The sequence below is a fragment of the Pinus tabuliformis genome, chromosome 1_2, assembly GCF_031772625.1.
Source record: "Pinus tabuliformis cultivar Carrire ecotype Pingquan chromosome 1_2, CPIR1, whole genome shotgun sequence".
Classification (NCBI taxonomy): domain Eukaryota; kingdom Viridiplantae; phylum Streptophyta; class Pinopsida; order Pinales; family Pinaceae; genus Pinus; species Pinus tabuliformis.
Window position 1 is genome coordinate 1052119328 of NC_142298.1, and position 72089 is coordinate 1052191416.

Sequence of the window (72089 nt, forward strand, 5' to 3'; positions counted from 1 at the left end):
CAATTTTTTTTGAATGTCCTCCTTCCTTTGATAGTTCCTCCTGCACATGAAACATAAGATTTAAGCATGATAAAGGTGCATTTGAGCTAGCAACCTTGTGCATTCCAAAACCTCTTCTACCTACCCTTTATTTACCCTAGCATTTTCTCTTCATTTATTGGGTGCTTTTGAGTGTGCTGACCCTTGATTTCTTTTTCTTTGATAAGAAAACTATCTAATTCTAACCTTATAACTTCCAAGGGCTCAGATTAAACTGATGAGCTCCTTATTAATCTCTACCTAACTACTAATCTGCCAAGATTAAACAGTTTGGCTAGATCTTCATTCTTTATCTACCAACATGAAATTTAAAGCATGAATGGATCAAGATTAAACTATTTGATCATCATGGATTGTGGCATTTTGACAAGCTGCACACAATCTTATTTGCAAAAAGTAAACTAAGAGTAGTGGCATTTGAATGTGCACACTTCATGATCTATTTTTATCTCATTTTGGTGGGGTTCATATTTTATTTTCTTTTCTGATCTTTGTTTCCTTTTGTCCTTTGATTATTCTTGTAGGACATACCCTCTTTACATTTTTTAATATGGGAAAACATTTACAGAAAAGAAAAGGTATGTACAATATTACAAGACCTAACATAGTCAATTCAAAATTAAGATCCCTATTATTATAGGAACCTAACATCACGAGCAAGGATGGGTGGAGAGAAATGATTCATACCCTATTACCCTCACCATCGAGCCGACCTGAGTGATCTCCCGCAACTGTTGCCTCCCTGCCAAGCTTTCTACCGAACGAGAACCACAGTTCTTTCTCACATCTCTTGGAACCTCTCTGTACCACAACACAAATGCATGTAATGCGATACCCACTACCACCACTTGGGATGTTATAACACATCAACATTTAACACTTGTCACACTACCTCCCACGCCTCCCATCCCTCCACTCGATCACACCTGCTGTAGTCACCCCTCCTCCATGCCTTCCATCTAATCACCATTATGTGAGTCCCGAGTAGGACAATGACCTGGCCCGCACCCCGATCGGGGGATGTTTTTATCATATATTAATAATAATGATGTAAATAATTATTATTTATTTATATCAATTTTGAATTTTAAGAAAAAAAATAATGATTGATTTGCTTTAACATTTTGTGCTTATGATTAACAAATTTGGAGAAGCTTTTGTAGCTATCTATTTAGTTTACAAAAATCAATAATTTATGAAAATCAATATTAGAAGAAATATTGAAAGATTGAGACTTAGTGTGAGTGTAAGCAAAGCATTCTAAGATAAAGCATTTTTCATTAGCATAGATGATTTTCATGAATATCATTACCTTGTTTAGGATGCCAAGGATCTCAGCACAAGTGGTTAAATCATATTTTTACATTAGGAAATTTGAAATTGACAACAAAAGTTTTTTATTGACAATGTTGGGTATTCATATAAAGTGTTAAAATGAGTCATTTTCATTGAAGTGTGATAGGTAGTGTTGTGTCACCATTATGTAAGGTGTAACCATTTCTGTCACTGCAATTCATAATCATTGACAAAGTTCTTCAAGTACCCTTCAAGGCATTTGTTTACCACTTTATCCATTTGTCATTGGATGGTATGAGATACTTATGGTTAATCGGGTTCCTACTTAGTAAAACCATTCCTTTCAAAAGTTTCTACTGAATTTTGAGTCCATAATTTAACTAGATTTATCTTTTGAATCAGTGATCGGAGAATCCACAGTATGAACATCTTTATACCTTACTGAGTATGGGTATAAAGATGTTAATATTGTGGATTCTCCGATCACTGATTCAATAGATTTATCTTTTTCATGATACTCAAATGGAGTGAGTATATTTGGTCAATCAATTTATGACTATAAATATGATATGTGTTGTCCCTTTGTGGACCACCACTCTTTCTTGGAAAGATGTGTCAAGGAACTTATCGAGCAAAACCTCTAACTCAACTCAAGAGAGTAAACACCTTCTAACCTTATCCATCAAAGAAGGAAACGTCTATAATCAATGAATTCTTGGTTGTAGTAGATTCTTGATTCAAGCTTAAATTTTCCAAAAAGTTAAACCAAATTAAGCTAAAAAAAGAAAAGACATTGTAACAAATAGCTTTACTATTGATCATGTTGGAAATATGTTGTCATTCACGACAAAGGAAAAAATTGTTGGAAAAGGAAAAGCATGGAAACTGTAAATGCATTTGATGATGGTGTTATCATTAATTACATCAGATGGAAACATATGTTGAAGGTGTCAAAGGATGCCTCAGAAGATTAGGTTTCAGGCACAAGAAGGGTGAAGATCAACATGGATGAAGAAGGTGCACAAACTTTGGGTTTATTTATTATGTAGTAGATCATGTCAGATGTAGATGGATCCCACCTAGATGTAAGAGCTCCGAAAGAGAATTACATTGGTATGCAGAAGTCTGGAAATGGCCTCCTGGTTTGAAATATAGAGCCAATCAAAGTCAGGTAATTCCAAGGTCAAACTATGCAGATGTAAAGTTAGTTGGAGGTGCTTTGGAGCACATGGTTAGTTTGAAACAAAAGCAAATGTAGCGGATTCCTTAGCAGCACCACAAAATAAAAAGGATTGACCAAATGTGGTAATTCAAGTGTAGCAGCGAGATCGTTTTTTATTGGACGATGGTAGATCCCACCCAACAGATTTAGCTTGGAGATAACACCCTAGAGAAAGAAAAGGGCACACAAAGTTAAAGTGGAATTATACAGCAGGCGGGAAAACATTGGAGCAACAACACAATGGAGAGAATTTCTATTCGTGTAGGTGGAGCCCATGTGATAGGTAAGCCCGCAACAGTTACCCCAATGGGTGCATCCCAGAAATTAGAAAAGAGAACCTTAAGAAGTTAAGCGAGATGATGTAGAAGTGTGGAGGTAGCCTGAAAAAAATAGCGGCGAGCTTAACCATTGGCAGAAGACTTAATTGGGAGGCCCCCACATTTACATCAGAGCCCACTGAAGCTAGCCTGAAAAGAATACAAGGCAGCGACTAGAGGAGCGCTGACTGAGAGAGGGTTTGTACAGGAATAAGCCAGGAGTCATTAAATTTTTATAAAGGAAATATGGTGCAAAACAAGGTTGTAGGACCCTTCTCTCTCCTCTCTGAAAATGGGACACATGGTAGTGTATTATTGACCTAGATGACAAAGGATTATGATGTTAGAACTAGCGAATGGGAGCATGACATGTGGCAGTCATATTAGGTGTTTTTGGGTACCTGAATGGACCATTTCTGGGTGACACATGTCACGAATCATAGGCTGACACATAGCACAAGTGATGTCATCATGACATCATCCCACTGATAAGACCCTGAAAGGTCTTGGAGTGGCACAAAGGAAGATATTGGGCATCGGGGATGACCTGGGCATGTCAGAGTTAACCTATCCCAGAGATATTTTCTATTGGCTCTTGCTATTGCAAGAGGACCCCATCGGGATAACTCATCCCGTAAGGAAGACCCTGGTGGATTATAAAGGGGCATAGGCTTATTGTGCTTGGTAAAGAGCACCACGAAGGTGGTTCCATGTTCGGAAAAAGAATACCAAGGGCGTAGAGGTTTTGCAAAGGAAAATAAGCCCTCACATGCTTAAAAAGACTCTAACACCTTAAGGTTTGAGTAGTGTCACAACACTGAGTCCTATGGTGGACAAGAGGCTAAGCACAACCACGAGAGGAGATATAATTAAAAATGGTCGCAGATTTATTTTGGCAAGCGTAAGCACTTGGGTCCAAGACTTATATGGCACCAATGTTTAGTAGTGACGGTGTATTAAAAGGCTTCGGTCCTATGTTTAAAGTATTATGGAATGAATACTCGACAACTATATGTGTGGCAATTCTTTGGAATAAAGCCTTTGGGCCATAACCAAAGGCCTTGGATGAATGATTCAACATCTTGGTTTGGCAGTGTGGCAATATCTTGCATGGTCGGTTGAGTTGACAACTATTTTGATAGCATGTTATGATTAATAGATCCTTTGGGCTAACAGATGAATGAGTCAGAAACATGTGACAGTTTAGTGGCACTATTTTGTAGTTAAGCCAAACATAAGAACAAAATGCTAAATGCATGAATGAGTTGGAAGTAGTTAATAGGAAGAGTTAGCATTTTTGGTAAAACTCGAGGTTTTCCATAAATAGAAAATCCCAACTAAATTATGTAAAATGCCCGAATGAGAAAAATTAGAAGAAAATCTCACAAATTGAGCCCAGAACTGTAGATCAAGTATTGAGAAGTTAATAGAACATACAGAAGACTGGAATGAACATGAAAAAGGAAAAAATAAGGATTCATGCAAGTATACAAGAAAATAATTGAAGCAAAAAATATAAGTCCATAATTATTTAAAAGTATAATTAGAAATTCCAAATCAGAAAGTGGATAAATCCCACATGTGACAGAGAAACCGTACCTAGCATGGAGACCATATTTCATACAGATAATTGTGCAAGCAATGAAATTTATGTTATAGCATTATAAATAGGATGAGGAGAGGAGGTACCAGATATCGGCGACGAAGAGCTGGAAGTCCTATCGATTAATTGTGGATCGCGCCCGACCAGATCCTCCTAAGAACGAGGTTCGCCATCCATCTTCTGCATGTCCATCATCCCTTGAGTCGTACCTTGTTGCCCTTATGCCATATTTATGCTAGTCCCCATATTCTCCATGCTCTTCTCCATGAGCTTGTGCATAAGTTATAGAAGGGTACATGTGATCATGATGTTGAATAACACCTCATAGCAAATGGTTTGGTTAGATTTAGGGACAGGATGTATGTGCCAAACAATAATGAGCTCAAGAATCTTATCTTGAGGGAATTCCACGCTAAGTCATATTCAAGTCACTCGGGATATCAGAAGACATTGAGAGCGGTGAAGAAGTTCTACTATTGACCGAATTTGAAGAAGGAAGTGGTAGAGTTTGTGGCTAATGCTTGGATTGTCAACAGGTAAAAGCAGTCTAGTGTATGCATACAGGTGGATTACTACAGTTGATTCCGATTCCAGAGTGGAAATGGGATGTCATTTCCATGGATTTCATTACAGGTTTGCCGAGGACATCCAAACAACATGTTTCTATTGTGGATGTGGTTGAAAAAGGTAGCACACTTAATTCTAATAAAGTCTACCTACTCTGCTAATGATGTAGCACATGTATTCATCAGAGATGTGGTGATATTGCATGGTGTTTGTTATAGACATATTTGGGCACTGCAACCCCAATCATATATGTCCATAAACCAAGGGCTTCTGAGTCCCTAAAAGTGTTGTTTCATACCCTAAAGGAACAAGGTCAGCTGATTACATCATCTCCCAGAAGTTCTCCATGGAAAGTTGCTCAGAACTGGTCAAAACTGGACCATATAGACTTCTCAGTGCTAAGGGTGCGATGCATCTCACCTGCCACATGCAAAAAGTGCGATGCATACTGAAAATCCCTCCTATAGGGTGTGATGGGCGAGAGTAGACAAATGGTAGAGACAGTTTGCAAGGTGGATGATCATGGAATCTTCCAGAAACTTCTCTTGTGACACTTACCTCTCTGAATTTGCCCAGGGATGAGTAAGAGATCATGAATCTCCAAGTGGAACCAAGAACTATCATAGAGAGGACACTAATCAAAATCCCAGAAGCTGACTCACCCCCCTGCAAACATCTATATATGGATCCCTCATCCCAGAGATCTGGAGGCTGGAATTTTGTATCTTGTAAGGAAGTGTTGTTGGTTTCTTGGTGGAACATCATAGTGTTGGGTGATCTAAGCTTTTCATGAGGTGGCGAAGGGCTTTCATGCTGGGAGGATGACGCTGGGTTAGATCAATGGGTTGTAATCCTATCTTCTAATCTTTATATCAATAAAGCTATTCAAGTTTTCCTCCACATTCTTGTATGTTTGATGATATATACATTTGTGTGGTCAATATATATCTCGTCCTATATTGTTTATGATTGTAGATCTCTGTACTTTGAAGGTATTATGCTACTTTGACTTTACAGGTACTCTTTGAAGCGAGGTAATCAAGGAAGGAGCGGCAAAGATCTATCAGAGGGGGAGAAGGAATAAGAAAGGAACTAAGCAAAAGATTGAGGTTGGTATTCTTCGCTCTTCTCCTATCCACTTCTCATAAAGGAAAACAAAAGTGGCTTTAGTTTGTTTGTTCTAAGATAGCTACTCGTCTTAGTGGGACTAGCAGCTCTGCATAGACACTAGATTTCCCGATAACAAAATGGCGACTCCACTAGGGAGCGAATAGCTTGTTTTCTTGTCTATATTTTTTTGCTTTATAAACTATAGACGAAGCCTAAAGTCAAGCCAACTAGCCTTTGAACTGCATTTTATATGTAAGTGCAAAGTAGATCAATGTTGCTTTAGTCTATCTCCAGGTTTTGTTTATAAACTAAACAATTGATTTGAAAACATCCTAATTGCCTTGGTGGTGGCTCAAGTAACCTCATTAGATCAGCCCCTGTGATTTGTATTTACTGACTATCATTAGCAAGGCCTAAATCCTTGAACTAAGCTACAAACTGTGACCAAGAACCAAGTTGAAGTCTCGTCCCTGGACCATCACACCTTCTCCTCTTGGGAATCTGGATGCATCACACCTCTCGTGTGCAGTAGGTCAGATGCATCGTTGTTTCCCTGTGTTACAGTTGCGATGATCAGATAAGACTGTTTCTGCTTCCAGATTTTGGTTTTTGTTCACTCTCTTGTCGCGACAGTTACTGGGGGGAAAATATTCCAAATGGATAGCAATTTTGCAAGAGTTTGATCTGGAATTCGTAAAATCCAAATCAAAGAAAGCCCTGGTTTTCGCAGAGTTACTATGCGATCTCCCATTGTCGTCCAACGATTCAACATCCAAAGCAACAATCGTGGATGAATCTTTGTCTCTGATATCTTAAAGCGATCCATGGTATGGAGATATAATCATCTATCTCCAGACCCAAACATATAGGTCTAATACCTCCCACTCAGAGCAACGATGTACTTGATACCAAGCAAAAGACTACATGATAATTGGTGATACGCTTTGCCATCGTGGTATCGATACAGTTCTGTGGAGGTGCCTCACCCAGGAGGAGGCCGAAAAAGTCCTGAATGATTGTCATTTAGGCGCATGTGGGGGGCATCAATCTGGTTACACTACGGCGCAAAAGATTTTATGAGCAGGATACTTCTGGCCAGCAATGTTCAAGGATTGTATAACCGCAGTCAGAAGTTGCCATGCTTGTCAAATCTTCGATCGCAAAACCAGAATACCACCCGCACCTCTATAGCCAGTAGTTACTGTTGGGCCAGTCGCCAAATGGGGCATAGATTTCATGACATGTAACCCCACCTTGACCAGGGGGCATGGGTATATCATAGTCGCAGTTGACTATTTTACGAAATGGGCTGAGGCGATGCCTACATTAAACAAGAACGACGAAACGACTGCTCTTTTCTTTTTCAATATGTAGTCTCCAGATTCGGTGTTCCACAAGCTATAGTCACAGATCATGGATCGCATTTTCACAATCACATGATGGTTAATTTGGCTGCCAAATTAGGACTGTCCCACAACAGCTCTACTCCGTATTATCTGCAAGCTAACGGGCAAGTTGAGGCAATCAAAAAAGTCCTGAAGCGCATGCAGCAAAGGATGATTGGAGTCCATAAATGGAGTTGGCACCTAATCCTGTACTCAACCTTGTGGGCATACCGAACATCGGTGAGAAATGCCATCGGGTTTACACCCTTTCACTGGTGTATGGCCTGGAAGCAATCTTACCAGTTCATTGCGAAATCTTGTCCCTCAAACTCGCAGTCGATCTTCTCCACGGAACTTCAGAAGAGGAGGCTCGTTTCTTGGAATTAATCCAACTGGATGAAACCCATCGTGATGCTGCCTTGGCTAACGAAGCACATAAGAAATGAGTCAAGGCGCAGTTTGACAAGAATGTCAAACCCCGTCTTCTCAGAAGGTGACCTGGTCTTACTTTATGACCAGGAGTCCGATAAGTTGGGAGCATGTAAGTTCCAGTCTCTATGGATGGGCCCCTATATTGTTAAGCATGTATTAGCAAAAGTATCCTACGAGTTAGTGGATTATGATGGGATCCCATTTGCGCAACCCCAAAACGGGTTGTACCTTAAGTGTTACTATGCTTGACTCAATGTAGTAACCTCTGTGATTTTGTTACATTTTTGTTTTCGCTAAGAGTAATCGTTTTGGTTAGGTAATCCACTTTTGCATTTGTTGCAGATGTCGAACCTTTTGGAATCATTTGTTGGATATGCCAATGGAGCGAGTCGTAGTTTGCGGAACCTATCTTCTGCGGCCTGGGCCATCTTTGATCCAAGCGACGAGTTAGTGAGTTTCAGAGGGGTATGTATTGGCCGCTCAACGAACAACATCATTGAATACAACGCATTGATAGAGCTCCTCTCTGATGCCATCGTGCATGGCATAAGCCGACTTTTCATTAGGCTAGACTCACAACTCGCAATTCTACAGCTCACCGACATCTATTCCATACAGAATCCAGCTATCTATCGCATGTTCCTAAGAGTCAAGATTTTGGAAAGACAGTTCGATTCTATCCAATATAAACATATTTCCATAAACTTAAACACATTAACAGATTCATTGGCAAATTATGTGTTAGATAGACATTTGTGACATTTATAAAAGAAAAGCATTTCATCAATATTTGCATCAGGATCATATAACTTAACCAAATAAAGCTCCGAAAATCAAAAATATATATAACTTTTTATGGTTTACACATATTGTTCTGTGTCCAAGACAAAATCGGTCAAATGACCCAAAGACCCAAAATGCTAGGGGGCACCCTAGTCTAATGGTGCTGGTGATAACAAGTCACTGCCTATGCAATCATGCGTAAAAGCCTAGTCCATCGACTTGGCACGCCAGTAGTATGTCGCTGTAATCTTAGAGGCAGCTCGTCGGTCCTCACATCCGGGATACCAAGAGTGAGACCTTCAATCTGATCCTGCAAAGCTACAAGAGTCTCGGCCACATCCAGGTCGCGAAGGATAGCCCTCCCTACAACCTCTCCTGCTGGAATGGTAGCTGGTGCTCTCAGGCGCACTGCTGGTCGCACCGGTCCAATATCTGCATGAGCACATGAGTTTTGATTAGTCTTGATAAAAGGAAGCACATGAACATTATAAAAGCAATAAACAGGGATATGGTCAGAAATTTTACCTATAACACTCCACTGCCCACAAGTCAGCAGCGCCAAATCTGGGTCACCCCGGAAATTCATACCAGCATACAGACACTCTGCATAAACCATCTCCTGACGGTTGAACCACTTGAAGAAGGCATCAAAGAAAGAAATCTGAGGCTGACCAGCATGTCGGGCCATAAGGTCAACCCATCTCTGCATCCGTGGCTCAGTCAGTGGCGGAAAACCAAGTGAAATGTACTGTGGCTACATCAGTGGGATCTTCTCCAAGGCGAAAGCGGTCAAAATAGAACCATAGCCAAAGTTCTTGGATCGTCTGTTTTTCACCTTGGTAAGCTGTTCTTTTATCACCAGAAGTATTGCATCACACCAGTTGAACACCTATGGTTCAAGGCATTCCAAGGCATACTGCATATAGGACTTGTTGGCCAAGTGAAGAGCTGCACTACTAGCTAGTCTAGCAAAGGTGAACAAGATAGTCCTCAAGGACCAGTCAGTGATATCTCGGATGTTGATCTTGCCATCCCTACTCGGTTGAGATCCTTCTCTACAGTATCAGCGAATATAATCCCTTACAGATTCACCCCCATAGGGAGAAACTAATAGTGAGAGAGGGGCACCACGCCTCGATAAACTGGTCAAAAAGTAGATGTCCACAATAGTCAAGGGGATGGATTTGCCTCTGATCTGGAACACTTGGTAGGTAGGATCCCATGCATCAAGGAAATATTGTAGCAAGTTGATTCGTTCCCTCATGCTAGATATGTGGAAGAACTTGAGCAAACCACAGTTCCGCAATGCAGTTACCGTACCCAGATCGTGTAAAGAAACCATGTCCTCTTCTTCATGCTCACATTCTCGCCATGTAACAACCATTTTGCTCCGATGAATCTTTGAAAAACAAACAAGAGAAGATTCAGGATCCTGATTTGGAAAAAAACAAGCAAAATTTCCATGAAAAAATAGTACACAAGTTTCCCTCTTTGCACCCATCGCACCTTTTGATATACACAGGTTGTGATGGGGGCATAATGAATTGTTCAAACCCTAGAGCCTCAGAAAAGTAGGGAAACATGCTCAGAATTCAAAAAGGAAAGAATGCGACTGAAGAGCTCAGGTTTAGCTCCTACCTGGTCTAGATGGCGCCAAGAATCGTCCACAGAATCTCCCGGAATCAGCTAGTGAAAATCAAGGGGGAAAACACCTCCAAAGCTCCAACAATCTCAAGCTCAAATGAAATGGTAAAATGAGGGGTAAAAAATACTTTTAAATTACTTTTCACGTAATTCAAGTAAGTTATTAGTGTTTTAACTCATTTTTCAAACATGTATTCTCATTTCTAATCAGTTTGATGGAGCAATTGAACAGGTAGTACGACCGTCGAAAGAACATAGTGTTAACAGTGAGTCGAATATCAATGACCATTATCACGAGTAGTTTTACGCAAAGTTCAAGCTCGTTAAAAATTAAACCTAAGCAATGAGCATATGTTCCACCAGAGTTTAAGCTCATTAAAAAATGAACCAATCTCCGGTAAATAACCATTGTGAATGCATCATCATCAGCTTTTGAGCCTTGGTCGTGTTCTTACCATCACCTCCACTTTGTTTTAGCTGATCATATGCCTCCATTTGATTGTTTACCCTTTTGAGGAACAGTTGTGACGAGTGATTCTGTTAGCCATCCTCGTAACACTACCGTGACTGGAAAATTCCAAACCTTACCTGGAAATAGCTGCTACCCGAAAATATCACTCGTTCCTCAAAAACGAGTCTCCTTTAAGCTCTTTTCATCTGACTCGTAAAATATGAAAAGATTGCCAAGCAATTGGCCTCTCCAGCTTGTTAAAGCTATCAGAAGTGTTATCCCTCCTCTAGATTCTAATATTTTTGGACCTGAGGGATTATTACACAAAAAGATCGAGCGCTTGTCTTGTTCAGCTCGTTAAAACTATCGAAAATTCATCCCTTTCGTATTATTTTATACTTTTTCGGACTTAAGGGATTATATGACGAAAAAGGATTACTAGAGTTTCCTTTTCGTCCCTTTTCAGACTCTCTAAAATTGAAAAAGGATCGATTTGTCTTTGTCGTTAAACTCGTTAAAACCAATAGCGACAAACTTGTCCATATAGACAAGAACGAGTTTCATTGTTGCTAGGCTCGTTAAAACATAGCGACGGGTTTGCCTGAAGGGAAAATTATAGAACAGGCATATGTTATCCTCCTCAAGCTTGATAAAAATAAAGGGGTACTAGTCAGCAATGACTGGGGAAAAATTGGGAAGAAAACTTGAAGAAACTTTATTGGTAGCAAGTCGCTCTTAAACATGACACTTTCACTCCATCACCATGATTGAGTCGGGTTGGGTTATTCCGTTCACTGGTCATATTACCATTGGTCCACCGTACCATCCATTTTTTGGGTTAACGCTACCAATCCATTTCTGTGTCGCTGATATGTTCAAGAGAAGTCACTCAGAGAATTCACCAACCCAGCTTGTGTCTCATCCGCTGCAATACCTTCACCCTTCATTCTTTCATGACCGCCACCCTGAACCCTGTATCATCAGATCGTTTTCACCTCCACAAAATCATTTTCTCTATTCCGTGTCGTAGATGTGGGATTCATTAAGGCCCTCCTACGATGGGTCACTTCTTGTCGACGATAACGCATTATCCAAGAAGTCGACCTAGGAACAACCCTTTCAGTACTTTGAGGCTTGCATGCCTCAATGGCAAGTTTCTCACTTCTGGTGACAGGTTTACATCAATGGCCTTCGACTGAAAGATTTTGCGTGGTGTTTGACGCCAAGTCCCATTTTCACACCACGTGAATTGTACTGTCATACCTTGAGGGTCATCATCATTATCGGTGATTCCTCTCGCGCCTGTTAACAACTTGCATCATTGGCTGGTAATCAGGCGATGTCTTTCCATGTTGGACTCCAAAACATCTTTTCACATGGATCGACTTGTACTTCGGGCGAAGATTGAACGAGTTTGAAGACCCCAGATCTAGTTTCATCCATCCGTGTTGCGATATAGTCAGGAAAATAAAGACATCAAATGTACATCATTGCTGCACAGATGATCATCCGAATCAAAGGATGATGGCTCTATCAGAATCATCAGTCTGCCACAAAGACAGTTGTCTGTCCTATGTACATGAAAATGAATCCATAAAGCTGAGCATGGGAATGCCCGCCTTAGCTAGATCATGAAAAATATTATGAAGATAATGTATTGTGTTGTATCTTATTATAGGTCGCCTTCCAGTTCGAAAAACCTCGGATCCTCATGATAAAGAATTTCACCCAACATCAAAAGATTTTTGACCTCATTCTTTATGGGGCAACTGTTATAGACATATTTGGGCAGTGCAACCCCAATCATATATGTCCATAAACCAAGGGTTTCTGAGTCCCTAAAAGTGTTGTTTCACACCCTAAAGGAACAAGGTCAGCTAATTACATCATCTCCCAGAAGTTCCCCATGGAAAGTTGCTTAGAACTGGTCAAAACTGGACCATACAGACTGCTCAGTGCTAAGGGTGCGATGCATCTCACCTGCCACATGCAAAAAGTGCGATGCATACTGAAAAGCCCTTCTGTAGGGTGCGATGGGTGAGAGTAGACAAATGGTAGAGACAGTTTGCAAGGTGGATGATCATGGAATCTTCCAGAAACATCTCCTGTGACACTTACCTCTCTGAATTCGCCCAGGGATGAGTAAGAGATTATGAATCTCCAAGTGGAACCAAGAACTATCATAGAGAGGACACTAATCAAAATCCCAGAAGCTGACTCACCCCCCTGCAAACATCTATATATGGATCCCTCATCCCAGAGATTCGGAGGCTGGAATTTTGTATCTTGTAAGGAAGTGTTGTTGGTTTCTTGGTGGAACATCATAGTGTTGGGTGATCTAAGCTTTTCATGAGGTGAATAAGGGCTTTCATGCTGGGAGGATGATGCTGGGTCAAATGAATGGGTTGTAATCCTCTCTTCTAATCTTTATATCAATAAAGCTATTCAAGTTTTCCTCCACATTCTTGTATGTTTGATGATATATACATTTGTGTGGTCAATATATATCTGGTCCTATATTGTTTATGATTGTAGATCTCTGTACTTTGAAGGTATTATGTTGCTTTGACTTTACAGGTACTCTTTGAAGCGGGGTAATCAAGGAAGGAGTGGCAAAGATCTGTCAGAGGGGGAGAAGGAACAAGCAAGGAACTAAGCGAAAGATTGAGGTCGGTATTCTTCGCTCTTCTCCTATCCACTTCTCATAAAGGAAAACAAAAGTGGCTTTAGTTTTTTTGTTTCTAAGATAGCTACCCATCATAGTGGGACTAGCAGCTCTGCATAGACACTAGATTTCCCGATAACAGTGTTCAAAAGAAGATTGTGTCAAACAGGGTTGCTAAGTTTACCTCTAGATTCTGGAAAGAGTTATTTTTAGGTTTGGGTACAAAGTTGGCCTTCAACACAGCTTATCATCCGCAAACAAATGGACAAATAGAGAGGGTCAAAAGGATAATGAAGGACATGTTAAGGATGTATGTGATTCATCAGCAGAGAAAGTGGGAAGAATACCTTCCACTGGTTGATTTCACTTACAACAATGGGTATCAGGAGTCTCTGAGGATGAGTATGTTTTCAGCATTTTATGGGTGGAGTTGTAACACTCCCATCAATTGGAGTGATCCAGTGCATAGGGTATTGATAGGACCAGACATATTGGCAAAGATGGAACAGGAAATGCAGGTTATCAAGAAATATTTAGAGGTAGCACAGGATAGACAAAAGAGTTATGCAGATTAGAACACGATGTTTAAGGAGTTTCAGGTTGGGGAATAGGTGTACGGGAGCATTAAGCCCAAGAAGAGATCCTTAAGGATTGGATCATGTGCCAAGTTGGCACCTCAATTTTGTGGGCCTTTTGAGATTCTTGAGAGGATTGGACCAGTAGCCTATTGACTTACACTGCCTCTGACATGAAATCCCATGATTTTTTCCATGTGTCATTGCTTAAGAAGTATGTTAAATATGTTGATCATGTGATTGACTCATTTGTATTGCAGGTGGAGCCAGAAGGAAAATTTCAGCTGGAACCTTAGTGTATTTTGCAAAGAAAGATTCTCATGCTCCAGAATTGGGCAATCGAGTAGGTTAAAGTGCAGTGGAAGCACTTTGGGCTCGATGAAGCTACATGGGAGATGGTTGATTAGATGTGGGCTATGTATCCTTCTCTATTCGCTAGTTGAGTGGATGTCTTTTGGTATATTTTTTGGTGTGGTGTTTCACTATGTGTATATATGTATATGGATGTAAATACTGTCATGAGATGTGTTATAAATCTCCAATAAGTGGTATGGGTTTCATGTGGTTATGGTTGTTACGTTGTTATGATTTTCGTGTTGGTTTGCTTTTCAATAGGTTTATCATTGTAAATACTACGTCGAGCTAAGTTATAAATCTACATGGGTAGTATGTTTTTCTTCTCAATGGTTTCACTGGTTATAGGTGTCATTGAACACCGAGGAAAGTGTTCCCCCAAGGGGGAGGGTTCTTTAACAACCCTGGTCAAAAATCCATGTAATAAAGTTAATAAAGGAAAAATAATAACCAAGGTCATGGGACACGTATTCCAAGATGAATGTTGGGAAAAACATCCTAGTGTGGGCGTTCATTTTGGTTTATTATGGCTAAGGAAATTGGAAAAGTCTTTGGAAAGGAAAGAGGCATTAGTTGACATTTTATTTATGAAAATAATGGAAAATAAGAGAAAAGGAAGGTGAAAGGTCACAGATTGCATGTGAGGAGGAAAATGAAGGAAAAATAATGGAAATTGAAGAAAATAAAGGCCGCATTAATAAAAAGGATTTTGAGGATCAATTCACAACCTTTTTGTCAGTTTAGTTTTAGAGCTCTATCCCTATTCTCTCTATTCTCTCTACTCTCTCATTCTCTCATAAACTTAGAGTATTCTTGGAGAACTCTAGCATTGGAGGAAGGAAGGAAAATTAAGAACAAGAAAGCATAGGGAAGCAAAGATCAAGCAAGGAAGAGCAAGATCAAGAAGCTACAGTGGGATTACTTGTAGGTATCGAGTTGCATGTATGATTTTCTTGCTAGTTCTGGCATGCATGGTACATGCATGTGTGTTCTTGGTTCTCTTGTTGTCATGGGAATGGGTTTTTCTAGGTGTGACAGTGGTTTTTAGTGTTGCCTTTCCATTTCCATATAATCATGGTATGATGGGGTTTTTCTTACTTGGTTGAGCTAGATTTCCAAATGGTTTCGAAATTGAGTGGGGTGGTCTTAGGAAATCACAAGGCCTAGGAATCCCTTGAACAATAATGGCGGGATATAAGATAAAGCCTAATTGTGAATGCTTTCTTTTGGCCTAGGAATCCCTTGACCAGTAATGGCGGGATACATGGTAAAGCCTAGAGGGTAGAGATGGAAAAATCCTCATGGTTTAGGTGGAGAGATCCGGAGGCATCCATGCTTGTTTAGGCCTAGTGATCCCTTGACTGGTATATGGTGGGATTGCGGTAAATCCTGTAATGTATGTTTATTGTTTGGACCTAGGAATCCCTTGGTAGGATACACGATAAATCCTGAGGAAGCCTTGGTGGGTTTTGCTGTGAGTCCCACATTCATGCTTAGAATATGGCACGAGGGTGATTGGCTGAAAAAAATATTTGGTTCATCCCAATCTATGGTCGGGTGTTATGTGGCAGTCCCTGACTTGGTTGGATTTGATATGATAATAAGAGATATTTTCCTCTTGTGTTTTATGTGTAAAAGTACTTGTTATTATGTGGCTTAAATGGTTGTTCTACTGTTATTATTTTGTTGGTTATACACATGGTTTATGACATTTCTTAGTCATGTCTCTCATAATGTTTTGATTAGTAAATGAATGAATGATGAATGTATGACCTAATAGATGATATTGCAACTATTATGAGGGGGCATCAGTCCTTCTTGACGATTCTAAGATAATTATGAGACCCCTATGTTCATATATGTTGTTATGACCTGTAGATTACATATTCATGATGTGTTTGAAGGAAGGTCTGACAAGGTTTTTAGGGGTCAGGTCAAGTCCTTATTCACGTTTTTACAATTGTAGCCTTGTTTCATTGTTATTTATCATTTTCTGGAAGTTTCGTGGACTTCTAGGCAGAGGCCTGATCCCTAGCCCTAAAAAAGTGACTCAGAATCCTGGGTCACTGGCACAGAAATGTATGAAAAATACTGTCGTCGCATGGGTGGCTTGTCATGGGAGTAGATTGATGCTTTCAGTTGCTTAGAGGGCTTGTCATGGGAGCGACTAGGGGTCTAGTTCAGTAAAAAACTAAGTTGGCTCAGGGGTTGAGCACCTATAGTGGTTGGTTGGCTCTTGCGGATCCTATAGCACCTAAGGAAGGTCTGTAAAGTGGTTTTCCATCGGTTCCACTTCCTTAAGGTGATCTAGGAGGTCGAATCATATCATATTAACTCTTTGTGACATGTTTACCTTGGTAGGCAGGTAACTTGGGTAAATGTGGGAGGAGGGTGTTACATCTTCCTTCCTCAATATATAACCCCCAATATATTATGTCATTTTTACTCAATATATATCCCCCAATATTAACCCACGTGATATGGTATTTCTCCCCCGATGAATCCCCGTGTTTTGTAGGGCATTTATTCCTTTTGGAAGCTTCACTAACTCCCAAGTCTTATTTTTCAACAAAGAATCCATTTCTTCCTCCATTGCTTTCTTCCACTTTTCACTACTTTCCACTTCACAAGATTCCTAAAAACAATTAGGTTCTCCTTCATTAGTTAGCAAAATATAATTTGAGGGTGGATACCTTTGTGAGGGCTTTGAGGTCTAGTAGACTTGTGAACCAACTGTGGTGGTGATTTTTCCACTTGAATCTCTTGTAATGGTTGTGGCAAGTTTTCTTCTTCTCGTGGTCCATCATGTTCTTGAGTTTTTTTGTCAGATTCTTCCAATGGTGGAATATTTTCTTATTGTTCTATACACATGTCAACAATTTTCTTGACCTTTGTTTCACCCGCAAGCCTTTTATGCATCTCAAATTCATTAAATATTACATCCCTTCTTCTAAAAATTTTGTGATTAACTGGATCCCATAAATGGTAACCAAACTCACCATCCACATATCCTATAAAAACACACTTCCTTGATTTCTCTGATTTGCTTCTATTCTCTTTGGGAATATGCATAACTGCTTCACATCCAAAAAAAATAGGTGAGAATAATCTACCTTTTTACTTGTCCAAAATTCTTCACAAATACCATCGTTTAGGACTGTAGAAGATGAGTGATTGATGAGGTAACAAGTTGTCCTTACTTCTTCTGCCCAAAAATGCTTTTCCAATTTGGAATTTGACAACATACTCCTCACCTTCTCCATAATAGTGTGATTCATCCTTTCTGCAGTACCATTTTGTTGTGGAGTACCAGGCACAATCTTCTCATGTTTAATGCCAAACTTATTACAATTATTCTTGAATGCATTATAGCAATACTCCCCACCATTATCGGTTCACAAACATTTGAGAAATTTATTAGTCTCCCTTTTAACAACAACATGAAATTTCTAAAATATCTCAAATACATCACCTTTAATTTTCATAGGGTAGGCCCAAACCTTCTTGGATTCATCATCTATGAATGTAACAAAATATGAGGCTCCTCCTAAAGACTTAAGATTCAATGGCCCAAACACATCATAATGTACTAATTCTAACAAATTTATTTTCCTTTCATGATCACCTCTCATAAAAGAAGCCCTTCTTTTCCTACCACAAATACAATGTTCACAAAGATCAAGTTCATAGGATTTCAAACCTATAACTATATTTTTACCAACAAGAACTTTTAGGCCCTTTTCACTCATGTGGCCCAAGCACTTATGCCATAACTCCACCGAGTTTTCCTCTTTTGCAATAAAAAACTGCATCTGATATCTCTATTGTTTCCCTCATTGCATACAAGGTTCCTGTCTTGGATCCTTTAGCCAACACCAATTACCCTTTAGTAATTTTCTAGCCACCTTTCCCAAAGGTTGTGAAGTAGCCTTCATCATCCAATCATCCCATAGAGATCAAACTCATATGCATCTCTGAGGACATGCCTAACCTATTTCAGCAAGATACCTTGTCCATCATTTGTCTTGATTCAGAGATCTCCCACTCCAACAATATTACAAAAATTATTATTTCCTAAATGTACTCTACCATGATCAACTTCTTCGTATGTAACAAAATTATTTTTACAAGGGGTCACATGTTTAGATGCTCTAGAGTCAAGTACCCAATCAATGCTACTGCTAGAAATATATAAACAAACTTCTTCTACTGAAACAATAAACTTCTTCTTCTTCTTCTTCTCACCTTCCTTTGTATTTCTTGATTTTTTATTTGTGTTGATTGATTTATGTTCCTTATGCTCCTTCTGTTCCTTCTTCCAAAACCAACAATCCTTTTTCTTATGTCCCACTCTTCCACAGTGAAAACAAGTGAGTCTTCTTGTTCTTGATTTCGATCTACCTCTTGATTTTGAATGCTCAATTTTCCTTCCACGATCAGCTAATACGAGAGCTTCTTCTCCCTGGTTTTCCGCAATTGATTTGTGACACAACTCCTCGTTCATTATACTGCTACTGACGTCATCAAACTTCAGCACACTTCAGGGTCCCTGCAGGGTGTTGAAGTGTTGATAGCTACTATTAAATTCTCCCTATTCGACATAGAGAACAATAATAAGATGGCTCTAATCTCGTCATCCAAAATAATTTTGAGAAAGGCAAGCTAACTTGTGATTATATTAAACTTGTTCAAATGCTGCCCCACTGAAGGGCCTTCGTTCATCTTGAGATTGTACAACTTCTTCATTAAGAAGAATTTGTTCGATGTCGTGTTCTTCTCATATAGATCATGCAACGTTTTCCATAATCTTTTTGTTGTCTTCTCTCCGCGATGTTAAAATATACGTTCTTTGGCAAATACTAAGAGATTGTGGTGATGGCTTTTCTGTCCAACTTATTTTTATTTCATTATTCGTCCATCATGGATGAGGACTTCTTCGCTACTCCCTCAACAGACAAATATTGATCCTTTAAAATCAATATGTCCTCCATAACTGAACAATAAAATATTCACCATAGAGAAAACAAGATTTAATATAAAAAAATTACTCAGGCACAATGTGGTTTACTTGGAAAACCCCATTTTGGAAAAAAACCATCAGGAAAGGGTTTAGTAAATTTTTATTATCACCATGAAAATCTTTATACATTTCACTCACACCCCTATATATACAAATATTTGGGAAAAAACCATAAAAGGTTTAATAAATTTTTATTATCACCATGAAAATCTTCATACATTTTACTCACACCCCTATATATACAAATATTTCCATAAGTATTAACATATAACAATATTTGTAATAGCATTGATTTGCATAAATTATTAATTTTTGAAAACTAAAGAAAAAGTCACCAAAATCTCTCCAAACTTATTAATCATAAACACAAAATGTTAAAATAACTTACTTATTAAATATTTTTTTGAATTTTCTTAAAATTCAATTATTCAAAATTAATATAAATAGATAATAATTTTTTTTTCTAAGTAAAGACTATTCTATTATATAAAAAAGGAAAAAATATTTACAGAGAGGTATGGACCTCTGAGGGGGCTACAGCCTGCCCTCTATCAAAAAGTCTGCTGCATACAGCTCTGATATGTCTGATTACAATCATGAAGACCCAGGGTTCAAAAGACATTAACACCAAAACAGATCTATCCTGCGTTTCCCGCCATCCTAATATTCTGAGTCTATTACAAAAAACTAGAAAAGCAGACTTATAAGCTGGAAGACTATAGTGTACCATAGTGAAAATTCTGGAGGAAAACCACTGTGAACAAGTTCAAAACAAAACCTTCATTCTGAGAATTCGTGCTGTGACGGAAAGCTTATGCCTGAGGTGGCATATCATCATCTGCATCAATGTCACGGCCAGGAGAGCTGACCCATTCGACCCCCATGTTATCCTCGTAATCCCTTTCTGTTCGATCCGGAGGAGACACCATGTGCAACAGATTGCCTGAGGAAGACGCTGGAGCGCAGGGAACGATATCTTCATGAGAAGAGATTTGATGATGGGGCGAATCCTCGCGTTGTTCTTCAGTCTGATGCGGGTCTGGGGCATTGAGAATGTCACCTGCTTCACTTCCTTGAGAGTTACTGGGATTGTGAGAGATAGGACTGTCCCTGATGTGTTCATCTGAGCTTGAGGAGTCCTCTTCTTCCTCAGAAAAAATAACAGTGATAAGGGCAGAAATGGAGGGCTTGTGTAATTTGCTTTTGAATTTGAAGCGACAGGAGTGAAGAGAACTGTGCAGAGAAGGGCCAGAGTGTTCAGAAGAAGGGGATGACGGAGAGACGGAGGCGAGCGGGGCAATACAACGTGGGATTGGTTCTCCTCTGCCTCTAATACCCCCACGACCTCCAGAATTGCTGCCCCTTCGGGGAATTCCGCGTCTTCGGGGAGCCATTGCAAAGGGGCTGACCAGACTTTGAGTGCAAAAGGGAAACAGACACCGAATATACCAGTACCCGGAGTAATGGACGCCCAGGAAAGACTTCACCCAACTATGACTCTGAACTTCTGAAGCTATCCTAATACCTTCAAACCTTGGCCCAAATTGAGAATATTCGACTTCCCCGAGAGCAGAGACTTGAGCTATTCCAAAAAGAAACCAAAATACCAGATAGTAACCATACCAGATGCAAAGCAGATGAGTCGTGATCCGATGAATTAAACTGGCAAGGAGTTTGCGCCTCTGGAACCAGGGTGGTTTCCAGGTGCGCAACTCTGCCTCTGGAGAACGCGAACCAGTTCGCTCAGGAGAGTATCTACCCGAGTGCTGCCGAAGGAATGTCGCCTTCCTGACAAATGCGTTACTGAACCTGCTACCCATCTTGATAAACGAATCCCGCCTGCCGTGAGCCGAGTGATGCATTAATAGTATTAAATGTCCTGCCATGCATTCAACCATCGATGACGCCGTGAAGCCAGCTGCCCTCCTCGCTCGCTTGAGCATTAAAACTTAGTCCTACCACCCGCATCCGGGTAATATAAATAGATAATAATTATTTACATCATCATCATTATATATAATAATAACATGGATAAAAATTAAATTAACATTAATATATTATTATAACAAGTTGTCTTTAGTGAGACTTTTTGGAAGTTTTTCGGGTGGATTTTTCTAGTCTAATTTCTCTAAAATCCCGTAGGAATTTATTGAAATCGCAAGTTTGATGGGTAACCAAGGTGCTGAATCCATATATATAGTCAAAAAACCAGTTTAAATAACATAAATCAAGATTTCACCTCAATTTTTTTCACCAAATTCCAGCACCAGAAAATCCAAAAAATCACACTAAAAACAACTCCTTATTATAATCTCTTAATATTTAATATATTTAAAAAAAATTATTTATATTTTAATAAAAATCTTTACAAAATAAATTGAATAAAATATAAATTACATAACATGACTTTCAATCCATCAAATTGTAAAACAACTCAACTCCACAATACCTAAATTAACGCGAGAAAGTTTACAGAAGTACCAAAAGTCGCGAAATCTTTGTTAAGTTCACCTTTCTTCTTAAATAATAAATCTTTTATCATGCAACGATATGGAATGAAAATGTTTTCAAAATAAAAAATGTTTTATCAAATCATTATTATATTAATTTATTAATCGAATTTGATTAAATTAAAGCAACTTCTATTATTAAATAGAGTACAGTAATGAGTGATGGGAGATTACATTATAGTTTTTGGTTTGCATATTGGTGACACGTCGATTTCATGCTTATTTTTAATATCAAAAATTATCATTTGTGTTGAATGGTAAACCATTCCTACAAAATTTTATAATTATAAATATTTCAACGAAAACATCGGAAACAAATTTTCTCGAGACTTTTTGACTAACGAAAGTTGTGAGATTAAAATGCCTATATTTATTATTAAATAATATTTTCAATATTTGAACGAAAACATCGGACACAAATTTGAAAACATTGGACACAAATTTTCTCAGCGAGGTTGGAAAACTTTTTGACTAATTAAACAATATTTTCAATATTTTAACAAAAACATGGGAAACAAATTTTCTCAGCAAGGCTGGAAGACTTTTTGACTAATGAAAGTTGTGAGATAAAAAATGCCTATCTTTATTATTAAATAATATTTTCAATATTTCAACGAAAACATCAGAAACAAATTTTCTCAGCAAGGCTAGAAGACTTTTTGACTAATGAAAGTTGTGAAATTAAAAATGCCCATCTCTATTGTTAAATAATGTTTTCAATATTGTTTTTGGGAGGACGGACTATCTTTATTATTAAATAATATTTTCAATATTTCTTTTTGGGGGACAACGGATTGATTATTGATGCCGTGTCATTTTGTCCCCTCTCTCCGTTTACACCCATCGAAAGTTTGAGTTGCTCCACAGTACCACGTCTTCTTCACGATGCCTAAACACGTGGTTTTTCTCATTTTTCCCTTTATAAATACTTCTCCACCCATAGACACTCCAATTCTCCTCTCCTCTACCAATTTGTCTGTTATCATTATCACAAAATAAAATACAAGGAAACATCCCTCCATATATAGGTAATTTTAGTGGCTTAACTTTATTATATTTAAATGAAAATCTTCTAAAACGATTAGGAAAATTTGAAAAATAGAAAGATTGTATTTAAATAACAATAAATTAAAAGGAAATATGTTTGATGATTTTGAAAGCTTATACTATTTTGGTCTCTTTGACATTAGTGGTAATAGTCTCTCTGGAAATATTCCAAATTCCCTTTCACACCTTAAACAACTAAGAAGACTCCATCTCCATCACAACAAGTTATCAGGGAGCATACCTTCCAACTTGGTAGATTGTATAAATTTGGAATTGCTTGACCTATTTCACAATAGGCTCTCTGGAAGTATACCACATGAAATTGGGAAACTTTCTAATCTACAGTTCTATATGAATTTGTCCAAGAATTTATTAGAAGGTTCCTTGCCCATGGAGATTGGTAAAATTGCAATGGCTCAAGCTATAGACATTTTTGTTAATCAATTGACTTGGGCAATCCCTCCTACACTTGGAAGTTGCAGTGAACTACAATTATTGAACTTATCTTATAATACCTTCCAAGGGTCTATTCCAGATTCACTTGTAAATTTACAGTCTTGCAAACCTGGATCTCTCTTCCAACTCCTTATCACGTGCAATGCCATTGGTCACTCTCAAGAATTTAAAAATGCTTCAAAGTTTGAATTTGTCTTTCAACAATTTCACTGGGGAAATTCCAAAAGGATGGTTATTTGCAAATAGAACAATTGTCATTTCCTTAATTGGAAATCCTAGCCTTTGTGGACCACATGTATATCAATTACTTGCATGTCAAACCCCAAGAGATCATTTTGCATTTGTGAAAAGGGTGATACTGCCAGTGAGTGGAGCTACTGCTTTTATACTATGTTGCTTACTTTTGGGATTCCTTTTGAAAAGGAATATGCCTATGCAAAACTTTGATTTCTCACAAGCCATTTTGCGAAAGTTAGAGCACAAAAGGATCTCATATCAAGAGCTTCACATAGAAACTAATGGATTTTCTTAGGCCAACTTGTTGGGAACAGGGAATTTTGGCTCAATTTATAAAGGAATTTTGAGTGATGGCACACCTGTTGCTGTGAAAGTTTTCCAATTGCTAAAAGAAAGTGTTGAAAAGAGTTTTAGAGTTGAATGTAGTGTCTTGCAAAAGGTTCGACATCGAAATCTGGTCAGAATCATAACCTCATGTTGCAACATTGATTTCAAAGGATTAGTGTTCGAATTTATGTCTAATGGAAGCCTGGAGAAGCATTTGTATCCTAATACAAATGACAACAATGGTGAAGATGCATGTGAAATGGTACTAAAAATAAGCTTGGACATTGCAATAGATGTGGCCCATGCCATTGAATATATTCATCATGATTCTTTCGTGCAGGTAGTGCATTGTGATTTAAAACCCAATAATGTTCTTATTAATGAAGACATGTCAGGGCATGTAACAGATTTTGGTATTGCAAGATTAATTGACGAAACCTCTACAAAGTCACTTACTTCAACACTTGCTTTGAAATGATCTATGGGCTATATTGCACCAGGTATGACATTTAGAATGTTAAATGTTTACTTGTCATTTCTAAATGTCTCATCAACATTTTTGTTTGGAACAATAGAGTAAATTTTGATGAATGTTATCTTGAATGCAGAGTATGGAATCGGTGAACCAGTGTCTACCAAAGGAGATATTAACAACTATGGCATTTTGTTATTGGAAATGCTTACCAGGAAATGACCAACTAATGATATGTTTTCTGGAGACATAAACTTGCACAAGTGGGTAAATCTAGCCTTTCCAAGCAGAGTTAAGGAGGTAATTGACCACAACCTTCTTAGGGAGGTGGATGGAGATGAATTTGAGGAAAATAATGTATTCAATTGCATATCTTCTCTTATAGAGGTTGGTTTGGTTTGTTCGAAAGATTCACCCAATGAACGACCAACTATGAGAGATGTATTTGGGGGGAAATGTAGTTTCTTCTAGGAGATTACGATAAAGCATATCTAATTTGCTTAGCAATAAAAATGCAACAAGGAGTGATACACATGCATCGAATGCCCATAGTTCTTCTTCATTTTAGTTTGTCAAAATTGTGATACCATAAGATTTAGGTATTGCCATTATTGATATAGTTACACTTATTTTATTTTTTTAACTTATATTTGTTGAAGAAAACTTTTATTAGTATTTATATCGTCATTATTCATATAATGACAATTTTTTTTTTTAACTTATAATTGTTGAAGTAAACTTATATTAGTATTTATATCTATATGGCAGTGCTGTCAAAATAAAATGTACATGTTTTTGTGACACAATATTATGTGAATTGCTACATTGGTTTATTTTATCAGCCATTCATAATGTTAATGTTTTAATTCTCTAAAAATTAATTCCATTATTTATTTGTTTATATATGAAAAGATATAATTATATATAAAAAAATCATTTATAACTTATAAACACATTTTTTTAGCTTAATGAATTGATTTTATGAATTATCTTGGAGTTTAATTATACTTTTGATATTATTTTTAATTGTTTGACCAAAATTTTGTTAATGTTTACTATCTATTTGTGATTATTAATTAAAAAATTAAATGCTTTAAAAACAATTTATTAACTAGATGAAAAATTTATATCTTAATGTGATTTATTATTATCATTATCCGTCATGTCAATATTCATATCTACAAAATAAAATCCTCTCTCACAAAAAGCCATATGCAATTAATTGCATTATCTTTAGAGCACAAATGAATAGATTAATATTTTAAATTCAACCATAAGTAACTTGTTTATGTCATTAACAATAGTTTAAATGTTAAATTCTCATTTAAATGTGATTTTTTAAATTTTCATGTAAATCAAAATGATGAAACATCAATAACAATTCTATTCTTTTAAATATATAATTTGATCCATTTAAATTTTAGTGGTATATAATTTGTTTAAATTGTCAATCAAATTTTAAAAGTTGAATTCTAATTTTAAATATGATTTTTAATTCTTTATAAATGAGATTAGTGAGCCACTAATGGAACTTGATGTTGTTTTATATATAATGTATTCTTTAAGTATACAATTTTGATCTAAAATCATGTTGAAAGACGTAAAAAATTATATTACGAAACTATGAATTATTATAATTTTAATAATTTCAACTTTTTTTAGTTATATTATAACTATATCATATATAAATTTTCTATCCCCATACATTGTTGGAGACATGCTTAAGAGATGTCCCTACCCTTTCAACCCTTTTTGTCTTCAAATGACTCTTGTTGACCATGTAGATATTTGGCTTCTTCTAGTAGGGCTTCTTATATTCTAGTGAACACTTCATTTTGATAGTTAATCTTATTGATAAAACAATGAGATATGGAAATTGGCATTTTATGCTATGCTCCTATTGATAAAGTAGTGATTGATGAAAGTTAAGTTTTTATGCTAAGATTATCCTCTCTAGTTTCAAATGGATAGAGGTTTGTTGAATATGGTATAAATATGCTATTATTTCAAAATCGTAGATCACATAGATTTCATTTCTCAAATTTCTAAGTGGTGTGTTCATTGAATTTATCTCAAAATATCTTATTTTTTTTTCTAAATAAGATTAATCTATTAACAAAGGGAGTAGAATTACATCATGACCATAGTCAAAACCACTGCCCTGGTGAAAGGCAGAATTGTCAAGATAAACATATATGGAGACTGCCCAATGACAGGGAAATCAGTCTTGAACAGATTACCAAAACCCACGCAGGGGAGCAAATTATGATCTTCTTGATGTTGCAGAGTTTACAGAGTTCCAAAAATAAACAAAAATTCAACATAGCAGTTTGAACATAAACTTGCCCAATTGTATGGGCCGCAGGGCAAGATAACAAGACAACAGTGAGCAAACTAATCATCTGGAGGCTCTTCAACTATACGGCACCAACCGGTTGCAAGCAGATCCCTGGCAAGAGCAACTTCAGATTCGGAAGGACCAGGATCAACCGATGCCATCTCAATATCATGAGCGCTGCGAGCTTGAGCAACTGAAGCCTGCATAGACGTGCTGCCAATCCCCATCTGGAGGTTCGAAGTCTGAGCATTGTCAGAGTCGAGGCCCGCCGGATGAGAGCTTGGCTCCCCCAACTGGGCTTCCTCATGGAAGACCACCGTAATGTGAGCAGTTATCCTTGGGTGGTTCAGAGAACAGTTGAAGGAGAAAAGCGCGGAGCCAGTCGTGGGAGAAGGCATGGTGGCAGGAGGACGGGGAGCAGGGGAGCCCAAACAGTGGCTGGAATCATGAAAACGCCCTCTCCCACTGCGGGTGCGAGGGTAGTGGCCGGCGAAGAAATCGCTGGAGAGGGAGGGCGAATCGGAAGATGGGATGGAAGGCACGCGCAGAGGACGGCCCCTGTGGCACTGCATTCTATGGCGTAGATGAGGCATAGGGGAGACAACAGCAGTGGGAGCAAAGCGAGGCCGAGCAGCAGTGATGACAGGGCCAGAGCAATTCAGACATAAGCCAAAACAAAGGCCAGAGGCCCGAGTGAAATGCCAGAGGTTCAACGGAGGCGGCTCTGCTAAAAGACCAGAGCGAAGCTCCAAATTAGCCTCCCCATTCAAGCAACGAGAGGCAGCAGGGATGACGGAGCCAACACCATACAGACAGAATCCAGAACTGAGGCCAGAGGCTAGATAGAAATGCGAGTGGTTCGACGGAAGCGGCTCCACAGATAGCCCATGGCCTAGCTTCAATTTATCTTCCCCTTTCACGCATCGAGAAGCACCCGCCATTACTGTTGCATTGAAGAGAGCCGAAGTCTGAAGCATGCTGGAGCATGCGGAGGCATGAACCGGAGCGGAGGACAGGATATGAGATCCGGAACCACTTAATACAATGCCATTGAACCCTGCGCTTCTTAAATGCAGAGATCCATCGATCAGAAGCCAATTATCCGCCATGTCCTGGGTAGGCAGGTGTCGCCCCACCTCGCCCCACCCCTGTCCCATCATATTTAATGCCCGTCTATACACCCGCATTCGGGATCAAAATACCTTATTAGGATATAGTCCAAATTCAATTGGAAAATTACAGTCTTATGAACTTAGATCTTTCTTCCAACTCCCTATTAAGGATAATTCCATTTACTCAATAATTTGAAAATGCTTCAATATTTGAAATTATTTTTCAACAATCTCATTGGGGAATTCCAAAAGGAGGTTTTTTTTCCCAAAAAAGAACAATTTTGATGTCCATTGGAAATTTTATCTTTTCAAACCACAAGCATTCCAATTACCTATCTCTCAAACAACAAGAGGTTATTTTGCATATGTGAAAGAGTATTATTGCTAATGAGTAGAGTTATTATTGTTATAATGCATTGTCTACTTTTTAGATTCATTTGGAAAGGAAATAAATGTATATTCCCCTTTTTCTTATATAAATGTGCACTCTGAAGATATGCATAATAGATATTATACAATGCGCACTTGCTCTGTAATTTTGGTGCCTTTAATATAAAAGCTTCCTTCCCGTGGATGTTACAGATTACTTGCTAAAGCTTATGTTGGTGAATTTATAAGTTATCAGGGATAGGTCGAACCCCAAGTTGGGCCCACTCAAGGTAAAGCCTTATGTTGCATATATTTTATGTTCTTTTTAGCATATCATAATTTATATTATGTTTTACTTACAAAGTTAGATAGTAATGGTTGTATTTAATCTATTAAGTTGTGTGTTAATTCCCTTTTTTATGGTGTGTTGGATTTCTGAATGGCTTATTGAGTTTCTTTTTCGGGCCATGTTTTGATTTTGCATTTATAAGGTGATGATTTCGTAGTTGTGCTACAAAATCTAGTTTTTTAGAAATCAATGGTAGTTGCTACAAAATTGTAGGTCCGCAAAACCACTTAACCATAGTAGGGACGATGACACTAAGCTAAGTATTGAGTTGTGATCTCAATTCGCGATGCACCATATAGCTGAACATAAGTAATGGAAAGGGAAAACCACAAAATTCACTACTGGTAGAAGGACTCAAACAAAATCTTCTAAGAATTAGCCAAATTTGTGACCAAGGACATAATGTTATCTTTAGTACTAAAGGTTGTGAGATAATAAAATAATCTTTAGGAGAACTTGTGGGAAAAGGAGTGAGAACACCAGATAACATATACATTTTATGTAAAATTCAAGAATAAAAATGTTATATGGGTCAAGCAAATGAAAGTTGGTTATGGCACAATCGATTGGGACATCTAAACTTTCAAAACTTGGTTAATATCAGAAAAACAAGTGCAGTGAGGGTCATTCCAAAAATTATAAAGTCATAACAGGTTGTGTGTGGCCCATGTTAATGTGGAAAGAAAACTAGAACTTGCTTCGAGACCAAGGAATTCTCAACATCAAAACCTTTGGAGATCATACATGCAAATTTATGTGGACCAACCAAAACTCCAACATTACAAGGTGAAAGGTACTTTTCTCTATTTGTAGATGACTATAGTAGACTGATGTGGGTGCTCTTTATAAAATTTAAATCTGAAGCTTTTGAATGTTTTAAGAATTTCAAAGCTCTTGTGGAAAATAAAAAAGAATAAAAAATCAAGTGTCTTAGAACAAATAAAGGAGGAGAATTTACTTGAAAGGAATTCAATGATTTCTGTGAAATACATGGAATAAAAAGATAACTTTCCATAGCTAGAACTCTTAAACAAAATGAAGTAGTGGAAAAAATAAATAGAACTATGCAAGAAATGGTGAGAACAACGTTACTAGAAGTTGATTTGCAAGCCAAGTTTTTGAGAGGAGCAGTTGGGGTGGCAATGTATACCTTGAATAGAGCCCAACTAAGACCAAATAATGACAAAACTTCGTATGAATTATGGAAAGGAAGACCTGCTTCAGTAAAATATTTTAGAATTTTTGGAAGTAAATTCTTTATGAAGATCAATGATGACTCACCAGGCAAGTTTGATTCTCATGTTGATGAAGGAATATTTCTAGGATATTCTACAAGGTGCAAGCATACAAATGTGACAATAATCAACTACGAAATATAGTAGAAAGCATTGATGTAAATATCAACGAGACGCTTCCAGAAAAGGAAATTGAAGTCTATGAAGAAGATTCTATTCTTGAATAATCTGAAGAAGATACAACAAAGGAAGAAGAGGATCAAGAAAATCAAAAGGAACCATCTCAAACTCCATCAAAAGTGAAATTTGTTCAAAAAAACCATCCAGAAGAACATATTATTGGGAATGTAGATGATGTAATACAAACCCGAAGAAATATGACAAATACACCAAGAAAATATAATGTTTCCTTACTATCCATGGTAGAACCAATATACTTTGCTTAAGCCAGTAAGGACCCTCATTGGGTGAATGCTGTGAAAGAAGAAATTTTTCAAATCGAAAAGAATGAAACATGGGAACTTGTACCTCGTCCAAAAGGTAAAAATATTGTTGGAACCAAGTGAGTGTTCAAAAAAAAAATGAACCAAGATGGACAAATCATCAAAAATAAGGCAAGGCTTGTTTATAAAGGATACTCACAACTTGAAGCAATTAACTTTGAAGGCACCTTTTCCGCCATAGCTTGATTGGAATCTACAATAATGTTTTTGGAATTTTCTTGTTCAAAAGGGTTCAAAGTCTATCAAATGGACGTGAAATCATAATTTCTTAATGGTGACCTAATGGAAGAAGTATACATGGAGCAACTGGAAAGGTCTGATCTAGGAGAAGGAAAAGACTTCGTATGTAAGTTAAAAATGCGTTATATGTATTGAAACAAGCTCCTAGGGGGAGTACTTGGACACCCCATTTAACATTGATGTGAAAAGAGGAGAAAATTTTGGAAGAGAGAATATTTCCATTAATGACAAAGGGGGAGATTGTTTGTCAATAATTGTCATTAATGTCAATATTAGCACTATTGAAGGTCATAACATGGATTATTGTTTAATATCACACTTGAAACCCTAATGAAGATTCCATAACCCTTATCCTAGTTCAAATGTCCTTATGCATAAAGAATCCTAACAACCCCTGGGTCTGTACTATAAATTTATGAACAATTATAAAGAAAATTATTTTTTAACATCTTGAAAGCATCATGTTACAATGACTACTCCACTACCTTGTAGAGGACTCTTTCCTCTTTCCAATGAGCCCTCACTCAACCTCTAACTCATAGTAGTCTAAGAGAAATCGATTTTTTAAGATAATATATCCTATTCTCTACCCTAGTCAACCTAAGCTTAGTTATCCTAGTCAACCTCCCTCCGAAAGACATGTCCCTTCATTCATGAAAATATGTATAAATATAAGTGTAATACTTTATTTTTCATCCATCATTTGGTGACTATTAATTCAGAGGATAAGACAAGAAGATGAGTTCACAGCTTGTGAACTATAGGAGGCCAAGAAGACAATTTTTAAGGTCAAAACTAAAGAGTGGGTAACCTGTGAGGACCTCCTCCTGTTATTGGGAAATCTAGTGTCCATCCAGATCTGCTAGTCCCACTAATATGGGTAGCTATCTTAGAAACAAACAAACTAAAGCCACTTTCGTTTTCCTTTATGAGAAGTAGATAGGAGAAGAGCGAAGAATACCAACCTCAATCTTTCGCTTGGTTCCTTTCTTGTTCCTTCTCCCCTCTAACAAATCTTTGCTGCTCCTTCCCTGATTACCCCACTTCAAAGAGTACCTGTAAAGTCAAAGCAGCATAATACCTTCAAAGTACATAGATCTACAATCATAAACAATATAGGACCATATATATATTGACCACACAAATGCATATATCATCAAACATATAAGAATGTGGAGGAAAACTTGAATAGATTTATTGATATAAAGATTAGAAGAGAGGATTACAACCCATTGATCTGACCCAGCGTCATCCTCCCAGCATGAAAGCCCTTCTTCACCTCATGAAAAGCTTAGATTACCCAACACTATGATGTTCCACCAAGAAACCAACAACACTTCCTTACGAGATACAAAATTCTAGCCTCTGGATCTCTGGGATGAGGGATCCATATATAGATGTTTGCAGGGGGCGAGTCAGCTTCTGGGATTTTGATTAGTGTCCTCTCTATGATAGTTCTTGGTTCCACTTGGAGATTCATGATCTCTTACTCATCCCTGGGCGAATTCAGAGAGGCAAGTGTCACAGGAGAAGTTTCTGGAAGATTCCATGATTATCCACCTTGCAAACTGTCTCTGCCATTTGTCTACTCTTTCCCATCGCACCCTACATAAGGGCTCTTCAGTATGCATTGCACTTTTTACATGTGGCTGGTGAGATGCAATACACTCTTAGCACTGGGTGGTCTGTATGGTCCAGCTTTGACCAGTTATGAGCAGTTTTCTGTGGAGAACTTCTGGGAGATGATGTAATAAGCTGACCTTGTTCCTTTAGGGTGTGAAACAACACCTTTAGGGACTCAGAAGCCCTTGGTTTATGGACACATATGATTGGGGTTGCAGTGCCCAAATATGTCTATAACAGTTGCCCCCTAAAGCATGAGGTTGAAAATATTTTGATGTCGGGTGAAACGATTTATCATGAGGATCCGAGGTTTTTCGAACTCGAAGGTGACCTGTAATAAGATACAATACAATACATTATCTTCATAAAATTTTCATGGTCTAGCTAGGGCGGGCATTCCCATGCTTAGCTTTATAAATTCATTTTAATGTACATAGGACTGATGATTTTGATAGAGTCATCATCCTTTGATTTGGATGATCATCTGTGCAGCAATGATGTACATTTGATGTCTTTATTTTCCTAAATATATCACAGCCCGGATGGATGAAACTAGATCCAGGGTCTTGAAACTCGTCCAATCTTCGCCCGAAGTACAAGTCGATCCATGTGAAAAGATGTTCTGGAGTCGAACATGGAAATACATCGCCTGATTACCAGCCAATGATGTAAGCTGTTAACAGGCGTGAGAGGAATCACCGATAATGATGATGACCCTCAAGGTACGACAGTACAGTTCACGTGGTGTGAAAATGGGGCTTGGCATCGAACACCACGCAAAATCTTTCGGTCGAAGGCCATTGATGTAAACCTGTCGCCGGAAGTGAGAAACTTGCCATTGAGGCATGCAAGCTTCAAAGTACTGAAAGGGGTGTTCCTAGGTCGACTTCTTGGATAATGAGCTATCGTCGACAAGAAGTGACCCATCGTAGGAGGGCCTTAATGAATCCCACATCTACGACACAGAATGGAGAAAATGATTTTGTGGAGGTGAAAACGATATGATGATACAGGGTTCAGGGTGGCGGTCATGAAAGAATGAAGCGTGAAGGTATTGCAGCGGATGAGACACAAGCTGGGTTGGTGAATTCTGTAAGCGACTTCTCTTGAACATATCGGCGACAATGAAATGGATTGGTAGTGTTAACCCCAAAGATGGATGGTACGATGGACCAATGGTGATATGACCGGTGAATGGAATAACCCAACCCGACTCAATCATGGTGATGGAGTGAAAGTGTCATGTTCAAGAGCGACTTGCTACCAATAAAGTTTCTTCAAGTTTTCTTCCCAATTTTTCCCCAATCATTGCTGACTAGTACCTCTTTATTTTTATCAAGCTTGAGGAGGATAACATATGCTTGTTCTATAATTTGCCCTTCGGGGAAACCCGTTGCTATGTTTTAACGAACCTAGAGATACTGAAACTTGTTCTTGTCTATATGGACAAGTTTGTCACTATTGGTTTTAACGAGTTTAACGACAAAGACAACTCGGTCCTTTTTCAATTTTAGAAAGTCTAAAAAGGGATGGAAAGGAAACTCCAATAATCCTTTTTCGTCATATAATCCCTTAACTACGAAAAAGTATAAAATAATACGAGAGGGATGAGTTTTTGATAATTTTAACAAGCCAAACAAGACAAGCGCTCGATCTTTTTGTGCAATAATCCCTCAGGTCCAAAAAGATTAAAATCTAGAGGAGGGATAGCAGTTCCGATAGCTTTAACGGCTGGAGAGGCCAATTGCTTGGCAATCTTTTCATATTTTACGAGTCAGATGAAAAGAGCTTAAAGGAGACTTGTTTTTGAGGAACGAGTGATATTTTTGGGTAGCAGCTGGTTCCATGTAAGGTTTGGAATTTTCCAATCACAACAGTGTTACAAGGATGGCTAACAGAATCACTCGTTGCAGCGGTTCCTCAAAAGGGTAAACAATCAAATGGAGGCGTATGATCGGCTAAAACAGAGTGGAGGTGATGGTATGAACATGACCAAGGCACAAAAGGTGATGATAATGCATTCGCAATGGTTATTTACCGGAGGTTGGTTCATTTTTTAATGAGCTCAAACTTTGGTGGAACATGTGCTCATTGCTTAGGTCTAATTTTTAACGAGCTTGAACTTTGCATAAAACTGCTCGTGCCAGTCGTATAATAAGGATGTCTCATCGATAGGTTCAATTTTTAAGGAGCTTGCACCATTCGAAACTTTGCTCCGTATCCTTTCTTTATGTAAGCTAAGAACGACCAATCCTACGAGTTTAAAGGGTTGAGAATCTACAAACTAAGAAAATAAATGGTCGCTTTTCACTTCCATGCGAAAAGGTTTGCATACCCCCAGGTATAATGAAGTAGTGTCTCCAGGTTACCCTTCAATTAGCAAACAAAGCATTTTCTCTATCAAGAAAGGCATACCCTTTAACGTACAAAGTAGAGTTTCCAGGTTACCATATGAAAGTTCTTGCATTTGCAAGATTGCTCCATCCGCATTTGCAGACAGAACACTTCCTTGGCAATGTTTATCGAAATAGACAAAGGTGAATGGCGCAGTCGCCTCCATTCACATAACTTTGATGAGGGAATCTTATTCCGGTCTAATCCCATTTTCCTAAATGGACGAGTGTGTCAGACCAGTCATATATCCTTCACAGAAACCTACCCTATACCCAAAGTTTTCCTGCCAAAGCAGACCAGGGTGCATGCCCCCTGGGTTTCAGTCATGACCACCAAATTACTCGCGCTCTTCAGGTGGACAGACTGGATATTGATGAGACATTCCTTGCGTGAAAAGACTAGTTAGGGATGGCATTTGACTATTAGCTATGTGTGAGTTGGGGAATGAAAGCCGGTCTACGAGCTAGACCACTCTGCCTTCATGTGGAAAACACATTACTCGAAAGAGTGAGGAGACAATGGCTCCCATGCCATAAATATAGTCACGCCCGAGGAGTATATTGTAATCTAGAGGTCCTTGGACTATTATTACGTTCAGATAAATGGTTTTCCCTCTCAAAGTTATAGGCAAATTTGGAAAGATCCCTAACGGTCGACCAGTTCCTTTGTCGAAGCCTGTTAGATTTCGCATCTTAGGTAGAAGCGATGGCGAACCGATCGCTTTCCAAGCAGTTGAGGAAAGGATACTCACAAAAGCCCCTTCATCTATGATAGTACCGACCATGACCATTCTGTAAGCTTGTACAATGATTCAGAATGGTACATTAGACAGTAAATGGGGTTTGCCTAGTAGATTCCAATCGAAGGAAACGACTAGGTTGCTCGGAGGTGGGACCAAATAAACGACCGGATATGACCCTGACAAACTTCCTTCCTGTGGTAAAGGAACGGGTAAATTTCCCCCATGTTCATCGGAGTCTGTGTTTACAAAAAGAATTTGAACGGTGTCATTCTCACTCTCTTCGGTGACTGTATCATCTGAAGGTGGGCCTTCCAAAGACAAGACTAGGTCGACTGCCATCACGACCTGATGACTTTGGTCCGGTGTGGACTCAGAGGATTTATCTTCAATGATAGATGCTTCGACCAACAACAAAGGTGTGTCATTCAGGTTTTCAACTAGCGATGGACTCGGCAAGAGTTTCTTGTATCTAGGGGGAAGCCATAGCAGTGAAGCAGGATGGTTATCCAAGACTCTTTTAGCTTCATCCAGGAAGGGACAATGGTGGATGGCATGATCGCCTTCACACAGCCTACAGGGAAATTTATATTTTCCTTTTTGCCCAAAGACTTCGTTTTCACTAGTTGACGGTGTACTCTCAACATGATTGTCAGAGATTGACAACACTGGATTGTACAAATGAGGAGACTAGTCCCTTAAGATCCGACGGATGCAAGGATAATCTCGATGATAGTGGTCTCCTTTGCAAATGACACATGGAGATTTAGGTTTGGACAGTGCAGTGTGTGGATTTTTGCTAGATGATGCATGGTTGCCCCTTTTTGCCTTTGGCTCCTTCTCCTTCTTCTCTTTCCCTTTCTTCTTCTTCTCAGTTACTTGGTTTTTAGCTTTACTAGCTTCACCAAGCGAAGAGGAAGGAGGGGAGGGAGAAACAAATGAAGTAGAAGGTTGGGGGGTAACTCTAGTATCATCTAGTTGCTGACTTGATTGCTCAGGAATCGTGGTGGCTTGAATGACAGAGGTTGAGAAGAGCCATATTGGCAAGCCAATTGTCGGTCTTGGGAGGGACAATGTGGCCATATGAGGTGCACCAACATCTCCCAAAGAGAAGAAAGGACTAGGATTTCCCCCAAGGGGAAATCCTTGGTTGGTGGACTCCATTTTTCTCAACCTAAGACCAACGAGGGAACAGTGATGTTATTCCAATTGAAATAAATTTTATGACGCTTTAACACAACTTGCTTTTTCAATTTTTAAGAGTCGAGAAAAAGCTAAAGATGACCCTAGTCACCTTCAATTTTCAATGAGCTTGAAGTGACAAGTGCTCAAAAGGACCTTTTCCTTTAAGGAGTTTGAAAAGGAACGAAAGAGACTACTATGGAAATCTAGACAGACGGATTAACAAACCAATCGTAAAACTACATAAAACTTTTTACGGTACAGTAGTCAATCTTCCCGAATGCTGTGTTTAGTGCATTGCAATCGATAGGGCGGCAGACATGACTTCCTAAGGATAAACGATATAGCCTATTGTGGTCTCCCAATATATACTCGACGGTACGTGGGAGCAAAAGTCCGTACTGGCACTTGTCGTCTCAAAGAGGAGGAATCACCCAACCTACGATGAAAGCGATAGTTACCAGGCTTTACGATGCCGGAATACATCTCTAGCCTAGACTTCTAAATGTTGTGCGTTAGGTTCCAAAGCGTTTTTATGTTCATTGAATTTATTTTACAGTTGATATTTTTTAAGAAGTTTTCCTTTCAGGTTCACCGCGTGATGAAGATATACAATTCCTAAAATGCAATCTAAGATGATAAACAATCATTTATTCTTCTTTTTGCAATGAAAATCCTAGCTACTAAGGAAAGAGAAGCGGGATTCTTTCAACATAGAGAAGAGAGCACACACTAGATGCACTATCCTAAATCAAAATCAACAAGCAGTCTAAATGCAAATGCACATGCTTGTATTTGTTTTTCACTTTCTTAATGTGTGAATGACAAAAAGAATGCTAAGTACAAATCTAAATTATCTTTTCAAAGTGACAGTACTAACAATTTTCTCTTCAAAAGACGAAAGGAAGATAATGACGACACTTTGCAATTTTGAATAGAAAACTGCTTTCGACACTTGAAAACTATTAATTCAAATCCAATACAAGAGTAAAAATGTAATCGACCATCAGGAATAGTAGGATTCTTTTCTTTGACTGAAAACGACACTTGCAACACTTCCAAATCAAAAGACGACAGTTCGATTACGCTACTTCTTTGTAAAGGAGAATTGTAAATGGCGAACAATACATAAAAAAACATTTACCGTTCTTTGTACAATGGAGGCTGAATCATGCAAAGGAAGGGAGTTTCCACAGTGGTATACTGATCACAGACAGCAAAACTCTTGAATAAAGCTGAAGAGAGTGAACAAAAAACCAAAATATGGAAGCAGAAACAGTCTTATTTGATCATCGCACCTATAACACAGGGAAACAGCGATGCATCTCACCTACTGCATAGGGGAGGTGCGATGCATCCAGATTCCCAAGAGGATAATGTGCGATGGTCCAGGGATGAGACTTAAACTTGGTTCTTGGTCATAGCTTGTAGCTTAGTTCAGGGATTTAGGCCAAGCTAATGATAGTCAGTAAATACAAATCACAGGGGTTGATCTAATGAGGTTACTTGAGCCACCACCAGGGAAATTAGGATGTTTGCCAACCAATTGTTCAGTTCATAAACAAAACCCGGAGATAGACTGAAGCAACATTGATCTACTTTGCACTTGCATAGCAAATGCAGTTCGAAGGCTAGCTAGCTTGACTTCAGGCTCCATCTGTAGTTTATAAAGCAAACTAATATAGACAAGCAAACGAGCTATTCGATCCCCAGTGGAATTTCCATTTTGTTATCGGGAAATCTAGTGTCCATGCAAAGCTGCTAGTCCCACTGAGATGGGTAGCTATCTTAGAAACAAACAAACTAAAGCCACTTTAGTTTTCCTTTATGAGAAGTAGATAGCAGAAGAGCGAAGAATACCAACCTCAATCTTTTGCTTGGTTCCTTGGTTGTTCCTTCTCCCCTCTGACAGATCTTTGCTGCTCCTTCCTTGATTACCCCACTTCAAAGAGTACTTGTAAATTCAAAGCAGCATAATACCTTCAAAGTACAGAGATCTACAATCATAAACAATATAGGACCAGATATATATTGACCACACAAATGCATATATCATCAAACATACACGAATGTGGAGGAAAACTTGAATACCTTTATTTATATAAAGATTAGAAGAGAGGATTACAACCCATTGATCTGACGCAGCGTCATCCTCCCAGCATGAAAGCCCTTCTTCACCTCATGAAAAGCTTAGATCACCCAACACTATGATGTTCCACCAAGAAACCAACAACACTTCCTTACAAGATACAAAATTCCAGCCTCTGGATCTCTCGGATGAGGGATCCATATATATATGTTTGCAGGGGGGTGAGTCAGCTTCTGGGATTTTGATTAGTGTCGTCTCTCTGATAGTTCTTGGCTCCACTTGGAGATTCATGATCTCTTACTCATCCCTGGGTGAATTCAGAGAGGCAAGTGTCACAGGAGAAGTTTCTGGAAGATTCCATGATTATCCACCTTGCAAATTGTCTCTGCCATTTGTCTACTCTCGCCCATCGCACCCTAAAGAAGGGCTCTTAAGTATGCATCGCACTTTTTGCATGTGGCAGATGAGATGCATCATACCCTTAGCACTGGGCAGTCTGTATGGTCCAGTTTTGATCAGTTCTGAGAAGTTTTCTATGGAGAACTTCTAGGAGATGATGTAATCAGTTGACCTTGTTCCTTTAGGGTGTGAAACAACACCTTTAGGGACTCAGAAGCCCTTGGTTTATGGACATATATGATTGGGGTTGCAATGCCCAAATATGTCTATAACACCTCCTAGAAAGATTGAAGACCTCCTTGGACTTATTGGGTCAAGCCTCCATATTTCATACATATTGATTACATTGCCTTGTATCTGGGTTAGATAAATATAACCTTCAATGTATTCTCCTCTGGTGATACCTTTGAATTGAAGCCTGGACAGACCTGTGACAGCTCCTTTTTAGACAACTCAGATCAGCTGATAGTTCAAACTGCAGACAGTAGAGGATACGTAAAGCTTGAACCTGTGGAGGACATTTAAACTCGAACATAAAACTTCTTATCTCAATCATAAACTTCATACTTGAGTATACCTACAAAAAATATCATATTTTTGTTTTGGATTGGAGCCAAAACATCGGACCAGAATTGTAGGCTCGGACCTTATTAGAGTTAATGAACATATTTGTTCTAAGGGTTTAGAAACTTTGTAAAGAAGGAGCATACCTCCTATATCTTGGTGTTTTTGGTGAATTCTCTATAACTTCGGACCTGTGACAAGGAGTTGACCTATGACAATTTTTTATAAAGCTCACATTAACAGTCACCTATCATTCAAACTTAAAACCTCTGGACAACGATGAACCCATGAAGAATTGAAGGTTGGAATAGTGATAAGTTTGGAGGCATGAACTAATAAATAATTTATGACTCTGAACAATGAAGTGAAAAGTCTTCGACAGTGAAGCACTAGGAGTCTTGGACAGACTTGGAAGCATATTTGGACAGTGAAGCATTATCAGTATTGAAAGCATACTTGGAAAATGAAGCATTAACAGTTTTGGAATCTTTGACAAGTGAAGTATTGGATAGTCAGGAGTCTTCAGTGAACAAATTGGAAGTCTGGAACAGACTTGTGGAGCAATTAATGTAATTCACTTATTCATTTTAATAAAAAAGTTAAAGGGGTGGTGCCCTAGGGGTTAGAGCCTCTAAAAGAAAGGTTGGAGCCTTTAGAAGGATAGGGTTGGAGCCCTAGAGGTTGGAGACTCATAAAATCCCAAGTTGGATATTGGAAATAGGTTGGAGCCTGGTAGATTGAAGGGTTGGAGCCCTCAAACATCATTGTACTCAAACTTTTGTAAAAAGAGGATTGGTGTCCTCACTTGTTCCTAATATAATTCTTATTATTTATTTCTTTGATTATAATTGTGAAGAATCTTAATTGGCAAACATAACAATTGAAAAGAAACATTGATTCTCCCCCCTCTTAGTATTTCCAACAACTTTTCACAATGGAATATAAACAAGAGCAAATCAACACGTGCGCAAATGTTTATACAATTTTCAACAACCCAACTTTGTTATATTAAAAGACTATAATATAATTGTCTAGGGCTCCTATACTAGGGATAGTGGCCCTTGTTAACCACTATGTGTCAACGACCCATAGTAGGGCACCCCCTTTTTTTGCAAAAGGAATAGCACCTGATCGATGTGTTTTTTCTATCCAAGTTATCATCAACAACCTAACTTCCATGATGTTATGTAAACCCATGTTGCATGTGTATAATGTAAATAATTTCAGCAGACCTGTGTCATGTATGTAACAACCTAGGTAAACTTATCTTTCTAGTGACGATCTCCATTTTGGGATGTTTTTTGTCTCACTGATCCATTCTCAGATGGTCGGCAGAGTTTTCCCCTTCATTCTTACCCCAAATATGGAATGGATTTTGTTGCTAGAATCTTAGGCGAGTCCTAGTGTTCTTGATCGAGTCTATGTAAAAGTGATTTGGGAATAATCCTAACTATTTGGTTAGGTTATTTTATTACAAATTGCTGGGTCTGCTGGATTATATTTGTGTCACAGAAATAGGTAGTCTGTGAGGGTCTATTACAAATGGGTTTTCCCCCTTATGATGTAAAAAATATAAAAATCATGATGTAAAGTGTCTTGAGGGTTGTGTTGGCTTGTTTGGGCCTGACCCAGGTTCGTAAGAGTTATTTAGCCAAACAAATCCCACAGCTACCGGCCCTTTCGGCAACAGCCCGCAGAGCATGGACTGAGGTCTCACCTGAGGTAGCAGGGGAGGGTGTGCTGGAACCAGGTTTCTGCACCCTGGGGATGTCTAGATGTGTACTGGAGGGTTCACACACTGTTCTATAACTCCACGCTGGTTGACCTTTGCGCTGATCCAGGGTGATTATAATTTTCTTATTCATGCGCTATTCTATTTGAAGGAAGCAGTGTGATTCAGAACTATTCAATAGTGTCTTTAAGCAAACATTTAACCAACATAATTTATTTGCGCACCAAATGAACCCAAATTCGCATGCATTCATCACATTTGTATAACTAGATATAGAAAGGTAAACCATAAATACATATACGTGATAATACAGAATTACAGAAGAAAACTTATCTTTATTATTATTCTTCACCAATACATCCAGATCTACCCTGCGCACTCAGCTACAGGGGTCCGCGAACATAGTTGCGGACTTTCTAGGCCTCTACACATATAGTTGTAGAGCCTCTGCCTACTACCTAACCCTTGACTCAGACTTACAGACGCTTTAAGACTATCTTCTTTAAGAACCCATTACATCTTCGTTTCCAAAGGAGCTCCCTTTCCCTCATAGAGCCACGCTCTATTTATACCCTTTCTTGGCCTGCGATCCCTGCGCAGGATGACTCTATTTACATTACTTTTTATTATTTTCGGGCGAACTACCCTTTGACTCAATCTATTATACTTCTTGTTATCAGGAAATCTAGTGTCTATGCAGAGCTGCTAGTCCCACTAAGATAGGTAGCTATCTTAGAAATAAACAGATTAAAGTTACTTTCGTTTTCCTTTACGAGAAGTAGATAGAGGAGGAGCAAAGAATACCGACCTCGATCTTTCTCTTGCTTCCTTGCTTGTTCTTTCTCCTCTCTGATAGATCTTTACCGCTCTTTCCTTGACCACTCCGCTTCAAAGAGTACCTGTAAATTTAAAGCAGCATAATACCTTCAAACTGCAGAGATCTACAATCATAAACAATATAGGACCAGATATATATTGACCACACAATGGTACATATTATCAGACATACAAGAATGTGGAGGAAAAATTGAATAGCTTTATTTATGTAAAGATTAGAAGAGAGGATTACAACCCATTGATCTGACCCAGCGTCATCCTCCCAGCATGAGAGCCCTTCTTCACCTAATGAATAGCTTAGATCACCCAACACTATGATGTTCCACCAAGAAACCAATAGCACTTCCTTACAAGATACAAGATTCCAACCTCCAACCTCTGGATCTCTGGGATGAGGGATCCATATATAGATATTTTCAGAGGTGTGAGTCAGCTCCTGGGATTTTGATTAGTGTCTTCTCTCTGATAGTTCTTGATTCCACTTGGAGATTGATGATCTCTTTCTCATCCCTGGGTGAATTCAGAGAGGCAAGTGTCACAGGAGAAGTTTCTGGAAGATTCCATGATCATCCACCTTGCAAATTGTCTCTGCCATTTGTCTACTCTCACCCATCGCAACCTACAGAAGGGCTTTCCAGTATGCATCGCACTTTTTGCACTGAGCAGGTGAGATGCATTACACCTTTAGCACTGAGCAACCTGTATGGTCCAGTTTTGACCAGTTCTGAGCAGTTTTCTGTGGAGAACTTCTGGGAGATGATGTAATCAACTGACTTAGTTGCATGAAACAACACTTTTAGGGACTCAAAATCCCTTGGTTTATGGACATATGTGATTGGGGTTGCAGTGCCCAAATACGTCTATAACAGTTGCCCCCTAAAGCATGAGGTCAAAAATCTTTTGATGTCGGGTGAAATGCTTTATCACGAGGATCCAAGGTTTTTCGAACTGGAAGGCGACCTGTAATAAGATACAATACAATACATTATCTTCATAACATTTTCACGATCTAGCTGAGGTGGGCATTCCCATGCTCAGCTTTATAAATTCACTTTCATGTACATAGGACAGACAACCGTCTGTGTGGCAGACTGATGATTCTGATAGAGCCATCATCCTTTGATTCGGATGATCATCTGTGCAGCAATGATGTACCTTTGATGTATTTATTTTCCTGAATATATCGTAGCCCGGATGGATGAAACTAGATCTGGGATCTTCGAACTCGTCCAATTTTCACCCGAAGTACAAGTCGATCCATGTGAAAAATGTTCCGGAGTCGAACATGGAAAGACATCGCCTGATTACCAGCCAATGATGTAAGCTGTTAACAGGCACGAGAGGAATCACCGATAATGATGACGACCCTCAAAGTACTACAATACAATTCGCATGGTGTGAAAATGAGACTTGGCATCAAACACCATGCAAAATCTTTTGGTCGAAGGCCATTGATGTAAACCTGTCGCCGGAAGTGAGAAACTTGCCATTGAGGCATGCAAGCTTCAAAGTACTGAAAGGGTTGTTCCTAGGTCGACTTCTTGGATAATGAGCTGTTGTCGACAAGAAGTGACCCATCATAGGAGGGCCTTAATGAATCCCACATCTACAACATGGAATGGAACAAATGATTTTGTGGAGGTGAAAAAGATCTGATGATACAGGTTTCAGGGTGGCGGTCATGAAAGAATGAAGCGTGAAGGTATTGCAACAGGCGAGACACAACTTGGGTTGGTGAATTCTCTGATCGACTTCTCTTGAACATATTGGCGACACTGAAATGGATTGGTAGCGTTAACCCCAAATATGGATGGTACGATGGACCAATGGTAGTATGACCAGTGAATGGAATAACCCAACCCGACTCAATCGTGGTGATGGAGTGAAAGTGTCATGTTCAAGAGCGACTTGCTACCAATAAAGTTTCTTCAAGTTTTCTTCCCAATTTTCCCCAGTCATTGCTAACCAGTACCTCTTTATTTTTATCAAGCTTGAGGAGAATAACATATGCTTGTTCTATAATTTTCCCTTTGGGCAAATCCGTTGCTATGTTTTACAAGCCTAGCGACAGTGAAACTTGTTCTTGTCTCTATGGACAAGTTTGTCGCTATTGGTTTTAACGAGTTTAACGACAAAGACAACTCGGTCCTTTTTCAATTTTAGAGAGTCTGAAAAGGGATGGAAAGGAAACTCCAGTAATCCTTTTTCGTCATATAATCCCTTAAGTCCGAAAAAGTATAAAATAATACGAAAGGGATGAATTTTCGATAGTTTTAACGAGCTGAACAAGACAAGCGCTCGATCTTTTTGTGTAATGATCCCTCAGGTCCAAAAAGATTAAAATCTAGAGGAGGGATAGCACTTCCGATTGTTTTAACGAGCTGGAGAGGCCAATTTCTCGGCAATCTTTTCATATTTTACGAGTTAGATGAAAAGAGCTTAAAGGAGACTCGTTTTTTGAGGAACGAGTGAAATTTTTGGGTAGTAGCTAGTTCCAGGTAAGGTTTGGAACTTTTCAATCACAGAAGTGTAAAGAAGATGGCTAACACAATCACTCGTCGCAGCTATTCCTCAAAAGGGGTAAACAATCAAATGGAGGCATATGATCGGCTAAAAACAGAGTGGAGGTGATGGTAAGAACATGACCAAGGCTCAAAAGCTGATGATAATGCATTCGCAATGGTTATTTACCGAAGGTGGGTTCATTTTTTAATGAGCTTAAATTCTTGTGGAACATATGCTCATTGCTTAGGTTTAATTTTTAACAAGCTTGAACTTTGCGTAAAACTGCTCGTCGCGGGTTTATTTTTTAACAAGCTTGAACCCTGTGGTAACACTGCTCGTGTCCAGGTTCATCTTTTAATGAGCTTGAACCATGCGACAACATATTCTCAGATTCAATTTCATGTTTACACAAGCTTGAAACGAAAAACTATGCTTGTTATAATTTCGCATGCCCCCAGCATAATAATGCAAATCGAGGTGCATGCCACCCAAGCTTCATTGCATTCAACATGGTGGTTGGAATGAAGGTTTACCTTCGAGATCTTTGAAAGACTTGACTTGGATTTGGAAAGGGAGTTGTTTCATTTTTTAATGAGGTTGACACAGTAAAATAACTATCCTCATAATCCGCCGTATTTACAATATTTGATAGAAAATAAAAAACTGAAGGATGATTAAGGTTGCTGGAATAATCTTCATGGTAATCCGGAAGATGGGAACGATGGTGGTAATCTTCCCATGGTGCCTCTCCTATCATCATTGACTGAATGATTCCTTCATCTGTAGAATGTATATGCGACCAAGGATCTGAAGAGATACCATATTCCTTAGACCTATCTATCCAAACACTCGATGAGCGTTGATTTGGGTTTGCCCCCCAGGCCAAGAAAATTGATTGCTACAATATTTCTAAAATGGCAATGATCCATGCTATCAAAATGTTCATGAATCTTCTGAATCCAGAAGATATCATATTGCAGGTTCCCACTATGGCCACTTCCACCAGAATTTTTGGAGGCGATAAGGCAAAAGTACCCATCAATGTAGGGTCTTTTAGTAGGCCTACTCCGATATTTTGAAGTGACTAAGAGCTTCCGTGGATCATCGGAATGCTTCTCGTAACTTGTGAACTGTTGGGGAGAAAGGTTTGTTGGTCGACGATTGTAATCCCTCCTTGAAAAGGAAATGCAATATTTCTGAAGTATGTCAACACAACAGCAGCCATAGCATAAATCCAGGGCCTTCCTAGTAGGATGTTGTAATCGAGGTTTCCATCGATAACTTCAACATCAATTTCTACTGTCTTGCCCCCAGTTCGACTTGCAAGTTACTTAAAATCCCGTATGGAGTGTATGTTCATCCATCAAATGCTTTTAACGTCATTGACGATCATGACAAGGGTGGTGAGCCTAACGTTTTCCAGCAACTCATCGACATAATACATGTAGATGCTCCCTCATCAATAATTGTTCGATGAACAATTTTGTTGAGGGCTTTCACTTGAATAAGGAAAGCAAGTTGAGCTGGTAACTGAGGTTCATATCCTTTATGATTAAAGGCCACAAGATTGGAATCCATTGGGTTAATCCCACCTATTGCTGATAATAGAGCCTGCTTTTGGGAGGGGCAATTTTGCAGTACCTCAAGTGTCGACATAGCGGACGACGATTGGGCCAGGTCCTCTACTATATTATAATTTTGTGTTGCTCTGGCATGAGGATTAAATGTCAATTTGTGTACTACTCCCTTTAGTGGCTTTATCGTTAGCTCAGGAATGATGGGTGGCACAACTTCGGTTGAAATTGTTGTCGAACTACTAGGTTGATCATTAGCCTTGTTATTCGACAGCTGTGGATTCTCGTAATCTTTATTCCTAGTCGATATCAAAGCATCTTTTTGTTGTTTTGAAATGGACAACATAAGCACTTGGGATGGGGAAGCATTGTCACTAGCAACCAGATTGGTTCCCGGGTTTGGAAACGGATCAGTTAATACCGCTGAGGTTTTTGAGCTCTTAAAGAGTTCCTTAACTTCAGTTTTATGTGGACAATCTCTCGTCCGATGATCCTCATCGCATATCTGACACCTTGCAGGGGGTTTCCTTTGCCCATAAGGGTTTGCAAAAGGTTTTCAGGAGATGGCTTATCTTGCTTCTTCTTTTTCCCTTTCTTTTTCTTCTTGCCTCCTGGTTGCTTCGGTTCTTTGCCTTTGTCGGTTGACACGGCATTAACCTCCAAGGCTAGATGTTCTTCATTTTAATTTTGATCAGAAATCTTACGGGATTTCATAGATGTAGCCTTTGTCGATTTCGTGCTTGTCGTACCTATCACGCCATCACCGACATGAGAGTCCTTGTTTTATTTAGGAGGAGGAGGAACGGAAAATTCTAGTCTTGGAGCATCAGGGATTTTGTCGTAGAGCGTGCCAGACTGAGTATGGATCAATTTTAGATATTGTGCACAAGCAATGAATTTCTCTTTAGTGATGACTCCTCCCTTTGCCACATCTTCTGTGATAGAAGGTAACAATGTCTTAATAAACCATTCAGCTAGTAGTTGATCAGGAACATATGTTTTTACCATTCTACGATGACATCGCCACTCATGAATATGATCAGATATGTGGGTGGTCGTCGTTTGCTTGAAATTGGTAAGAAGCTCTGTTCCTGTTTCGTACCTTATTGGTAACTGAAAATGGGTTAAAAAGGTTGTGGCAAGGGTGCTGAAGTTATCGAATGAAGCTCTAGGCAATTCGATGTACCATTTTGCTATCAGACCAGTTAACATTCACTGAAAATAGCGAAGCCTAATCGAATCATCGTTGAGAGTGTTGGATGAACACTACAGATGAAAGGTCATCACATGATTCGAAGGGTCTTCACCTGGATTTCCATTAAATTTAGGAATATCTGACGGAAGTTTGTGAGGAATCGCCGGCCACCAAGGGGCATAAGCAATTGGATCGTTTGTTAGCCGATTTAGATCTAGTAACTCTAAAGTCGCCATAAAGGGCAACTATTGATTCAAGTTCGATGACGCATACCCAGGATAAGATGGGATTGCCTAAGCAGTTGATCTTTGAATACCAGCATAATGCATTTGATGCTGATAACTTTGGTAAGGTTGATGGGCATAACCATTATGAATATACAGCTGCCCATTACTTGCAAAGATTTGTTGCTCATATCCTTGGTAAGCTTGTTGGAATTGCGGTTGTTGATATTGCACCAGCCATGGTTGTGAAGCCATTTTTTGTTGTCCAATATTGGCTGTTTGACTAAGATGAGGGGTAATAGTACCCGTTTGAGCATGGGTCACTCCAGTTAAGGAGCCACTAATCGGTGATTATGGTTGCGTCATGGATACAAGAGGCTATTGTATTACGACCTGAGAAACTTGAGGTCGACATACCACAAGCAACGCTTGTACTTGTGACACTGTCACAATGGCCGGTGTAGTGGGGATATTTGACATAGGTAGACTTTGTTGCATTGAGTATACAGCTCTTGGTTGTTGAGGTAGTATTGGTACCCAATCGCCGGATGTAATTCCAGCATGACCTGAATTCTGTTGCGAACTCTCATATGGTTGTTCCCCTGGAGGGAACAATGAAAGGGCATATTTCCCCCCATACAGCGGCAATCCAGTGCTCAAAGGAAGGATTTGCCTTTGGGGACCGGGTTGCCCAAATTGATACTGTTGCGAAGGATCAATTTGTTGAGACTCAACATAAGAGATTCCAGATATTATTTCGGACAAACAAATGGGAACAGACCATACCGTCGAAATAGTCCCTGGATGGAGTCCATCTAGTGGTTGAGAGCTAGTTGGGACAGATGGTACACCGGTGAACATTGTTGGAGTAGCAGCAGGAGGTTCTGCTGCTACTGTGTCAGGTGACACAGTCCTAGATGATGACGGTTGTTCAAACATATCTAGTCTATCCAAAATATTTCCTAGCGATTCTACAGGAACTTGCGATGAAGGGAGACTAACTTCTGATGAAGAAGGATATAGGGTGATCCCATCTCCAAAATGCAATGGAGTACTGGATGGAGGATCCTCCACAATCTCTTCTATAGCATCCAATCCAGGTGGGAGAGGTAGACCGTCAAGTTTGTAATATATTTCTGGTGCCGAAGAAGGGGTAAACTTTGCAGCGACAGATGTTGGAGGGGTAACACCTTCTGAATCAGCTGTAGATGGAGTCGGTTCAGGAATAGAAGCGTTTACCATTACACTAGGATCAGTTCTAATGTCCTCTTGTGGCTGCGGAACTTCTTCTGTAAAGGCAGGGATACCAGAAATGGTTGGAGTAACCAGAGTCCCTAAGGATGTTGGAACACAAGTTCCAAGCAAACCAGGGGACTTTGATCCAGTTAAACGAGTTCGCTTTGTCCAGAATAGTTTCATTTCTAGAGTCAAAGACGATTGACTCGTTAATCTCCGTGAACGACAAGGTTTCGATTGACTTTCTTCCACGATTGTGGATTACTTGATCAACTCAAAATAAAGGTGAAAAGTGATCCCAAATTTAATGAATTTTAGATGCTTTGACACAACTTGCTTTTTCAATTTTTAAGAGTTGAGAAAAAGCTAAAGATGACTCTAGTCGCCTTTGATTTTTAATGAGCCTGAACTGACAAGTGCTCAGATGGGCCTTTTCCTTTAAGGAGTCTGAAAAGGAACGAAAGAGACTACTCTAGAAATCTAGACAGAGGGATTACCAAACCAATCGCAAAATTGCACAATACTTTTTATGGTATGGCAGTCAATCTTCCCGAATGATGTGTTCAATGCATTGCGATCGATAGGGCAGCAGACACAGCTTCCTAAGGATAAAGGATATAGCCTATTGTGGTCTCCCAATATATACTCGACGGTACGTGGGAGCAGAAGTCCATACTAGCACTTGTCATCTCAAAGAGGAGGAATCACCCAACCTACGATGAAAGTGATAGTTACCAGGCTTTACGACGCTAGAATACGTCTCTAGCCTAGACTTCTAAATGTTGTGCGTTAGGTTCCAAAGCGTTTTTATGTTCATTGAATTTATTTTATAGTTGATCTTTCTTAAGAAGTTTTCCTTTCAGGTTCACCGCGTGATGTAGATATACAATTCCTAAAATGCAATCTAAGATGATAAACAATCATTTAATCTTCTTTTTGCAATGAAAATCCTAGCTACTAAGGAAAGAGAAGCGGGATTCTTTCAACATAGAGCAGAGAGCACACACTAGATGCACTGTCTTAAATCAAAATCAACAAGCAGTCTAAGTGCAAATGCACATGCATGTATTTGTTTTCATTTTCTTAATGTGTGAATGACAGAAAGAATGCTAAGTACAAATCTGAATCGTTTCAAGCAACAGTACTAATGATTTTCTTTTCAAAAGACGAAAGGAAGATAATGACGACACTTTGCGATTTTGAATTGAAAATTTCTTTCGACACTTGAAAAACTATTAATTCAAATCAAATACAAGAGTAACAGTGTAATCGACCATCAAGAACAATAGGATTCTTTTCTTTGACTGAAAACGACACTTGCGACACTTCCAAATCAAAATATGACAGTTTGATTACGCTACTTCTTTGTAAAGGAGAACCGTAAATGGCGAACAATACATAAAAACATTTACAGTTCTTTGTACTATGGAGGTTGAATCATGCAAAGGAAGGGAGTTTCCACAGAGGTATACTGATCACAGACAACAAAACTCTTGAATAAAGCTGAAGAGAATGAACAAAAAACCAAAATCTGGAAGCAGAAGAGGTCTTATCTGATCATTGCACCTGTAACACAAGGAATGAGCGATGCATCCCACCTACTACACACGCGAGGTGCGATGCATCCAGATTCCCATGAGAGAAGGTGCGATGGTCTAGGGACGAGACTTAAACTTGGTTCTAGTCACAGTTTGCAGCTCAGTTCAGGGATTTAGTCCGAGCTAATGACAGTCAGTAAATCCAAATCACAGGGGCTGATCTAATGAGGCTAATTGAGCCACCACCAAGGCAATTAGGATGTTTGAAAATAAATTGTTTAGTTTATAAACAAAACCCAGAGATATACTGAAGTAGCATTGATCTACTTTGCACTTGCATAGAAAATGCAGTTCGAAGGCTAGCTGGCTTGACTTCAGGCTCCGTCTGTCATTTATAAAGTAAACAAATATAGACAAGAAAACAAGCTATTCGATCCCCAGCGGAGTCGCCATTTTGTTATCGGGAAATCTAGTGTCTATGCAAAGCTGCTAGTCCCACTAAGATGGGTAGCTATCTTAGAAACAAACAGATTAAAGTTACTTTCGTTTTCCTTTACGAGAAGTAGATAGAGGAGGAGCAAAGAATACCGACCTCGATCTTTCGCTCGGTTCCTTGCTTGTTCCTTCTCCTCTCTGACAGATCTTTGCTGCTTTTTCCTTGACCACTCCGCTTCAAAGAGTACTTGTAAATTTAAAGCAGCATAATACCTTGAAAGTGCAGAGATCTACAATCATAAACAATATAGGACCAGATATATATTGACCACACAAATGTACATATTATCAGACATACAAGAATGTGGAGGAAAAATTGAATAGCTTTATTGATGTAAAGATTAGAAGAGAGGATTACAACCCATTGATCTGACCCAGCGTCATCCTCCCAGCATGAAAGCCCTTCTTCACCACATGAAAAGCTTAAATCACCCAACACTATGATGTTCCACCAAGAAACCAACAACACTTCCTTACAAGATACAAGATTCCAGCCTCCAACCTCTGGATCTCTGGTATGAGGGATCCATATATAGATATTTGCAAAGGTGTGAGTCAGCTCCTAGGATTTTGATTAGTGTCTTCTCTCTGATAGATCTTGATTCCACTTGGAGATTAATGATCTCTTACTCATCCCTAGGCGAATTCAGAGAGGCAAGTGTTACAGGAGAAGTTTCTAGAAGATTTCATGATCATCCACCTTGCAAACTGTCTCTGCCATTTGTCTACTTTCACCCATCGCACCCTACAGAAGGGCTTTCCAGTATGCATCGCACCTTTAGCACTGAGCAACCTGTATGGTCTAGTTTTGACCAGTTCTGAGCAGTTTTCTGTGGAGAACTTTTGGGAGATGATGTAATCAGCTGACCTTGTTCCTTTAGGGCATGAAACAACACTTTTAGGGACTCAGAATCCCTTGGTTTATGGACATATGTGGTTGGGGTTGTAGTGCCCAAATATGTCTATAACACTTCCGCTCCGCATATTGTGAAATTTTTACAATATCTAAATCTTACTTCTTGGGCTTTCTGCCCCAAAGCCCTTATGTGGGACTTCCACTACCCAACAGGTTGGAAAAATAATTTATCCCCTCATAGGTTAATTAATCAAATTTTATGGCCAAAAATTAATTAAAATCCTAAGCCAAACATTTAATTAATTCTAGGTCCTAAGTAAATTTAAATTCTCCAAAGGAAAAATTCATCGGTCCTAAAAAATTAAATTTTAAAAGGTTTCGGGACTAGGGTAAATTAATTATTTTGATAAATTTTAAACCTTTAATTCCTGGGGTTTAAGACAAAGTCAAAATTTTGGGGAAATTAACTGATTTTTTTTAATTTTTGAGTTAATTCAAATGCGTTTAATTAAAAACTTCGAATTTCCCCAAATATTTAAATATTTTGGGAGATGAGATTAAAAGAAATTTAATCTTCATCAATGGTCGATATTTCTTTGATGAGGTTCACTCAAACTAGCCATTGGAGGATTCATCTTTAAATAGGAAGTCATTTGTAAGTTGATGCGTCTAATCTCTAAGTTGTGTGCTAAGCAAAAAGCACTTGTCTATTTTTTTTTTTGGATAATAAAGAAAGACTTTGGGGTTAATTTTTGCTAGTGTTACTCTTCTTGGGAATACTGTAAGATGTTTTATTTTCACGAATATTTTTTTCTAAAGCCATTGATGATAACTTCTAAAGAGTGATTTGAGTACAGGTATCTTACTTAGTTGCTGGGGTTTGAATAAGAATTTAAATTTTGAACGTAATAGCAGGTATCTGGATCGAGTTTTGCAGGGAAATATTGAGTTAGATCATTGGGCATTAGGGGAAGTTTTCAGTTGGACCAACCAACTCCTGATCTGTGTTTTCTGAAGAGCCCAGCTAAATAAGCTTCGGGCTTATCATAAGATTTTCATTTTGTGATGCATGAGGGTTTCAAGCTAGCACCTCCTTTTAATTTTTATTTATTTTTAATCATTTTTCTTATCTGATAGATCTGCTAATTAGAGCTTTTAAACACTAGATCAAGGGAACAAAGTTGGACTCATATTCCTCTTGATCTATTCCATTGTGAATATTGTAGTTTATTTGTATGTAGTTAATTTTCACTATCCTTTGTATAGATCTAATAGTTCGTAGTTTATTTATTTATTTATTTTGTAAATAGCTTTAGGATTTAAAAATTATTTAAGTTTAAATTTTGTAGTTTAAATTTCTTTTAGTTGGATTTAACTTTTAATTATTAAAGTTTTTTTTTGTCTTACATTCAAAACTTCAAAAATGTTTCTCTAATTTGTAGCTATATATGCCAACCTTTCACCTTATATTATTTTACTAACTCATTACATTATTCCTTCATGTATATATAATTTCTTGCGTCCTTATTTTATTTTTATTTTTATTGTAAATATTTTATTTTGATATTTGTAAGATTTAAAATTTTGTATATATATGTTTTAAACTTTAACCTTCTGTATGCACATATTTTTACGTATCATCTATCATCTATCTCCTTTCATTTTTGTTCTCGCAGGTATTGAGAGTGTACGGATATCTTTTGAGGCAGGGGTGCAATTATCATTTATCAATTTCACGGAGGTAGTCTATCCATTTGGAAGGGACCGAGGGGATTTCTTTTAACACTCTTGTGCCTCTGTACATTAACGAAAATTCATTTCATAGAGGCCGTACTTAAATATCTATGGCTCAGGTTTCATTTTTTAACGCTCTCGGTAACTGGTCGTAGGGCTATTTGGATCCATCTAGCCCAAAGAAACCTAGCCATAGGCTTAGCGATGAATTTTTGAGGGTTTGAGGGAGGTTTTTCTATGCAAATTCGAAATTATCTGGGCATAAAAATTTCGTGGCAAATTTTGGAGCCACAGGGGTTTGAAGCCATGATCTTACCCTTGTTGTTTGGCAAGCACAATTTATAAATTCCTAAGGATTTTTATCACTTGGTTGGGACTTGTATAAAGGCTAACCCTTGCTTTTGTTTGTAGGCTTATGCCCATCATCTTAGAAGGCTTTTATCATTGTTTAAGGTTTGAAATTTATTGCTTCTAAATTAAAACACATCTGGGCCAGAACGAAAAAAACAAAAAAATTTGGCATTTGGTTCTAGTTGCAAGGTTTGGTTTCCTTTTAAAATTACTGCACTAAACCTAGTTTCCTTTTAATTGCAAAGAAATTCAAATAAATTGAAGGATTTTTCAAGTTTCCTTGGTGGCTTATATAATTTATTTAAATTTTTTTAGAAAGTTGTTGTCATTTCTTTGCAGAGATTTCAGTTCAGATTTGAGGGATTTTTTGGGGTTTGGCATACAAATTCACTGATTTAGATCTTTTCCCTTTATAGATCGGAGAAGACCTTGTTTTAGAGACATATTTATGTCTAGCTGTGGGTCTAGACGCGTGTCTTTTCACATAGAGAAAGAGGCTTTCAAAGCCTGAAGATTGCTTCATTGTTTGCACAATTTATTGGGACTGAAACCCTTTATAACTTAATTGAAATCTTCCCTTAACATTTAACTAAAATTTAATTGAAATCTTGATTGATTTTGTGAGAAAAGGTTGTGATTCGATTTTATCTTAGCCATAAGCAGAGCTTTTGTCATGGATTTGTAAATGTATTTTAAAAGTTAATTTTGTGGTTTTGCAAGTAATAGCTTCACTGAATATCCAACCTCTTAGATCCTAGCTCTATTCAGAAATATTTACGGGCTTACAAGGTTTCCATTATTTTTTTATAGTGATAAGAATTCCCCTAGTTTGAGTACCTTTGGTTGATGGTTGAACATTAAATTCCTCCTCACCATGGTCATAAGTACTCAAATCTGAAGTGCAACAATCATAGATGAGTAACAAAAAATAAACGCTAACAAATTGTCATATAACAATTATTAGAATCCCATAATCTGATTCTTGCCCTTTTGGTATTGTCATTTTGGGTGACTGATATTGCTTACGTCAAGCTTGTCTTATTGTTGGTAGTAGCATATTGAAGGATTGGTGCATCTCTAGTTGGTTATTTGGCTTTTTTTGGATGCCTATTTGATAAGAAAGAGGCATAGATAAGAATTGTTGTTTATTTTTCTCTTGTGCCTTTTCATGGATAACTTTGGTTTAGTTATTAACTGCCCCTTTATCTCTCCTTACTAATTACATCTCATATTGCGTCGTTTCATTTTGCTTCATAAATCACTGATAGCAATCTCATTTTCTTGAATTATTGTGCTTGCATCATCAAAACCATTTCCTAAACATCGTTTCATAAAATGAACAGTGTTATAATTGAGTAAAGCAACTAAAGGTGTGACAATGCTTCACTAACCTAAGAGCAAGGCTTAGATTTAAAGAGACACTTATGTTATTTATTGACATATTGTTTCATTAAGCGTCTCTTTTTGCTTCATCAGTATTGTGATCTTGGAATATTTGTCATATCGTTAGTGGATTTCATTTTTCAAGAATCTTGATCTACATTGTCTCATTTAAGACTTTTGCATTGAATATCAGTCTTGCGCCTTGCACTAAAATCTCTTGAAGCATTGTTATTGTGACTCGAGCATCCATTTATTTACAAGTGTCTTAAATTTCATTGAGCATTGTTAAGGAATTGGTCTATATTTGTTGATCTCATTATTGCCTCATTGTTCTTAGTTGCTTCATATTGTTAAGTTATGTTTTTCTCATTTAATAAAACACTTGTCAATTCATTATAATTCAATTGGTCTAGAAAGGTAGTGATCTTGCACTTTGATCTCCTAGAACTTGCTTCAACAAGTTTTCTACCTTTCATATATCTTTAGGGACTACCCCCCTTAGCTTCTTTAGGAGATAGATAGAATGGAGTGAGTATGGATCAAGATGACATCCCCTACTCTGAGCATTGCGCCTTAGGTGTAAACTTTCAGCGAAAACATCTTTTGGCATCATTTCCGAGGACCAACTTATTGGACCTTGGCTTTGCTTTATTCATCTTAATCATCTTTATCTTCTCAATATTTCATCATTTCTTATCCCATCATCACAACATTTCTTGGCGTCATTTGATATTTTCATCGCCTTATCTTTCGTCATCTCATTAATCATTTTATCTACACTTTTAGCACCTGGACATTTTGGTTATTTTCTTGTTTGGGTGGTGACTCCACTTTTTCATCCATTATTTCTCAGACAAGAAACCTTCCCTGATATCCATCTGTTTATCCCTGACTAACATTTTAGTTTTTTGCCTTTTGGATCTTAGAGCTAGATTCATGTTCAAGTTGTGACTCCACTTCTTTCATTTCTTACAATAATTTCTCCTAGAAGCTCACTTCTTTTGGATCTCTTGATTTTCTTGAGAAGGGGTTTCTCTCTAGAATCCATTTGGTCCCTTCTTATCCCTTTATGTAGGTCATCAAGGATGACTTGTTTTCCTAATTTCATTTTACTAACTTTCTCCATGATATGTCGGAATGGGCCATTCATAAATTGCCTTTGTTCTCGAGTGGTGATTCAACCACTACTAGAAAGCATCTCTCCAGGGTTACTCATATAATAATCAGATATTATCGTTCTTCACAATATAAACATGAATATTTCAAGATGCATCTATTTTCCTTTGCATTAGAGGGCGATGCTTTGAATTGGTTTCATAATTTTCTTGAATATTGTTTCGCTTCTTTACAAGACATCATCAATGCTTTTAAAGATAAATATGGAGATCAAGGTGGCTTGCCTTATGCCCCTAGTACTATGAAACAAGGTGAAAGTGATCTTGTAAAGGATCCAACTGTCAATGAAAGATTTCAAGACAATTCTCCATATCAAAATGTGCCATCCACTTGTACCGTTGCAAGACGAACCCATGATAGTGGAAAAATAGGAACAAGTTGTGAAATCAGTGTCGACAATGAAAGGGAAAATGATAAGCATCTTATAGAAGAACTAAAGTAGTTGGTTAAAGACATGAATTTCAGTCAAACACACCTGGTAAAAAATATGGAGCTTAATCAAGAAAAATTGATAGCTGATTATGCCAAGGATATGAGAACTTTGTACACCCAACTGGAAAAACTTGATGAGGAGATGGAAATCATGAAAATTAAACACTCTGATCACATAGCCACCGTAGTAGAAAAGTGTGCTCAGAATATGGAGGCTATGAGGACCGACATGTAGAGTCATCATGAGAAAGAAATGGGTATTATTCAAGTAAATCATAACACAATTATGGAGGCCATGGAAGCAGGTCATGACAAAGAAAGAACTTCTATGCAAAAATATTTACTTGTCATGAGAGAAAAACATGCTAAGGAAATGGAAACCATGAAAGCTAAACATGACATAGAAATGAGATCTATGCAAAATTTCTTGATGACCATAAAAGATGATAATGACAAAGTAATAAAAGATATGGAACCTGGTCAGATATGTCTTCAGAATAAGTTATTGACCATGGAGGAAAAACATGTCAAGGAAGTCAGTGCTATGAAGGTTTAACACTCTAACTAGATTAATGCCATAACAATTGAAAAGATCACTCTTTAGAATAGGTTGCAAGTAATGGAAAAGATGCAGGTACAGAAGTTTCATCATGAGTTAGAGGACGAAAGAAACAAGGAAATGTCAACAGATCATAAACCTCCTTGTTTGCTGCAGCAAGCTCCATCTTATTATGAGGAGATCATTTGTTCCATTGAAAAGTGGCTAATTAAAGGTGACCTAGATAAAATGGAAATTGATAAGAATTAGGTTGATGCTTACATGGTTGATCCACTAGTCATAACAGATCATGTTCATAAAGAAGCGCAGGTCACAGAAGTCTTGAATATTCCAATTTTTCCATATAAGCATTTTTCGGATCAAGAAGGAAGTTGTGCGCTCACCACATCATCATCAACATCACAGCCTGCCACAAAGAAAAATCGCAAGAGAAAGAGAATGAGAAAGTGGTTTGATCCATCTGATGGCTACGAGCATATTGACTTTCAGATAGGAAAAAGTCCTACCGTATGCAAGATTGGACATGGCACATTCAAGAAACAATCAATAGATTTGCCTAAAAGCAGGCAAATGCTCAGTATGCACTATATTGAATGCATCTGATGCCATGGGGCATATTTGTATTATATTTCTAATCTTATACCCTATTATTTTAGTATTTTATTTTGTAGTTAGATTTGTGTTTTTTTATGTTATTAGGATAGTTAATAAATGAAGCACTTATATCTTTCCCGTGCTTAATGTTATATGATGGTTTTTGGATGTACGCTACTTATGTTATATTATGCATGCAGATTTTGGATTCTTACATTCCTTTGGTGTAGCAACATGTCCCCAAGTAGAGCCAGATGTTGATCACTACATGTCAACGACCCATAGTAGGACACCCACTTTTTTCGTAAAAGGGATAGCATTTGATCGATGTGTCTGTGCCATCCAAGTTATCATTATCAGTCTGACTTCCAAGATGTTATATAAACCCATGTTGCATGTGTATAATGTAAATAATTTCAGTAGACCCGTGTCATATATGTAACAACCTATGTAAACTTATCTTTCTAGTGATGATCTTCATTCTGGGAGGTTTTTTGTCTCACTGATCTATTCTTGGATAGTCAGCAGAGTTTTCTCCTCCAGTCTTACCCCAAAGCTGGAATGGATTTTGTCACTAGGATCTTAGTCGATTCCTAGTGTTCTAGATCGCGTCTATGTAAAAGTGATTTGGGAATAATCCTAACTATTTGGTTAGGTTATTTTATTACAAATTTTTGGGTTTGCTGGAATATATTTGTGTTGCAGGAATGGTTAGTCTGTGAGGGTCTATTACAAATGGGTTTTCCCCCTTATGATGTAAAAAATATGAAAATCATGATGTGTAGTGTCTTGAGGGTTGGAAAAATAATTTATCCCCTCATAGGTTAATTAATTAACTTTTCTCGCCAAAAATTAATTAAAATCCTAATCAGGAAATTTAATTAATTCTAGTTCCTAAGTAAATTTAAATTCTCCAAAGGAAAAATTCGTCGGTCCTAAAAAATAAATTTAAAAGGTCTCGGGACTAAGGTAAATTAATTATTTTGATAAATTTTAAACCTTTGATCCCTGGGGGTTAAGTCAAAGTCAAATTGTTGGGGAAATTAAGTCAAAAATTATATTTTTGAGTTAATTAATATGCATTTAATTAAAAATTTCGAATTTCCCCAAATATTTAAATATTTCAACAGATGAGATTAAAAGAAATTTTAATCTTCATCAATGGTCATGATTGCTTTGACGAGGATCACTCAAACTAGCCGTTGGAAGATTTATCTTTAAATAGGAAGTCATTTGTCAGTTGATGCATCCGAACTCTAAGTCATGTGCTAAGAAAAAAGCTCTTGCGTAACTTTTTTTTTTGGATAATAAAGAAAGACTTTGGGGTTAATTTTTTCCAGTGTTACTCTTCATGGGAATACTATAAGATGTTTTATTTTCATGCATATTTTTTTCTAAAGCCATTGATGATAGCTTCTAAAGAGTGATTTGAGTACAGGTATCTTGCTCAGTTGCTGCGGTTTGAATAATAATTTAAATTTTGAACGTAATAGCAGGTATCTCTATTTGTCTAAGTTTTATTATTATTTTCTCGCTCTATTTTTAATGGCTAGATCGAGTTTTGTAGGGAAATATTGAGTTAGATCATAAGGCATTAGGGAAAGTTTTCAGTTGGACCAACCAACTCCCGATTTTTGTTTTCTAAAGAGCCCAACTAAATAAGCTTCGGGCTTATCATAAGATTTTCATTTTGTGATGCATGAGGGTTTCAAGCTAGCACCTCCTTTTAAAATTTAAATCTTTTTTAATCATTGTTCTTATCTAATAGATCTACTTTTTAGAGCTATTAAACACTAGATAAGGGGAACATAGTTGGACTCATATTCCTCTTTATCTATTCCATTTTGAAAATTGTAGTTTATTTGTATGTAGTTAATTTTCACTATCCTTTGTATAGATCTAATAGTTCATATTTTATTTATTTATTTATTTTGTAAATAACTTTAGGATTTCAAAATTATTTAAGTTTTAATTTTGTAGTTTAAATTTCTTTTAGTTAGATTTAACTTTTAATTTTTAAAGTTTTTTTTTTGTCTCACATTCAAAACTTCAAAAAAGTTTCTCTAATTTGTACCTATATATGCCAACCTTTCACCTTATATTATTTCACTAACTCATTACATTATTCCTTATTGTATATATAATTCCTTGCGTCCTTATTTTATTTTTATTCTTTTGTAAATATTTTATTTCGATATTTGTAAATATTTAAATTTTTTTATATATATGTTTGAAACTTTAACCTTCCATATGCACATATTTGTATGTATCATCTATCATCTATCTCCTTTCATTTTTGTTCTTGCAGGTACTCAGAGTGTATGGATATCTTTTGGGGCAGGGGTGCAAGTATCATTTATCAATTTCAAGGAGGTAGTCCAACCATTTGGAAGGGACCGAGGGGATTTTTTTTTAGCACTCTTGTGCCTCTGTACATTAACGAAAATTCATTTTTTAGAGGTCATACTTACAGATCTATGGCTCAGGTTTCAATTTTTAAAGCTCTTGGTAACTGTTTGTAGGGCTATTTGGATCCATCTGGCCCAAAGAAACCTAGCCATAGGCTTAGCGATGAATTTTTGAGGGTTTGAGGGAGGTTTTTCTCTCCAGATTTGAAATCATCTAGGCATAAAAATTTCGTGGCAAACTTTGGAGCCACAAGCGTTTAAAGCCTTGATCTTACCCTTGTTGTTTGGCAAGCCCAATTTATAAATTCCTAAGTATTTTTATCACTTGGTTGGGACTTATGTAAAGGCTAACCCTTGATTTTGATTGCAGGCTTATTCCCATCGTCTTAGAAGGTTTTTATCATTGTTTAAGGTCTGAAATTTGTTTCTTCTAAGTTAAAATAGATCTCGGCCAAAAAAATAAAATAAATAAATAAATATATCGGCATTTGGTTGTAGTTGAAAGGTAAATAAATAAATAAATAAATCGACTTTTGGTTGTAGTTGCAAGGTTTGATTTCCTTTTAAAATTACTACTCTAAACCTGGTATCCTTTTATTTGCAAAGAAATTCAAATCAATTGTAGGGTTTTTCAAGTTTCCTTGGTGTCTTATATAATTTATTTAATTTTTTTTAGAAATTCGTTGTCATTGCTTTGCAGAGATTTCAGTTCAAATTTGAGGGATTTTTTTGGTTTGGCATACAAATTCACTGATTTAGCTCTTTTCCCTTTACAGATTGGAGAAGGCCTTGTTTTGGAGACATATTTATATATAGTAGTGGGTCTAGACACCTACCTTTCACCTAGAGCAAGAGGCCTTCAAAGCCTAAATATTGCTTCGTTGTTTGCACAATTTATTGGGACTGCAACCCTTTATAACTTAATTAAAATCTTCCCTTAACATGTGACTAAAATTTAACGGAAATATTGATTGATTTTGTGAGAAAAGGTTGTGATTCGATTTTATCTTAGCCATAAGCAGATTTTGTCATGGATTTGCAAAAGGATTTTAAAAGTTAATTTTGTGGTTTTGCAAGTAATAGTTTCACTGAATATCCAACCTCAGAGATCCTAGCTCTATTAAAAAATATCTACGAGCTTACAAGGTTTCCATTATTTTTTTGTAGTGATAAGAATTCCGCTAGTTTGAGTACCTTTGGCTGATGGTTCAACATTAAATTCCTCCTCACCGTGGTCTATTACAAACTGTCATAAGTACTCAGATATGAAGTGCAGCAATCAAAGATCAATAACATAAATAAACGCTAAAAAATTGTCATATAGCAATTATTAGAATCCCATAATCTTATTCTTTCCCTTTTGGTATTGTCATTTTGGGTGACTGATCTTGCTTACATCAAGCTTGTCTTATTGTTGGCAGTACCATTTTGAAGGTCTGGTTTATCTCTAGTTGGTTATTTAGCTTTTTTTGGACTCCTGTTTGATAAGAAAGAGGAATAGATAGGCATTGTTGTTTATTTTTCTCTTGTGCCTTGTCAAGGATAACTTTGGTTTAGTCACTAACTTCCCCTTTGTCTCTCCTTTCTAATTACATCTCATATTGCATTGTTGATTTTTTCTTGATAAATCACTGATAATAATCTCATTTTCTTGAATTATTGTGCTTGCATCATCAAAACCGTTTACTAAACATTGTTTCATAAAATGAATAGTGCTATAATCAAGTAAAGCAACTAAAGGTGTGACAGTGCTTCAGTAACTTAAGAGCAAGGCTTAGCTTTAAAGAGGCGCTTATGTTATTTATTGACATATTGTTTCATTAAGCGTCTCTTTTTGCTTCATCAATATTGTGATCTTGGAATATTTTTCATATCTTTAGTGGATTTCATTTTTGAAGCATCTTGATCTACATTGTCTCATTGAAGCATTTTGCATTGTATATTAGTCTTGCACCTTGCCCTAACATCTCTTGCAACATTGTTATTGTGACTCGAGCATCCATTTATTTGCAAGTGTCTTAAATTTCATTGAGCATTGTTAAGGCACTAGTCTATATTTTTTTATCTCATTATTCCCTCATTGTTCTTAATTGCTTCATCTTGTTAAGTTATATTTTTCTCATTTAATAAAACACTTGTCAATTCATTATAATTCAAGTTGTCTAGAAAGGTAGTGATCTTGCACTTTGATCTCCTAGAACTTGTTTCTTCAACAAGTTTTCTACCTTTCATATATCTTTAGGGACTAGCCCCCTTAACTTCTTTAGGAGAGAGCTAGAATGGAGTGAGTAGGGATCAGGGTGACAGTCTCTGCTCTGAGCGTTGTGCCTTACGTGTGCACTTTGGGTGAGAACAACCCTCATATATCCACTGATACAATAATACAAACTAGGGCTTTGTTATTAAAAACTATGACAACTAAACTGCCATGAACAAGATACATTGATCATCTAACTGATGTAGTAGAATTCACAGTTGCCTTGATCGTACCATGAACACAACTGCTGGTCCTTCTACTCTCAATATTCAATTTTTCCTCTATTAATGGTCCTACTCCTTTAGGTCACTGAAAATGACTTACAAATCATCCCTCTAGTTGATCATTTTTCCATCAATGCATCAACACATAGGGTGTTTTTTTGAGTTGTTCACAACTCTCAACTCCCCATTGCTACTCCTCAGCCACTTTGGGACTTCCTCCCTCTAAAGCCCTCTTGCACTTCTCCAATGAAGACAAACTTTGGGTCAAAGGGCTGCCACCTATCATTGTTAAAGGTCCTTCTCCAACAATGAACTTGGGTTGACCCAATTGCTCACTTATTTTTCCTTTGTCCTTCAAGGTGTCAACATTAGAGCCTCCAAAATTCACCCTCCTTATAGTTGTCAATGTCCTTCTTGCCAAATGATCTATGGATACTTTCATAACCTAATTGTTTCCCTCCAATAATATTAAGATGACTAATCAAAATATGTCCAACCTAAACCTTCAATTTCCTTTCCAAATGATCTAGGGATACTTTTAGCACCTACTTGTTTCCCTCCAATAATCTTAAGATTCCCAATCAAAATTTGTCCAACCTGGACCTTCTATCATTTAGCAACAATTCAACTCAAACATATCAACACATACCTTTTTGAGATGATGCACCTAATGTAGGTTATGTGACCTGGTTAAGGTTGATATTAGTCCATGTCAGCCCTGGTTTCTTGCCTCAAAAACCTTCTCTACAACTATGACTTCCCTCACCTAGCAAGTTTCCTCTACTCACTACCTCAAACTCTAATATACTATGGTAAGTAGTCCTTTTGACCCCTCCAAATAGCCCAAAACAAGACCTCTACCCTACTACAACTTCCATAGAGAGTGAAGCCTACAATTAAGAGAAGAAACCACTCCAAAAGTATCACACAACAGCCCAAATTTTCTCCAAAGTACTCGACATACACTCCTGATCTACTCGAACCTCAAACAATCATAAAATTCACTTATCCAAACTCTTTTCTCCTTCACTTGGGTCTCCTTAGGTCTACGACCACTTTAGATGGTATGCTTCTATGAATCATTGTACTTGGATGTCAATTTGATTCTCAATGTTACCTTTATTTATATTCTTCTCCTTGGGCTTCAACGAACTCCTTGAGGGCACACTTTAAGCCTAGTTGACTTGTCCTTTGTTCCACAAGCCCACTTGAAACACATAAACAATAATATATTTCTTTCTACATGTCATTTCTTTGTGTTCTTTGTATCCCCTAACTCCTTTTAGGGTTGTAGAAAATCTGATGGTAGGTTAACCGGATAATGAAATATAAATCAAAGCAGAATACTATAACCTACTTCTACTATCAATTTGAAAAAGCTTAAAGATCGAGTTAAACAATATAACCAGAAGAAGAAGAAACAATGGCACAATACACATGAAAATACTTTGGGGAAAGTCTAAGACAAAATCCCACACTATTGTATTATCATACATGGTGGAAATACATAGGAATTATACAAAGCCTTAGCTCTCACAGTGTTATGAAACTAGCTCACAAAAAGATAGAAAAGATAGATGAATGCCTTAGAAATAAGCCTCTTCGAGGGGGTAACCTCCTTTACATTATGCAAATGAATACTTCTTTGATGATACAAAGGACAAGACCTCCTTTCTATATATAGGAGTCTAAGGGGTCATAATATAATGAGAGTCAACATAACAATAATAATTGTAAGGGCACAATAATAACAATATGGGAACTACATGGGCACAAAAATATAATAAGGAGGTTGTACTAATAACAATAATGGGTTACACTAGTAGTATAGGGACCTAACATGCCCCTCTCCTTCAAAAAGTGTTGTCCTCAATGCTTGAGTAGTTCTTGATGCTTTTGTATAAAATTATTGTCCTCCCATGTGGAATCTTCAGTGGGTAAGTTCTTCCACTTGATGATATACTCTGAAATTGATCGATTTCGTAGTTGTTGGGTTCTTGTTTCTGTGACTACTCCAGGCTCCAATATGATTTTTCCTTCCTCGTCAAGTTCTGGCAATATTGTTTGAACTAGAATCTTCTGCAACTTTTGAATGAGTGGCCACACTTATTCATCCTTCTTCCATTCATCCCTTGATTTGTTTATCCAATCTGGTAGGATAATAGAAATAGCACAAAACAATGCTTCCACATCCTCATCCTTTCTTGAGAGTGCATCTGTAATGACATTTTGCTTCCGTTTTTTGTAGATGATTTCAAAGTCATAACCCAACATATTTGTGAACCATTTTTTATGTTCTTCTAAAGATAATCTTTGTTCTAAAAATTATTTAAGACTATCATGATCCATTTTTACCTTGAAGTGTCCTCCCATTAGGTAAGATCACCATTTCTTAAGTGCATGTAATATTTCCAACATTTCCTTCTCATAAATAGCTTGCTTGAGATGTGGTCGTAAAAATACCCAATCGCCTACATCAAAAATTCTTTCACCGCTATGTTGATGTGCCTGTTGTTTCATTTGATTCTGCACCAAAGTGGTGTTATCCTTTAAAAGTTGGAGAACTTGTTGTTGATGCTCGATGTGATCTTTCACTGCTTGAATCTTTTTCTTCTTGATATGTCCTTCTATATTGAGAGTTTGAGTCGTAATTTCTTCCAATGCATTACAAGATATGGTTGGATTCATTTCTTGATGTTCGATGTGATCTTTCACTTCTTGAACATTTTTCTTCTTAATATGTCCTTCTATCTTGATAGTTTGAGGAGTGGTAATTCCAGCCAATGCATTACAAGATATCGTCGGATTCATTTCTTCTTTCTCAATGTGACCTTTCACTTCTTGAACCTTTTCTTCTTGATATGTCCTTCTATCTTGCGAGTTTGAGGAGTGGTAATTCTGGCTAATGCTTTACAAGATATGGTTGGATTCATTTCTTCTTTCTGTGGGGTTGGTTCCTAGTGTATATCCTCTTCTTTTGACGTTTCTTGATCCTTTTCATCATCAATAGGCCTTTCTTGTAGCATCTTTGTCCGACCTTCCTTCAAACCTTCCATGTATTTCTTCAAATATTCCATGCCTTTCTTCCAATATGCTTTCATATCATTGATATCAGCTTCCATGGCATAGATAAAACTATTTATCTTTTGCTTCTCTAGAATATCATTTACCCTTATATTCAATTTTTGAAAGTCCTCAATTTTCTCTGCCTTTGAACCCTTTTGTTTAAGATTTATCATTTGGCTAAAGAAGGTGTTGCTCTTGGTATCCTCATAAGGTGCTATCATTTCCTTCGTGAAAATTGACAACATGACAAGTGGTTTACGAGAACAAAGTCCTTTATACCATAAAAATTGATTCAGTTCTAAATAATTAGATGCAATACATACCTTTTGTAATAGTGGTACACCATGTAGATCAAAATATTTCTCTATCTGTAGTATCCAATTTACCGGATCCTTGCCATCAAACTTCCTCATATCGCCTTTTGTTGATTTTGGGAGCTCGATCTTGAAATGACTGTAACTTTGCAATATTGGATCTTCCAGTTCTGAAATCACGACTTGCAGTAGCCCTCTGTGTCCTCCTTCTAATGCCACCAGTCTGATCAAAATTGGATTCTCCAAGAAAGAGTTATGCACAATCTCCCAAGATGACCTGATTATATACCTTTTCAGAAGATCGAACTTGTATGAAGTGCCACGTGTCACTGTTTTGACCTTCGGATCTGAAAAATATACACAGAAAACTACAGTCTATCCCCTTTCTGTAACTTCTTACAAAATTTTAATCCAATGCTCAGAGAGATAATGATGACAATTTTCCCTAGGTCACCTATTTAGGATGTAATTCGGGCATCTTCCAAAACCCTAACTTCCTCAAATCATATATCCGAAAATATAGCGAGACAAGGTCTGAAATTCGGACCCGAGATTCAGATTGAATTCTTCTCAAATGATTTTTTTTTTTTAGCTTTTGAAACTTCATATCAACAAAGTTATAGCGAAAATTCGACGATGACTTGTTTTAGATGAAATCCAGGAGCTTGGAAAAACCCTAACTTCCTTAGATCATATCTTCGAAAATATAGCGAGGCAAGACCTAAAATTCGGACCCGAGGTTCAGCGAGATTTTTCCTCAAATGGGTTTTTTCTTAGCTTCTGAAACGTTGCAGAAAAACAATTATAGCGAAAATCCCATGATGACCTGTTTGGAGTAGCGAAACCCTATAATCCAAAGCTCTGATACCAAACGTTATCAAAACAGCTCACAAAAAGATAGAAAAGATAGATCAACGCCTTAGAAATAAGCTTCTTCGAGGGGGCAACCTCTTTTACATTACACAAATGAACAATTATTCAATGATACAAATGACAAGACCTCCTTTCTATATATAGGAGTCTAAGGGATCATAACATAATCAGAGCCAACATAACAATAATAATGTAAGGTCACAATAATAACAATAGTGGGCTTCTATGGGGCACAATAATAACAATATGGGGACTACATGGGCATAACAATATAATAACGGGATTGTACTAATAACAATAAGGCATTACACTAGTAGTATAGGGACCTAACACATAGCTAGCCAGCTCTCAGTACAATCCTCACAGATGCTCACAGGCAATCTTGGCTTCTCTCTAGCCTTCCTCTCTACCCTCCAAGCTCCTATTTCCTTGCGCTGTTCCTTGTAGATGATTAGCCTATTACCAAGTGGAAAACCTCCTTCAAAACCGCGCAATCCTCAAGGATGAATCCTTGATTTCATGCATGAGTTTTCTCCATGAGAAAACACATGCAACTGATAGTACACTGTCCTTGGACATTAATCTCAACTGAGTCTTTCTCATAATAGACATGCATGAGTTTTTGATGAGGGAATATTCAGTTAACTGGAGTAGCACTAGTTGAGTGCATTAATGCATCAACTGATTGTTAACTCACTATTAGTTCCTCAAACAACTTGGAACTAATTTAACTAGACTTAACTCAGTAAACTGAGTTAACTAATTATAACTCAAATATAACTCAATCTTATCTCCTTAATTTAAGGGACAACTCTTGCATGACTTCAGAAAGACTTCTACCTTGAATTTCTCCAACTAATTAATTTAAAATAAATTAATTAATTATTTCCAAGTAGCTGTTAAGACTAAATTTGATTTTAATTCACAATTTAATTCAAGGACACATTAAATTGGAATATTCTTGTTGCCATATTTCAACAAGGGTCCTCTAGAATCTCCAAGGGTTACATGTCTAAAACTCCTAGTGGTTTCACACCCATAAGCTTGGTTATTTAGCTCACAATTCCATTGTGGTTCCAATTTCTCCAAAGCCCAAAACCCTGGGGCTAGGAGTACCTACCAGGCTACAAATAAAAACACTCCCTCTTAGCGATGGAGGTATTTCCAAGACTAGGAAGTAACTTGTTATCACTATCACTACTTGCAGCACTTCCCCAACTCCTAGTGCACACAACTCTAACAAACCATAAAGCATGAAGTGCACCCTTCTCGAAAGTGTCAATTTCACTAGAAGTTTCCTGATTATTATTCTCCTAAAATTCTTCCATGTCATTCCATGACTCCTTCTTGCTAGTTGTAGAAGTACCCTTACTCCCCACATACCACACACTCTTCTTAGGCTATACATTCTCCCTCTAAACCTACGAACCTCCATCAAAACTTGGCTCCCTCTGAACTTATGGAGCCTAAACCTTCTCTTCATTCTTCTTCTCATGATCTATAGGCATCCCCATAAGCCTGTATATACCATGCTCTCTAAATCCAATAACAACACCTACAAAGTTAGATCCTTTGGGCCTGATTCTCACCTTTTCACCTTGTAACAACACCCCAAACCCCTTCTTCTTGATTATTGAGAAAAATAACACATTACATCTAAGCTTTGGTACAAAGAGTACATCCTGAACTCACTTCAACTGGCCTGACTCCATCCTAAATGACACAACATCTGATCCTCTAATATCCTTCTGACTCTTATCACCCAACACCATGTGCAACTTTGAATCCCACTCAGCTAGAGTCTCGAATACATCCTGTTCACCTTTCATGTGCTTCAATGCACCAATGTCCACATATCGTGCATACTTGTTGATGGTACCCTTAGAGAAATGAAATATCAAAGAAAAATCCTCACTCTCCAATATCTTGGAGAGGTCATCAATCTTGGTAGAAGTGGTAATGCCTGCAACCTGCTTCCCCTTCTTCTCATCATCTTGTTGCTTCTTCCTCATACGTTTCATCGAATACTGACCATCCTCGCCATAGTTAGAACACTTAATCTTACTCAAGTCCTTCTTTTTCTTTCCCTTCATTCTTGCTGCAAGAACCACGTCATCATTAGAAGCCTTCTTGTTTGGATGAAGATCCTTGTCTCGCAATTCTTCCTAAATAAATTCATCCCACAACCTATTCTAGTCTTGGAGCTTGTCTCTAGCAAATATCCCTTTGATAAACAACTTCCATTATAGAGTAAACCCTTCAAATCAATCCTTACCATCTCATAATCTGAAACAATCTCTTTGATGGCTGCTGTTATCGGGAAATCTAGTGTCTATGCAGAGCTGCTAGTCCCACTAAGATGGGTAGCTATCTTAGAAACAAACAGATTAAAGTTACTTTCGTTTTCCTTTACGAGAAGTAGATAGGGGAGGAGCAAAGAATACCAACCTCAATCTTTCGCTCGGTTCCTTGCTTGTTCCTTCTCCTCTCTGACAGGTCTTTGCCGCTCTTTCCTTGACCACTCTACTTCAAAGAGTACCTGTAAAGTCAAAGCAGCATAATACCTTCAAAGTGCAGAGATCTACAATCATAAACAATATAGGACCAGATATATATTGACCACACAAATGCACATATTATCAGACATACAAGAATGTGGAGGAAAACTTGAATAGCTTTATTGATGTAAAGATTAGAAGAGAGGATTACAACCCATTGATCTGACCCAGCGTCATCCTCCCAGCATGAAAGCCCTTCTTCACCTCATGAAAAGCTTAGATCACCCAACACTATGATGTTCCACCAGGAAACCAACAACACTTCCTTACAAGATACAAGATTCCAGCCTTTGGATCTCTGGGATGAGGGATCCATATATAGATGATTGCAAGGGGGGTGAGTTAGCTTCTAGGATTTTGATTAGTGTCTTCTCTCTGATAGTTCTTGATTCCACTTGGAGATTGATGATCTCTTACTCATCCCTAGGCAAATTCAGAGAGGCAAGTGTCATAGGAGAAGTTTCTGGAAGATTCCATGATCATCCACCTTGCAAACTGTCTCTGCCATTTGTCTACTCTCACCCATCGCACCCTACAGAAGGGATTTCCAGTATGCATCGCACTTTTTACACTGAGCAAGTGAGATGCATCGCACCCTTAGCACTGAGCAATCTGTATGGTCCAGTTTTGACCAGTTATGAGCAGTTTTCTATGGAGAACTTCTGGGGGATGATGTAATCAGCTGACCTTGTTCCTTTAGGACATGAAACAACACTTTTAGGGACTCAGAAGCCCTTGGTTTGTGGACATATGTGATTGGGGTTGCAGTGCCCAAATATGTCTATAACAGTTGCGCCCTAAAGCATGAGGTTGAAAATCTTTTGATGTTGGGTGAAATGCTTTATCATGAGGATCCGAGGTTTTTCGAACTGGAAGGTGACCTGTAATAAGATACAATACAATACATTATCTTCATAACATTTTCATGATCTAGCTAAGGCGGGCATTCCCATACTCAGCTTTATAAATTCATTTTCATGTACATAGGACAAACAATCGTCTATGTGGCAGACTGATCATTATGATAGAGCCATCATCCTTTGATTCGGATGATCATCTGTGCAGCAATGATGTACATTTGATGTCTTTATTTTCCTTAATACATCGCAGCTTGGATGGATGAAACTAGATCCAGGGTCTTCAAACTCGTCAAATCTTCACCCGAAGTACAAGTTGATCCATGTGAAAAATGTTCTTGAGTCGAACATGGAAAGACATCGCCTGATTACCAGCCAATGATGTAAGCTGTTAGCAAGCGCGAGAGGAATCACCGATAATGATGATGACCCTCAAGGTACTATAGTACAATTCACGTGGTGTGAAAATGAGACTTGGCATCGAACACCACGCAAAATATTTCGGTCGAAGGCCATTGATGTAAACCTGTCGCTGGAAGTGAGAAACTTGCCATTGAGGCATGCAAGCTTCAAAGTACTGAAGGGTTGTTCCTAGGTCAACTTCTTGGATAATGAGCTGTTGTCGACAAGAAGTGACCCGTCGTAGGAGGGCCTTAATGAATCCCACATCTACGACACGGAACAGAGCAAATGATTTTGTGGAGGTGAAAACGATCTAATGATATGGGGTTCAGGGTGGCGGTCATGAAAGAATGAAGCATGAAGGTATCGTAGTAGGTGAGACACAAGCTGGGTTGGTAAATTCTCTGATCGACTTCTCTTGAACATATCGGCGACACTGAAATGGATTGGTAGCATTAACCCCAAAAATGGATGGCACGATGGACCAATGGTAGTATGACCGGTGAACGGAATAACCCAACCCGACTCAATCATGGTGATGGAGTGAAAGTGTCATGTTCAAAAGCGACTCGATACCAATAAAGTTTCTTCAAGTTTTCTTCCCAATTTTCCCCAGTCATTGCTGACCAGTACCTCTTTATTTTTATCAAGCTTGAGGAGGATAACATATGCTTGTTCTATAATTTTCCCTTCGGGCAAACCCGTCACTATGTTTTAACGAGCCTAACGACAGTGAAACTCGTTCTTGTCTTTATGGACAAGTATGTCGTTATTGGTTTTAACGAGTTTAAAGACAAAGATAACTCGGTCCTTTTTCAATTTTAGAGAGTCTGAAAAGGGACAGAAAGGAAACTCCAGTAATCCTTTTTCGTCATATAATCCCTTAAGTCCGAAAAAGTATAAAATAATACGAAAGGGATGAATTTTCGATAGTTTTAACGAGCCGAACAAGACATGCGCTCAATCTTTTTGTGTAATAATCCCTCAAGTCCAAAAAGATTAAAATCTATAGGAGGGATAGTGCTTCTGATAGATTTAACGAGCTGGAGAGGCCAATTGCT